Source organism: Maniola jurtina, chromosome Z, assembly GCF_905333055.1.
Source record: "Maniola jurtina chromosome Z, ilManJurt1.1, whole genome shotgun sequence".
NCBI lineage: Eukaryota > Metazoa > Arthropoda > Insecta > Lepidoptera > Nymphalidae > Maniola > Maniola jurtina.
This window is the reverse complement of record NC_060058.1, coordinates 8,076,016-8,132,992: the sequence shown is the minus strand read 5'-3', so window position 1 is coordinate 8,132,992 and position 56,977 is coordinate 8,076,016. Positions and strand designations below refer to the sequence as shown.

The 56,977-nt window shown below is 35.3% G+C and overlaps 4 protein-coding genes across 5 annotated transcripts; 2 read left to right on the top strand and 2 right to left on the bottom strand.

Moving 5' to 3' along the window:
- The first annotated feature begins 8,902 nt into the window (after positions 1-8,902).
- LOC123880296 lies at positions 8,903-16,119 on the top strand. The gene is made up of 4 exons (XM_045928337.1): positions 8,903-9,188; positions 9,262-9,320; positions 14,598-14,905; positions 15,842-16,119. The coding sequence occupies exons 1-3, from the start codon at positions 9,171-9,173 to the stop codon at positions 14,875-14,877; spliced, it is 357 nt and encodes a 118-aa protein (XP_045784293.1). The 5' UTR covers positions 8,903-9,170; the 3' UTR covers positions 14,878-14,905; positions 15,842-16,119.
- Positions 16,120-17,071: 952 nt separating this feature from the next.
- On the bottom strand, positions 17,072-22,043 carry LOC123880294 (mitochondrial thiamine pyrophosphate carrier-like). Of its 2 annotated transcripts, XM_045928333.1 has the most exons (5): positions 21,647-22,043; positions 20,560-20,651; positions 19,521-19,716; positions 18,372-18,596; positions 17,072-17,374 (listed from the first exon to the last, which is right to left on the bottom strand). In XM_045928333.1, the coding sequence occupies exons 1-5, from the start codon at positions 21,902-21,904 to the stop codon at positions 17,162-17,164; spliced, it is 984 nt and encodes a 327-aa protein (XP_045784289.1). In that variant the 5' UTR covers positions 21,905-22,043; the 3' UTR covers positions 17,072-17,161. The 2 variants fall into 2 exon arrangements, with proteins under 2 accessions (XP_045784289.1, XP_045784290.1); XM_045928334.1 differs by lacking the exon at positions 18,372-18,596.
- A 616-nt stretch (positions 22,044-22,659) lies between these two features.
- On the top strand, positions 22,660-31,168 carry LOC123880293 (probable 3',5'-cyclic phosphodiesterase pde-5). The gene is made up of 14 exons (XM_045928332.1): positions 22,660-22,787; positions 23,426-23,496; positions 25,473-25,545; positions 26,151-26,296; positions 26,713-26,781; positions 27,141-27,302; positions 27,581-27,745; positions 27,865-28,070; positions 28,209-28,490; positions 28,707-29,271; positions 29,348-29,506; positions 29,624-29,805; positions 30,235-30,427; positions 30,753-31,168. Exons 2-14 carry the CDS (start codon positions 23,428-23,430, stop codon positions 30,930-30,932), a joined length of 2,451 nt encoding a protein of 816 aa, XP_045784288.1. The 5' UTR covers positions 22,660-22,787; positions 23,426-23,427; the 3' UTR covers positions 30,933-31,168.
- Positions 31,169-32,794: 1,626 nt separating this feature from the next.
- On the bottom strand, positions 32,795-35,189 carry LOC123880295 (macrophage migration inhibitory factor-like). The gene is made up of 3 exons (XM_045928336.1): positions 35,000-35,189; positions 33,801-33,976; positions 32,795-32,909 (listed from the first exon to the last, which is right to left on the bottom strand). Exons 1-3 carry the CDS (start codon positions 35,105-35,107, stop codon positions 32,831-32,833), a joined length of 363 nt encoding a protein of 120 aa, XP_045784292.1. The 5' UTR covers positions 35,108-35,189; the 3' UTR covers positions 32,795-32,830.
- Between the last annotated feature and the right edge of the window lie 21,788 nt (positions 35,190-56,977).

Below are 56,977 nucleotides of genomic sequence, written 5' to 3'. Positions count from 1 at the left end.
TCTCCGCGTTCGTTAATTGGTGAAGTTCGTGACCCCTTTTGATTATACATGAAGTCACGTTGATGTAAATAATATAATTGTCTCTATTACCATACGATTAAGTATAGCCCGCGACAGGTTGAGATGGCAATTGGGGTATGAGGCGGGGGGGGGGGGGGGGGGGGGGCACCCTCGCACGTCACACCCGTATCAGGCTAGCGCGGGGGCTGTGCGGGTGTGCGGGACGTTCCCTCCCCGTTTGCCATTTCAACCTGTCGCGTAAGTACCTACTATACTTTACCTCCAGTGTATTGATATTCAATAAGTGTAACTACTAACTAGTGTACTGAATTATTGAATCTTTACTTATAATTTATAGTGGTGGTAATTCTCTCGGTAAGACAATGCGTTGGACTTCAGAAGATCAACGTTGTCATATACAATAGGTAGATAGATATCTATACCTATGCTGAGGGGTGGTTGCACCTAGACCGCACCAACCGCCTGGTGAAAAAATACTGATCAACAAACACAAGATACTGTGAATATTGCTGATTTCAAACCTGGGAGATTTGTGGCGTCGACTCAGCGCTACTTCGCCCGAGTGGATTTACGTTTGTAGGGTTCCCTACCAAAATGATAAAAATGGAACCCTAACAGTGCGACTTCATCTGCCTGTCCGTTCGTCTGTGATCTGTCACGTCGATTATTTCAGTAACTCTTAAAACCTTATCTCCGAAGTTCATCAATCGGAAAATTTGAAATAATTATGGTTAACTGTTGATATGTAACTGGAAAAATGAATCCAACGTTTAGCATAGTTTTTTTTATAACAATAAATCTCTACAAACAAAGTTAGTTTTGCAGATCACTAACAAAGTTAATTCTTACCGCTTTACTTCTTCTGTAGTACCTACCTACAAAACCCTCGGTGCGCGAGTGTGACGCGCACTTGGACGGTTTTAAAAAAATCCGAGATACATACAAAGTCGTAGCCCCAGATTGCAAGCTATCTCTGTGTCAAGATGGCTTGAGCAGTGAATAGGTAATAAATATACAAATAGGTCCTATAGAGACAGAGTCCCTTTTGCTCTTATAATAATATGGTACCTATGGATAAATTAATACTTATTACAGTTTCACTATAAAATATCATTGTACAGAAATGTTTCGTTACGTGGTGTGTGCGTGATTCAAAACTTTTTCAATTGCATTTTCATAAAATATCTTTATTTAATCCAATAATTAATAATAATATATTATAATTTATCAGGTAAGTAGATATATAATATTATATTCATAGCTACGATTTCACTCTTTTCTAATTTAACGTTTAAGTATGGTCAAATTGACAAATTGATAATGATCGCTAATTGTACTTGCAAAACAAAGTTACCCTCCGCGTCTCGGTATGTCTGTGCATACGTCTATAATATACTATAGCTTGTAAATATCCAAGTGCGGTGCGATGCGGTATTCATCATCAAAATAGTGTTAGCGGTAATATCTTATAATATGTTTAAGCGTCGTCGGCTTTCCAGTCGAGGAGTCTGGGGGTCAATCCCCTGCACGCACCTCTAACTTTTCAGTGTTATGTGTGTTTTGAACAATTAAATACAGCTTTAATGGTGAAGGAAAACATCGTGAAACCTGCATGCCTGAGTGTTCTCCATAATGTTTTCAAATGTGTGTGAAATCGGCCAACTGTTACCGGAAGGGTGCCAACAACGGGACCCTAAGCCTCCGCTGTGCGTGCGCTCGTCCGTCTGTCTGTCAGTTGGCTGTAACCAGTGAACCATAAAATGTAGATAAAGAGTCGATTTTTCACAGAATGTTCATTTCTATTGCCGCTGTAACAACAAATAAAAGAAATAAAAAGTATTATTTCCTCGTCCCTTTGTTATATCTTGTACGATAGTACGGAACCTTTCGTGTGCGAGTCCGACTCGCACTTGACCGATTTTTATTTAGTGTTTTCCTATTATTAGTTAGTGGAGTACCTACTACATGAAAAACTAATAGTAGGGAAACAGGTAGGGTATTAGCGGGTCTCAACGTTTATTGTGATGGTCATTTGGATATCTTTTTTTGGTCACTATAACTCAATTTTCAGGTCTAGCACAGGCAGACAGACATATTTGGCATCAGAGAGTTAGTTGCATTTTATCCTGTGACGCTTGCACCAACATAGGCTTGGTAAATTACAGTTCTCCTCCTAATCTAGCGGCGTATACACCGCCAATCGCCATATTATACATGGTCGTTGTCGATCGTCGATAAACGGGTAAAAGGAGTTCGGCAAGGTAGGTAGGTACCTACCTAAGCACAGAGTGCTTGATCTACCGAACGCCTTTACGTCGTCTGCGCGTAGGTACTTACTGTACGTTGGTGATTGTTTTTAATTACATATTATTTTGTTATGTAAGATTATCAAGTCACTGAATCCGAATAAATCAGGTTTAGGAAATGAGGTTTCTCGTCCAATCTCTTTGAATGTATATTACTTAATATATGATTAATATGGTGAATGTTATTTTAAGACGAGTAGGCCAAAGGTTAGCAGAAATCATTATTATGTTACATGTAGGTAATGTGCATCGATGTATATGGATGGGCCCAGTGACGGATTAAGACTACTTGATGCCCTAAGCAATCCATGCCTGTGGGCCCCCCTATCCGTATGTTTACTAGAATCGGTCTTTTTAAAACTTTACTGCCTAAAAACATTAGCTTTTTTGTAAAATAAGATGATGAGACGTAACGTACTTTAGAAGTGGAGTAGGTGCAAACCTACAACAATAAAAAACCGGCCAAGTGCGAGTCAGACTCGCGCACTGAGGGTTCCTTACTCGAGTATTTTTTCCAACATTTTGCACGATAAATCAAAAGCTATTATACATAAAAATCTGTTTTAGGATGTACAGGTAAAGCCCTTTCAAATGATACCCCACTCGGTATAGTTATCTTATAATATTTTGAAAAATGGAGCCCTTTTTTTTAAATGATGTAACCACAAATTCGCGGTTTTCAGATTTATACTTGTGCTATAAGACCTACCTACCTACCAAATTTCATGATTCTAGGTCAACAGGAAGTACCCTATAGGTTTCTTGACAGACAGACAGACAACAAAGTGATCCGTTCGTTAAGGGTTCCGTTTTTCCTTTTGAGGTACTGCACCCTAACAAAGCATAATTTATTTATTTATTGAAATGCGCCTTGCGGCTTTCGGTGGCATTCGAATTGTCGAATGCACAAGCGGGCAGCAAGTGGGCAAGCGGGAGTGGGGTTATGACTCTAGGTCGGACTCTATGTCAACTTAAAACGCGCGAATTTTCAAATTAATCCTAGAAACTTTTTTTGGTGACGTGAGAGTGAGACGTGATGCCCAAAGGACGGATTTTTTTGTGCTTCTTCTGGTGCCCCCTCAGACGTGATGCCCTAGGCAATTGCTTAATTTGATTAAGGGTTAATCCGTCACTGGATGGGCCCTTCGAAGATAAAAACGCGCTCAAAAAGTCAAGAGAAATTGCAAAAGTCTCTTGACTTTGTCAATGACGATGACGTAAGATTCAAGCGTATTTTTGCGGACGGAATTGTATGGGAAAGGCTAATCCATATACATCGATGGTAATGTGTGTTTACTAAATGCCAAACAAGATGAAGGTACTTGTGATTGCCTGCGACTCTTAAGGGAAGACATAGGCATCATACTCTATCATCAAGTTGTCAGATACGTCCCTATTCGGAGAGTCGAGTTTATACCGATTTTTGTGTCTATACACTTAAATCTCAATTTTTCGTTATGAATCTGCAAATTACTTACTGGTTTAATAGTAGATGATAAATTTTACCTTCCCAAACTTTGTTGTAACTTAGTTGAGTTCCGCTACGCTCAATTTTTGCATTTTATGCATACTAATGATATACTTATTTGCGGGGTTCAAAATAACGTCGTATCCTTCGAATAACGACACTGTTAAAAAGGTTTACTTTTCAAAAGGAACATTTTTGTATTTTATTTTAATACCAATGCATATGTATGCGACCTTATAGTTTACAATGTTAATAAGGGTTTTAGGGTTACTATCACGGGACCGAATCGTTTCTATCTGGCCATAAGTACGGTTATGTCCTTTTTGTTCGGGAAATGCGATCTTAAAAGTCCCAAAAGCTTTTTGAAAACAGTCACAAATACCATAGCGACTGCATTCCACGTAGTTATGTAAACCTATAAGTGCTAGATTAAATTACAACTAAATGAAATACCTAAATATTTAACTAGTTTTAAAAGTATCATATAATGCCCACGCTGATCCAACGAAAGTGACATGAGCTATGCCTGATTGGCGGGTAATATTCTGACACTGCAGCTATGCAGCTATAGTGACTGTTTTAACCCCCGACCCAAAAAGAGGGGGTTATAAGTTTGACATGTGTATCTGTGTCTGTGTGTCTGTGACATCGTAGCTCCTAAACTAAAAGCTTTTTTTGTTTGAAAGGTGGCTTGATCGAGAGTGTTCTTAGCTATAATCCAAGAAAATCGATTCAGCCGTTTGAAAGTTATTAGAAGTTTTGTGGTGGGGGTTTTTAGATTTTTCAATTGAAAATATTATGTTATCGTTTGATCTTTTCCGCAAGTACGATAATTGTGGCTTATTTTCAATCGCTAATTTCTGGGCATAATTTCAATTATTCAAACTAAATGTGTTTGAATAATGTGTAATTGATAGTCCGTCAGTTTTTTATTTTATATAATTATTGGGTACCTAGAGGTCTAGTATTAGATGATGAACCCGACATCATCCGCGTAAGTTTAGGATTTTTAAAGATCTCGTGGGTTCGCATTGATTTCCGGAAAAGTAACTTATTTTCATCTCTAGGATGTAAGCTACAAGTAACTTTGTGCCTTTCATCTAACTCGGTAAACAGATAGCCGTAAAAAAGAAACACATAGACACACTTTCGCTTTTGCAATATTAATATGGACATGGATATGGATTTATAAAAATCACGAAACGCGAGGATCTTGTATCAACCTACTCGTGTATCTTATATCTTTCAGTTAGCAAACCGCGTCCACTGACCGAGATAAACATGAGCAATATACACGTTATGAAATTCCCCTATTATTTCCACTCTTAAGTAATTATGATGCGTATAATCTCTATGATATGTTAGCGTTGCAGTTACGTGAACAAATTGGTATGCATTTCTATTTCCCACGATTATTCTTTAATGGCCAGCGCCTTTATCAGGAAACTTTACAATAATTTGCCGTTCATAGGGCTCTTTTTTATGGCGATTAAGAAAGCTCAGTCACTTGACGGGTGATGGAGAGCGGTTAAGAAGCTGAAGTGGCAATGGGCAGGAGACATACTTTGAAAAACCGTTAGACGTTGAGATCCCCAGGTGAGTCAAACAAGTCGTAGGGGGCCGCGGCATTCAGCTAGCGCAAATCCGTAGCGTGTGGAAGTCCCTACGAGAGACCTACTCGTATGTTCAGCGGTGAACGTCTACAATCGGAGAGAATCTGGTCGTTCCCTCATTACTGAGGAATGAAGATCGTTGTTCGATAGCTATTCGGTCGTTGGTTATTTTAGCGGTTGTGTAGAACTTGCATGAAATTGCTTCAGCTGATCAGACCATTGAGCGTTGAAGAGGGAGAGCCTCTTCTACAACTCACGTTCTCCCACCATATATTAGTAAGATGTACTCTGCTGTCTATGGTTTACACTTTGCCCTGAACCAATACCGATTGCGTAGGTTTTCGAGATATTATTATGATTTTTGACGTGAATTTGATCAACGTTCTTTGCGGTGTGGCAGAGACGGGCAATCCGTGAAAAAATAAATAATGTGTGACAAATTAGGTACCTACAACCATTTACCAGAAGAACCACCTGCTAGGTATGTCATAGGTATAAACTTACAGATTTTATAAAAAAACCTCCAAGTTTGTTACGAGCTCACGGGTCATATTATGTAGAGCACAAAAATTAAAGAAATAGGTACACTTCGTTACATAAAGTTTATTGAATTAATTCGGTGGTAATCAGTAAAATTAAGAGGTGATTGCTCAAGTGGCGTTTTTAGAGTGTAAACTGCTTAGTATAATTAAGTTTGGCGAGGGAGATTGTAATAATTGGTAGATGCTTTTGACGATTCGAAAGAACTTGTAAAAGTCTAATTGAATAAAAACATTTTGAATTTGAATTTGAATTTAATTATATGGATTTTAATATCTCTATTAAATTGAATTGGAAAAACACCAAAACAATAGTTCCAACGACTAGAACGTTCGTATGGATTTAGATTTTGAAAATACCATGTAAACTCTTTGATTAACGAGATAAAAAGTCGAATTGTCTGTTTCCGGTATCTCTGAATCAAACTTTAAAATCTACTTTTTATTTCGGAAAATTAAAAATTTCCCACGGGATTTTTAAAAATCTAAATCCACGCGGGCTCGCTACTAATTCTATAAAAGAACTAAATGGCATTGAACAAAATTTTCACTTACTCTTCGTAGGTGTAGGTAACAATAGTTTTCGATAACTTCATTTGCAGCTAGCTAACTTTTACCCCTCCTGACTTTAAGTTTCTCAATATGAATTTCTCCTGATCTGTCTCTCGTTTTAGTCAACCATTGAAATGGTTTTCACTATGGAAGAGGTCAGTGTAGAGTGTAGACATCATATTATTCTTGAAAACCAGTGAAACAAATAAAGCGACAAAAGTGGCTCAATAGGTAGTTAGGCACTCGCCGTTTGCGCCAACGTGAACTGGAGTCATAATAAAAAACGACATAACGTTTAACGTTACGCCTTAGACGTAAACCAGTAATTAAGTCGTTGGTAGTTAACAAATTGAGCCGACGGAGTGGAATTTTTTTCGTATAATAGATATGTAAATATGTATAAATTTCTTATGTTGTTTATTGCAAAGTTTTACGGCAATATCTCTAAAAAATTGCAAAATTAAGTTGCAATCTGCGTGTTTACACTTATATTAGCTTATAACTTGTAAACTATCCAGGTACTATCTGAGTATATTCTGATGCGCTATTCAACTAAATTTTTTTTTTATGAGGATGGTATATAATTTATGTATGTAAATAATATACTACCTACCTACTGTAAACTACTTACTTACATACATAAATTTATATTATTAAGTTTAGAGAAAAAAAACACTGGCTAGGTAAGTAGGTACGTAGTAATGTAAGCTGCACTGATGCTGCAATGGTAAATCTTGTCCATGTTAATCTTGAGGGCTAAGGATCTGTGGATAGTATTGATACTATATGGTTTGTCATCACTGAACTCGGGGTTCCAAATCTTCAAATTGGAACACACACCTGGTAATGTCCAAATAAAACATGATGACCGAGCATATATCGATTAATGTGGGCTTTTGATGCAAGGCACACTGGCAAGAAACTTCCGCAATTTCTTACGGAAGTTCTTGTAATGTGTAAACTCTCGCCGCAAGTCAATTTTTGTCATTTTGCAGGCAAGTTTTGTAACTTAAAAACTTACAGAAATTGAAATTGACACGCCTTCTGTATTAAAAAATTGTTACTGAAATCTTGATCGAAGTAATCTACCAGCTATTCGTAAGGGATCTTGCGCTCTAATAGTTGCACTATTAGAGTACTGGTACTATCCAAGAATACTGGTTGTATTAGACCAGGTGTTGTATGAAACTCTTCATTCTATTTTGGATTTCGTTCAGTTGCGTGTTTTATAGAACATCAGCATATGGGGCCAGGCTTAGACTTTAACTGCTAGCGCATGAGGTTCCTAAGCTTAGGCCGTGTGCACTTCGGCGCGGAGGCGGCTGGATTAATTTTCTTATAAAACTTCAAAGTTTAAGTGAATATGCACCAACATTGTCATAGTTTACAGTAGACAGCTATTGCTATAAGATAAGAGCTAGCCAACCTATCTGAAAAAAGGTTACCCAGCTAAAAACTCCTGGGAATTCTTTGATTTCCCGGTATAAAATGCGTCCTATGACCGTCTCCAGGGTGCATGCTATCTGTGTGATAAATAATAATAATAATAAAAACGTTTATTTGCAAAAAAGATTTACAAGTTATGCATGGACCCCTAACTCCCAAAAAAGTATAGACTGTGTTATGGGAGTTAGTACCTTCCCTGTTTGCATTTATCGTATATCGTTCAGTTTAGCGGCTGAGCCGTGAAAGGTAACAGATTGACAGACATACCTTCGCATTTATAATAGGTGTAAGTAGAGTACCTACCATAAAAGTAAAATTAAGTTTCTACAAAACAATCTTACCTACAGTAGGTACAATTAATGGAATAATACAGTATTCGTATCTACAGTAAAATTATTGAAATTTATTTTGTATTCGTACGCTCAGCAGAAAATAAATAAATTGAATAAATAATATGGCATATAACATGTAGTAGTTAAAGTCGCCAAGCACTTAATGATAGAAACCCATGACACCGTAGGCAATCATAATAAATTATAATGAAGATATTATTTCTTTAAGCCTAAAACATAAGTAACAGGTATTATCCATGATTGCATCACAGTCTTATGCACTAAAGCTCTAGAATATTCTGATGGTCCCCATTTAAACTAGATGAATACGTAATACTTTATAAAATAGCTGACTTCCTATAGCTCGCGTCCTCCTCGATATTACCTTTACGCATAGATAATTTCGTTTAATTTTATCCACAATTTTTCAATCCATATATACAAAAAATAATTACAAATAAAATCCCTTTAATTTATAAAATACAGTTACATATAGGTCACCAGGATCGATATAAAAGCATTCCGTGGAATCCTATTCACTAAGAAAAGTTTGTGCACTCAATAAACTATCACACGCATGCCGACTTGTTACACTTTAATGGTAGTAAATATACTTACGCCGAGTACTTTTAGAATTACTCTTCATTTCACCCCACCTGTGAGTGCCCCACCAAAATCAAAAGGCGCCTTTCTACTCCAAACTGTTCAATCTGTATCACCTTTCTAATATGGTCGGGTTAACCGGGCTAGTAGGGAACATGGGGGAAGGATTATGCAATTCTTGGACACACGAATGGCGTATATAAGCTTGAGGAAGGATTGAAGTAAGTAGAAAGCCAGCAAGTCTCAGCAGGCCAAGTGATACATTGAATCAGTCCAGCAAACCAAGCAAGATGTACGCCAACCTCGCTGTAAGTTTCAATGTTAATGAATGATTTGTTTTGACTTAGGCCAGCAGAAATGTAATATATATTTTTTTTTCAGCTTGTTGCCATCATGGTCGCTGCAGTTGTAGCTATACCTACTCCTGGAGGCCACGGACAGTAAGTACCTATATCACTAATTTCCGTTTTACTTATTCCCTGCACACGATTAGGTAATTCTTACGCATAGATGAAAATCTAGACACTTAACCCTAAATCTTCCATTTTGAGTCAGTTGTACTTAATAATTGTAAACAAAATGCAACGAATCAATTAATTAACCTAAGTACAAATTAATCCATTTAGTCAGCTTTGATTTAAGCCAGTTTCAATTCAAGATCAAAAGACAATAAATAAAAATAAGAAAGATTTTATAACCGCAACTCATTCATTAAAGGTTCGTTTCTTTCTTTTTACGTTTGTTTGACTGAATGAGCAAACTTTTTATTGGTTTTGTAAATCATGGTTTCTTATTGATGATTGCAAGGCGTTTATTTTTATTTGAAATGTTTAGCTAGGTTTAACTAGCTATTAAAACGTTGCTTGCTTACAAAAGATGTGAGCGTTTTATTAAATTATATTTTTTATCATCTTTTGCCCGTGACTTCGTCCGCCTGGGTTTAGGTTTTTTAAAATCAATCCTGTAATGATAATGATGTAGGATGGTTTTTTGGGATAAAAATTAGTTTAGATCACTCTTTGCCTATGCGTATGAATATAAAATTGGTTAAACTGTTTAAAAGCTAAGCTCGGCCAAATAGAGAGAAAGGCAGGAAAAAAATTAAATAATCCATTTTGGACTTTGAAATTATAAATAAATATTTTATTTAATTTGTATGTATTGATATTCGTACAATAAACCTTCCATACTTTCTATAAAAATAATATTTACCTTTTTCGGCTGCAATGCCTTGCCTAGGTGATAGCCTAGTGGTTAAGACATCGAACTTTTAATCGGAGGTCCGGGGGTCAGTTCTGGGTATGGACCTCTAATTTTTCGGAGTTCTAAGTAAAAAACACTTAGCTTTTAACGGTGAAGGAGAACATCACGAGGAAACCTGCATGCCTGAGAGTTCTCCATGATGTTTTCAAAGGTGTGTGAATTCTGCCAATCCACACTTGCCCAACGTGGTAGACTATGGCCAAATTCTTCTCATTTTGAGAGGAGACCCGTGCTCAGTAGTGAGCTGGTACACTGGTTTCAGTAGCTTTAACCCGGGCGCGAACATGCTATTTTGTGATACTTTTACAACGCAAAATAACATTTGGTATTACCTTATTTTTTGCAAAACTAATCAATTTTTTTCAACGAACTAAATATATTTGTAATAATAGGTATTTAATTAAAGTATTCCTAAACATTGTTAATTACGCAGTATTCTATTTTTTACTTACGTAATTTATTTACGCAAGAAGCTGATCTGTTTAAAATTATTAGGAATATATCGCCCCGCTACGGGATATAGTTAAATGTAAGCTTTAGTAATTTTGAAAATCTCCGTACCACAGTTCTATTTGTCTGTCGGATAATAGACAGTGGCTTCGCTATTGCAGCGTGCTTACGTGACCAGTTATCGAAAACAAAAGAAAGTATCTCAAATGTAGGGAATGTAATAGAGCATGATCCGAAATGTGTACGACTCGTAAAAGTTAACATCAGTAATCATACTAATGTTTGTAAAATCTATAGCGCGTTATGTAATTCTACAAACAACTGTTCATGCTAGGAGTATGCTCCAGATTTATACATGTATATACCTAGTATCCACCGTGTTTAGTAATTGACTAGCTGATACCCGTGACTTCGTTCGCGTGGATGTAGGTTTTTTAAAATTCCCGTGGGAACTCTTTGATTTTCCGGGATAAAAAGTAGCCTATGTGCTAATCCAGGGTATAATCTATCAGGGTATGATTTTAAATATTATTGTGGACACACAAAGGCACTACAGTTCTCGCTCATCGAACATACTTAAATAATTACAAACAAAATTAAATAATATAATACTCACGAGTGATATAATATGATTCCTTAGTCTTTATCTACCTAGTTTACAACCTTTATTTACCTAGGTATATAATGTGTGCAGTTCTGTGATATTTTTACTAATTAACAATTGTAAATAAAATACCGGACCTAACTATCAGTCAGTAGTAAGAAGGATTTATTGCGAGTTATTGCGATTTATTACGTATGATTTAGTTACATTACCCGTTTATGTAATATATCTCTTCTTCTTATACTTCTTCTCATATTATGTACCTAGGTAGGCATATAATTATTATGATAATCGTTTTATCTCTGTCAATACGACACACCTCATCCTTTAATTATTTTACTATAATAATTTTGTCTATATGGTTTACTTTAACAAAAATAAAATACTTGATCTCTGATCTACATAAGTCACACAAACAATGGGTATGGAAATATTCGAGGAAGTGTGACCGTATACTGTTATTTTATATAACTTATGGTACTTACTCGATGTAGTAATAATAATGTCAGTGGTTGCAGAAAAAGCAGTGAAATTTCCTTGAGTTTTTTTGTGCAAGAGTTCTTGGGAAATTGCGTCATTACCTTTACGGTTACTGTTACCGAAGAAGGCTTTCCATATAACATTCTAGACTTCTTTAGATAAATATATAAAGTATACAATCATGTAATATCATCTTCATTAGAATATTATCTGCCTCGAATTAAAAAAAAAAACAAATCCATAAGAAAGTATTTAGAAATTTAAAAAATCTATAAAGATAATTTCAATTTTATATAATATCCATTTTACAAAATTCTCTTGATAGAATGAAGAGTATAATAAATAATCAACAATTCTAACTAGGTATTCATTCCACAGTCTATCTACTAATAGTGTTTCTGCAGTCTATATTATGATAACTCAAAACTTTTCTATTCACTTTCATTCCTATCACGAATAGACCTCTGTTGTTTTACGGGATAAAAGCTATCCTAAATGTTATCAAAGAGATTTAGCTACGAGTATAAATATGATAAGTTGCAATCAAGCCCGTTCTTTGGTCTGTTCAGTCATTTAAGCACGATGCACACGCAGACATAGATAAACAGGAAAAATATATAAAAAAATACTGTTTTGGGATCTATATCGATTATAACGTTTACTAAAATTAAAATTTTAAAAATATAGTTGATGTACGGAAATTTTTCACTTACGGATTATACTTACGGATAATATATTATATTATATTATTATTATTATAGAATATCTTTAGGCTCTCTATCGCTTATCCAGCCAAATAGAGTTGTTAATAATTGTTATTCTAGTGAAATAATGTTATTTATACGTATTTATCTTTAATTGAAAGAGAATAGTCATAAGATTAGTACCTATATGCTTAAGTACGAGGAGGTAGGTACAGTATAAAATAACAAACGTTAAGAAGCAAACTTTGATCGGCATATTCAGGTATTCCCAGTGAAAGGCCAAACGTTAGATGCAAGTATCATAAATCTCATTAAACCCGCTGGCTCCTTCCCGCCATTATGTAATTGAAGTACCTATACCTAACGCCTATCGCAGACGTCTGATAAAGTACTTGGTCCAACTAAAGTCGACGTTCGTTCGTTTATAGACATAACTAGCTGATACCCACGACTTCGTTCGCGTGGATGTAGGTTTTTTAAAATTCCCGTGGGAACTCTTTGATTTTCCGGGATAAAAAGTAGCCTATGTGCTAATCCAGGGTATAATCTATCTCCATTCTAAATTTCAGCCAAATCCGTCCAGTAGTTTTTGCGTGAAGGAGTAACAAACATACACACACACACACACACATACAAACTTTCTCCTTTATAATATTAGTGTGATATACAAGTACATTCGAAGAAGTCTGCTCTACAAAATGACAGTAATTTTGTGTATCGTTTCTTTAGTGACCCGCCGAGTGGGTTGAGCGACCGGGAAAAGCTGTAGCGCCTTGTAGCGCATAACTGGGTAGGCTCCTGCGGTTGTGGAGTGGTGCAAGAGAGTGAGTTGACGAATCACTGAGTTCTCCCGTCACGTCATCACACCCCTCTCGCTCCTCTCCACTACCGTAGAAACCTACTCAGTTATGCGTTACGCCTGTAAAGTTGACTGTTAGTGTCAAATGGTCTTCATATTGATATTATGTTGACGGATCTCTCATCACCAACATACGAGTAAACATGGGATAACGCAATCGATTCATTGAGTCTATAAAATCGGTGGTATCCAGCTTCGTGCCGTCATCCGTTGCCCATTAAAAATAGGTCACACACAAAAGCGGTTGTCTGCGTTATTCTTAAGTTATATTGTAAGCATTTACACTTGAGCTGTAGTCTAGTGTCGAGACTTTGTCCTACTAGATTTGTTAGGACAAGCTAAGTTGAAGCTAACGAGACGACCGCGACACCTCATTTATTAAAATCAAATGAGTATTTTGCACTAAAATGGATATGTAAAGGCTCTTAAGGTCTATTGTATTTATGTGACCGATAAACATGATTTTATAACTCTCTTTCATAGTAAACAGTACATGGGCTTGAAAACCTATTCAATTTGGACATCAGTTCCTTTCGTTCCACTTTAGTTCACGCACTTACTCAAAATGTCAAGTAGGTATATCAAGTTAGCAATAAAATAATGGTATATCAACGACGGCGTACTTTCTCAGTAATGAGTGTGATCAAAGCTAATAACAACGTCAAAAGCCATACAAGAAACCAGCCAAGCGCGAGTGGGGCCTCGCTCTTTTAAGATTCTGTATTTTTTAATATATATGTAATATAAAAAATATTATTATTATTACTTTTTTTTTTTATTGAAGAATATTAGCCATGTTAATCATGACTAATATTCCCCTTTCCCCTTCAACTAAGCGCAAAGCTGTATTAGGAGTAGGTACGACAATAGTGCAACGGGTGGGGTTTGAACCGCCGACATTTGGTCACAGCTTACAAATTACTTTACGAATTGTTGTTTGCAATATTCTTTGTTTAAATACATTATAGTATTATGGAAAAATAATATTTTGCGTATTCCTAAATAGTTTAGTTTTAGGGTTCGTACCTAAAAAGGAAAAAAGGAACCCGTATAGGATCACTTAATTGTCTGTCTGTCGTGTCTGTCTAGAAATCTATAGGATAATTATTTCCTGTTCACCTAGAATCATGAAAAGCAGATATTGTGGTTACGTCTGACTAGCATTTGGCGGGGTTTTTTAGATGGACCACCGTCACAAAAATAATGCCTAGAACTGACAACTATGACAGCCTCCCCATTTCTTTATTAAATTCAATAATAATATTTATGAGAATACAAAACTAAATATGAGACAGTTACTTAGAAGATAATTAAGATAATTAGGACAGTTTAAATGAATGTTTTTTTTTCTTTCCAGCAAAAAGGTAATAATCCACGTACCGTACAAGGTTCACACCATCCACCATCACCACGTATCGAAAGTACCTTACCCGGTTCACGTGCCGGTTGTGAAAGAGGTACAGGTCATCAAAGAGGTCCCTGTAGTGAAGCATGTACCTGTACCTGTAATCCAGCACGTTCCATTCCCGGTGTACAAGAAGGAGGTGGTTGAGAAGCAAGTGTTCGTGCCCGTCCATCACGAGGAGGAACATCACCATGGATGGGAGAGCGAGGCGCTGTCGCACGGCTGGCACTGATTTTTTACATACATCATCCTAGATTAATGTAAGTATCCCTCTCTCTAGTCGTTCCTTCATTTCTGAAGATCGTGGTCCTGGTGTTCTTGCAACCTCGTGCGGATTAATTGCGTCCATCAGCTTCTATCGCTAGTTTTGCAATTGTGTGAAATTTGCACTTGGAGTCTCTCAGCTGGTCTGCCCATCTGGTTGGTGAGCGGCCTCTCGATTGCCCTGTCTGTTGCCCGTCACAATATAAGTATAATCCATACTAATCAATTAAATGGGAAATGTCTGTCTGTCTAAGTGCTAAGTTTTCACGGCCCATCTATTTAACCCATTTTGATGAAATTCGGTACAGAGATAGCATCCCAGAGACGGACATGGGCTATTTTTCATCTCGGAAAATCAGAGTTTCCAGGGGATTTAAAAAAAACTTATATCAAATTAGCAGGCATCACCTATTAATTGGTGCACTATATACTATAGAGATAGCTTTCATACTGAAAACGGAGTTTCTTTCAATTCCATTACAAGTTAACTCTTGACAGCAATCGCACCTGGTGGTAAGTGATGATGCAGACTAAGATTATAGTGGGCTAGAAGGGTATGGCAGTTCCAGGGGATTTATAAAATTCCTAAACCCACACGGACGAAATCAACCTACTGTGATCGCATAAAGATGCCGTAAGGTAAAAAGGGCTCTGGATGTCATTGGAAGGAAATGTTTGCGCCTGGACACCTTATTTTCCTACAACTTGTTAAATCCAGCAATGCATTGGTGGTTTCTCTCGTGCTGCAAATTTATTTATTATTATAATGATCGTAAATAAAAGAAACAGAATATGGCTTTGTTATGCTTACGTATGCACTTCGTTTTGTCCTAGTATTGTTATTTATTATGTCTAAGCATTCCTCTTTCAGTACAATTCAAAAATTACTTTACAGTTTTACTAATTTATTTTTTGTTTCTTATTGTTTACAGGTACATAATAAGTAGCTGATAGTTAAAATAAAATTTTGATTATAAATATTTTCAGAAATCATCCACCCGCCACATTTATTGAATTCATAGTATTTATAGCATATTTTAAAAATGCTAGACCATTCTGCATTCTGTTTGTTGAAATAATCTAAGACTAGTCATAAGAATAATGTCAACAAATTAAAGATTTATGTAACAAATATCCAAGAAGCATTTAGGTCTGGTTGATATCCAGTTTCTCACAGACTTGGACACCCACAGGATGTTTAAAATGCTTATAATGTTATATGCGCTTCAGACAGTTAGTACCAACTGACTGAAGAGCATTATCAATATCGACCGATATTGTGATCGAGCTATAGTCGATCACAAACAAGACCTACAACAGGCTTGACCTGAGTTGCAATAATTGTATTTGAAGTGAAAATTTCTAGGCGCGTTGGGCGATTTTGGGATGCGTAAAAACTTCAGGGTCGCGTCTCCGACATGCAAATGTTAATTGGAGTGCTGATAGACGTAGAAACTGATGTTAATGCCTTTAATTCACAAATTGAGAAATTTTAATTATTTCAATTAAAATTAAAAAAAAATCCACTGTTGTTTCATAGTTTTAAAATTACACTTCTGTAAGTTTTTTCAATATTGAAAATCCGAGTGACATTGCACTAAGAGCTCGTTCATACAGGCTGCGTAAGCGTAAACGTAGCGCGTAGCATTGCGTTGTAATGTATGGAACTGTATGAGACATGGCATACCGCTTGCGTGGCGTTAACATTCACGTAGACTTAATGCGTGCAGTTATGTCTATGGGTTCACGCGCGTCGCTACGCACGAGTCACGTGTACGTGCTACATACGCAATTGGTGTGAATCGGCCTTTAGTCAATACAGATGGCATAGTCAACAGCTTTTCTTCTATGCTTTCGGTGACGTCACAATGCATTTTCAGTGCTGAAAATTATGTTGCGTTAGTTTGTAATAGCTATCTTGTAGATGTTGGCTCTTGCGCATCCCTGCGGTCGTCTTGTGATGTAACATGCTTAATGTCTTCTGACTAAGTTCCTTTGTGAAGCAACTCGTGCGTCTTTAGATAGATCTTAAATTATTACTTGTATCTACCTAATAATATTGTCAAGTGGATTGTATTGTAAATATTTGATGTCAATTTTCACAAATGTTACCATTTAGTACATAAGAACCAAAGAAAGGAATAAAGAGCCGAATATTTTAAATAGTTATTTTATTTTACCCATAAACTGCACCGTAAATCTTAGAGCAAAATATCAATATAATGAACAAGATAAACTATTTATCTATTTATTTATTTCCTTAACAGAAAACATACAAATTCGTAAGTTGTGAACAAAACTACATTGGTAGCTTGAGCTTTATAAACAGTCACCAAAAGGCCTCTATATAATCCAAAGAAACCTTCGATTTTAACAGTATCTGTTAAACACTTTATAAGCTCGGTACATTTTATTAGATTTCTGGACGTGGTCGGGGCTTGAAATCGTTCTAGTGGCTTGTGGCTCTGAAAGGAAAGAATATAAAATCAATCAACTCATTGAAATATACTAAACCAGGTTCAAACCGCGAGCTTGATTCTGCGAAGTATTATGCCATCATTTAGCTCTAATGATAAGTGATTGACTGATCATTCATAAAAGGAGAATTGCTTAAAAAAATAATCATCAAATTATTATTAATAATTATTGAAAACATCATATACAATTATATTATAATATAATAAATATGCAGTACAGCTCTTACTGATGGCAACACAGTTTTTACTAAGTATCAGTAGGTATCCATAACTAAGGTACCTACTTGTTGTGATACAATTTCTATTTATGTCTGTATTTAAAATGAAATTAATATCCCCCTGGTTGTTTATTATACGTGGAATTCTAGTTAGGCTTTATTTAATAGGTAGGTAATATTAGCGAAACCATATTTTTAAACCCTTCTTTATCTAATGCAGTAGGTCCGCATAAAGAACCAACCTCTCACAGTTACGGTTTAAGAGATTTTTGTGCTGCGCAAGTAAATCCGACATGAGAACATTAATTTAAACTGGGTTAATTAAACCCACGCCCGGTTGTTCTCTTTTTGCGAAATAATAAATTATTATAATAGAAAGGAAAGTACGTTTGTTTCCGTTATTTTTCGAGCGTACTACTCTCTGCGGCGTAACTATTTAATTATTTATATTATTATGAAACATTTTTTTGATTCGTTTCATAACAATATAGTTATCGGCTGCGGAGCATAATAACTCGCATTTTATTTGATTTCATTCTATTTGGGTTATTAAAACTGATTTTGCGAGCTTTTAATTAGCTTGCCGTCTTAGTAGGTGGTCAAGTTTTACTACCATCTACCATCACTACCCATATTATAAATGCAGAAGTGTGTTTGCTTGTTGGTTTGTTTTCCAATCACGTCGAAACGGAGCAAACGTATCAACAAATTTAAATCCACGCGGATGAAGACGCGGGCATCAGCGAGTCATAAATAAAGCTACTAACTGCTATTTGCAATCGGCGTTTAGCAAGATCTAAAGGATAAGTAGTCGTTTTAGAAACAATTCCAGAAATAGATCCAGCGATGGACGAAGCCAGAACTAGATGTTCTGGCTTGTGAGCACTTGTTTTCGGATGGTCACAGTCACTGTTACATTTGTAGAGATAACTGAGTATCATTGGCTGCATCAAACTGAATACGGAAAAAGTTATTCCAACTTGGGGCCCCAACTGAAATAAGTAAATACTTAGTGAATATTTTAAGGCTAATTATGCGATTGAAGCTGTTATGCTGGCCACACTAAAAGTTCTTTTTTTCTAACGCTCATTACAGAAATAATTGAGGCACAAATATACACAAACTACTTAGAGCATGCCCGCGACTTCGTCCCGCGGGAAATTAGCTTTTAAAGATCCCTCTTATATTTTCCGGGATAAAAGTTGCCTATGTAAATTACAGGGACGCAAGCTAGCTCGGTACTTTTCATATAAATCGGTTAAGCGGATGAGTCTTTAGGATTTTCGTGGGAATTCTTTGATTTTACGGGATAAAAAGTAGCCAATGTCCGTTCCCGGGATATAAGCTAACTCTGTACCAAATTACGTCAGAATCGGTTAAACTGTTAGGCCGTGGGCAGAAAGACAGACAGACGCACTTTCGCATTCATAATATTAGTATGGATTGCTGTAAGGATCCAGGATGATACCTACGAGCTTGATATTCATTGCCAATACAATATAATATATTAGGGAATTCAACATTTTGAGCCTGAAGGATTATAACTTTATAGCCTCAATAGCTCAAAGGTTACAAGAGCGGACTGATATCTGAAAGGTCGGGCGGCGCGGCGGTTCAAACGCCATCCGTTGCACTATTGTCATATCTACTCATAGCACAAGCTTTACGCTTAGTTGGAGGGAAAAGGGGAATAATGGTCATTATTAAAATTATATTCTTTTTCGAATTAAAAAAAAAACTGTTTTTTAAAAATTCGATTAGGTACGACTTGTTCACTATTACAAATTAATAGCACTATTAGTCTATACCTGTCCGTTGAATTTAGTATAAAAATTTGCGTAGGTACAACCGAATGTAAAACAGTGGCATGCCAACGATTTAATACGAGTGTAGATACGTCCACAAAAATAGTTTACCATAAGTACACTAGCTGTCCAGCCTTCAAAAAAGGCCATCACTCCGCCAGATGCGTACACCGCCTTGGCACCATTAAGCAAACCACCATATTGTTGCTTTACCAACGCCTGTCGTACTCGGATAACTTCCAGAGGAATGGTGAGCGTGGCGCAACAAAAGCCTGCAGTTATGCCACACATAAATTCTAGAACAGATCTACAAAAAGAAAAATACGGCTGTACCTAATTGACAAACTACCCGACACAGTGACAGCGTACTCTTATTAGTGCGAGGTTCCGGATTCGATTCCCACCAGATGCAATTTGGGGATTTATAATTTCTAAATTGTCTATGGTCTGGTTTGGTGAGAAGCTTCTGCCCTACAGCCTTAGCTAGTTACCATTCTATTGGTAAAACCATGTCGCCGAGCGGTTTAATATTCCGGTACTGGTTTAATAAAACTACCATATCCCTTCCAAGTTAGCCCCTTTCTATCTTTGACTGCATCATCACTTACCACCAGGTGGGATCGCAGTCAAAAAGTCTAACTTGTTATGGACTCAAAAAAATGCTATTATTGTTTGTACTCATAGTGTTCAAAGCTCATAATATTATTCCAGCCATTTCAGTCAACTTTCACAGTAAAAACTCACAAATTGCCTAAAACTATTATAAAGCAAAAACGAGTAGCCATCCTTCTTCATTAAAAACATAAGGCGATAGTATTATTCTATTTATTTTTAAATTAATTTTAACGAATTATTATTAATATTTTCTCTGTAGAATGGGTAATGGGTATTTAGCAAAGTATAAAATACTAGCTTACTCATCCCGACTTTGCACGGACTTACCTATACCATAAATTATACAAAGCGCAATGAAACATGAAGAGCTGAACACGGTAGGTCTGAAGGAATGAAATTTTACTAGACAACTACTAAGACAGGATTTTTGAAAATGCATCCCATAATGGGAACAAAAGGTTATGCAGAATAGATATACATTTTTACTTCCTATATCTATACTTCCTTGATTTATTAGTTAATAATATAAACTCACTTGTATTTAGGATCTACAGGATAGCTAGAAATGAGTTTTGTGGTCATTTCGTATACGAAAAATTGGCTCGTCGAAGAGAGAATCGAATGTGCCTATAAAGAAATAGAAAACGAGTTATTTACACAGTCCTAGGTAGTTATCACTTTACTGTACCTATTTTACACATTTACTGTATAATCATTATCCTTGGCATTCTATATTAAATACTAGCCGATGCCCGCGACTTCGCCCGCGGTGGAGTTAGGTTTTTCGAATTCCCGTGGGAACTCTTTGATTTTCCGGGACAAAAAGCAGCCTATGTGCTAATCCAGGATAATATTATCTATATTCATTCCAAATTTCAGCCAAATCCGTCCAGTAGTTTTTGCGTGAAGAAGTAACAAACATACACACACACACATACAAACTTTCGCCTTTATAATATTATAGTGTGATCTAATGCTGCTTTTGGAAATGTATCGTTTAAAACTACGTGCCTACCTAGTTAGCTACCTAGCTACCTATAGTACGTGACAGGTTGAGATGGCAATCGGGGTATGAGGCGGGGGGACGGCTCGCACGTCACCCGCGCCTATTCGCGGGTGAGCGCGGAGGCTGTGCAGGTGTGCGGGCGTCCCCACCCCGGTTGCCATCTCTACCTAATGCCACCGTGCCACATATCATGCGTTGCAATGCGACTCACGTACCACATATTGCACGTTGATGGTTCTATGTCAGAAACCTTTATGCAAGTCCCAACAACAACAGTATAAAGTTGCAACCCTATCGGATGACGATGAGTACCTGGTACCCACAACTTTAATTTACAACCAGCATCTGTTGATGGTTCTAGTCCTCGCGGCTTATTAACATATTTGAGGATTTGGGACCCAAAGTACACAATAGTGTCATGGGTTCATTGCAACGAAAATGGTACGAAGTTTCATAAAAATCAGTTCAATAAAACGAATTAAAAATCCGCTGCAAGATTTCATACAAACATCTTACTTACGAAAGTAAAGTTCAATAAAAAACTAACTTATCCTACAAATAATGAAAGTGTCTATAATTCTAAAAAAGCAGCGATGTCTGTGCAATAAAGTCTTACCTGTCCAAGAACGTGGCCCTGCCAAAAAGCGGTTATGCCCTCTTCCGTTAAAATTTTTTTTGTCATGCTGTGTAAATTAAGTGATTTGCCTTCAGGCATTTTCTTTTGCAACTGTGTCCTTAATTTTAGCACATCTAAAGGCTGAATTACAAAGCGGGTCACCAGCCCAGAAACACTACCAGCTATCAACTTCTGGCTGTGTGACAGAGAATCTTCTTGACTATAGCCAACCATTTTTGGATGCTTACTTGAAATCATTCCTGATAAGTTTTCGCATCGATTCGGTTTACAAATTCAATCATTATTCATATTAGAGTATTACGTTGGTTAATTTATTTTTATCATGTTGTGTTATTCTCTGTCTTACTGACAGACCGATGATTGATTGGGTATTGAATGATTGATTGTGTAAATAAATATAATGCATAAAAATGACTTCTCACGCGCTATTTTAACTTTATGTGTCAAATGTCAAGTACGATTTTAGTCCTTATTTTAAAGGTGTAAGCCCGTACTTTTGACATGACACTTATTGAAAGCGTTACGCCAAACATGCGCTAAACGTTTTTAACCCCCGACCCAAAAAGAGGGGTGTTATAAGTTTGACGTGTGTATCTGTGTATATGTGTATCTGTGTATCTGTCTGTGGCATCGTAGCGCCTAAACGAATGAACCAATTTTAATTTAGTTTTTTTTGTTTGAAAGGTGGCTTGATCGAGAGTGTTCTTAGCTATCGTCCAAGAAAATCGGTTCAGCTATTTGAAAGTTTCTTTCTAGTTACTGTAACCTTCACTTGTCGGGGGTGTTATAAATTTTTAATTTACACTTGTAAAATACTTATGACGGTTTCAATTGAACGAAACGTACACGCCCTCAAGTCTTTGTACGTAATTATATAAGTACATAAGTCCAAATTTGATATGTCGCGTAAGCATCGCGTAAGCCGATATAGAGTCGTTCGTATATTAATAATTGAGGACCAATATAGAGTTGCGGACAATTCCAAAGTGCTTATTGTTTTTGAGCCTTCCTATAGAGCAAACATGTCGTCGTAGATTTCTCTAGACTTCTTGATTTATTAACTGTATCGGTGGTCAGCTACATGAAGAATTTTTTCGGACTAAATATTTGTAGTGTGCAGGTAAGTAATATCAGTTGAGATAGTGTAACAGTTGTTATTAAAGTGTAAACGTTGTTTGTGAAAGCCAAAATTCTATAATACCTATAAACTATAAGTGTAAATTGAAAATTTGTAACAACCCCGACAAGTGAATGTTACAGTAACTAGAAAAGAGCTGATAACTTTCAAACGGCTGAACCGATTTTCTTGGATTATAGCTAAGAACACTCTCGATCAAGCCACCTTTCAAACAAAAAACTAAATTAAAATCGGTTCATTGGTTTAGGAGCTACGATGCCACAGACAGATACACAGATACACACGTCAAACTTATAACACCCCTCTTTTTGGGTCGGGGGTAAAAATCACCATCGCTGGCTCTATGCACCAAGTGGCCCAGTACATATTCGTCGAGTGTATTCTCTGAACATGGGCCTACGTAGGTATTAGGTCGCCTGTGTGTACATGGCCAAGACATTTTGAACAATATAGAAACAGAGTATACACAAAATTCCGATCATGTATCACGTATCATAGTCATGCACCACATGAGATTTGGATTAGCAAAGAATATCTTTAGTTAGCTTATAAAAATAATTTATTATCGCTGAACTGTATTTATTAACTTTTGGAATAAGACTTTTCTTATTATTTTACAGAAATGATAGATCAAACTGTAGAAGATGAACGTGCTCCTGAAATTGAAGAAAAATTTGCAGATGGAAATAAGGTAAGAATAATGCAGAAAATAAATTTTTGTACATGGTTGTATTTCTTAATAGGCAAGTATACGTTTGATTCAAGTCAGGCCAATACCAATTGGCATTTTACCGATGGCGCGGGCGGCCGGAAAAAATATTATATCTCAGCATGTATCATGCGGTGGCTCTAGTAAAAGACAACAAATTGCTTTTATATAGGCTATATTTATATTTTTTATAGTATATAAATTTATAGAATGTACAGGGTATTTTTATTACATTCAGTGCCACAAAAACCGTAGTCGGATTACCGGGCACTGCGGTTACTTATAAGCCATACTAATATTATAAATGCGAAAGTGTGTCTGTCTGTCTGTCTATCTGTCTGTCTATCTGTCTGTCTGCTACCTTTTTACGGCCCAACAGTTTAACCGATTCTGACGAAAGGAATTGAGTTAGCTTATATCCCGGGGATGGACATAGGCTACTTTTTATCCCGGAAAATCAAAGAGTTCCCACGGAATTCCTAAAGACCCATCCTTTTAACCGATTTGCATGAAAGGTACCGAGGTAGCTTGCGTCCCTGTAATTAACATAGGCAACTTTTTATTCCAGAAAATCAAACAGTTCCCACGGGATCTTTAAAAACCTAAATCCACGCGGACGAAGTCGCGGGCATTCTCTATTAGTTATATATATTATTACCTATTGGTTTGATTAACTTACAGGTAGCGTATTAGAATAGAATAGATATATTTTTGAATAGTCAAACGCATCTACCACTGGTTCGAATGCGTTTCCTACCGATTCCTACTAAGTGAGATAGGTAGGTTGGTAGAGGTACCTACATGTACAGCGCAGCAAACTCTATCGAGTTCTCCATACCATATTTAAGTCACCTAAAAGTTAGGTATATTTATGGCTATACTTATTACTTATATTTATATATTTATTAACCATTGTCTTAGCCTGACGTGACTAGCTTACAAGCACTCTAACTTACATTAGGTACCTATACAAGCACCAACAGCAATGTGGCTTGGTGATTAATGATTAGGATTAATTAAATGGAAGCTTAAACTATTTAATTAATACTAATAATACCAATTAATTGAATTTATCACTTATGTCATAAACTAGGAATCTCTACTTAAGTAGGTATAATAAAATTGGAATTGGACGGTTTGTATACCAACATCACACTAATATTATAAAGGCAAAAGTTTGTATGTGTGTGTGTGGGTGTGTGTATGTTTGTTACTCCTTCACGCAAAAACTACAGGACGGATTTGGCTGAAATTTGGAATGGAGATAGATAATATCCTGGATTAGCACATAGGCTACTTTTTGTCCCGGAAAATCAAAGAGTTCCCACGGGACTTCGAAAACCTAAATCCACGCGGGCGAAGTCGCGGGCATCGGCTAGTTAAATATATTTTGAAATATTAATCGGAAGAAACATTATCGATATAAAGCCCAAAACAGTATTTTTTTAATTTGTCTTTGTCCTCACGCTGAAACGCTTTTTCTTTATAAAGTTTGTACTGTTAGTATATGTGGCTCATGATATATAGATATGTCATATAATTACTAACTTTATTATTTTTACCTATTTATTTCTTTATCTAAATACGTTTTGAGTTTGGAAAAAAATACATATGTATTATGTTCGGGTGAAAGATTGACTTTTCAAAGCACAGGGAACCGTAGTTTAGGGTTAACTTTGGGGCTGGCCACGTTGCCCTTAAAGGTGCCCACGCACTTGAACTGAACTGCAGCTGAAATGTGCGTCGCGTCAGCGCCCCGCACGATATTCTCTCCAGCCGCGCCGCGCAGCAGTGATGGAAGTTCAGCTGCAGTTCAGTTCGAATGCGTGGGCACCTTTACTCCGCTTTAAGCTGCCGCTTTATTATTTCATAAAAAACCTCATGTTTCATATATAAAACCATTGTACATAAAAGTTTTTTTAATGCATAAATAATTTAACTATTTTTATGGATTTCAGGTATCAGATTACGGTCAGCTAGGGTTGAAAAAAAAGCGAAGGAAGTTTTTTTCAAGGTTCATTCCGAGAATTGGTAGGTTGGCTCAAATATTAAACTTATCATTGGATGTAGTATAATATAATTTACGAAAATGTACTTGGATTACCAAAAATAGTAAATGATCAACAAAATAAATTATATCATTTTAATTTAAAATATTATTTGATCAATTAGTATTCATAATAATATGATAAATCAACTACTGACTCTGTCACATTATACTTAGCCAGTTATTTTTAACCCCCGACCCAAAAAGAGGGGTGTTATAAGTTTGACGTGTGTATCTGTGTGTCTGTGTATCTGTGTATCTGTCTGTGGCACCGTAGCGCCTAAACTAATGAACCGATTTTAATTTAGTTTTTTTTGTTTGAAAGGTGCCTTGATCGAGAGTGTTCTTAGCTATAATCCAAGAAAATCGGTTCAGCCGTTTGAAAGTTATCAGCTCTTTTCTAGTTACTGTAACCTTCACTTGTCGGGGGTGTTACAAATTTTTAATTTACACTTGTGTAAATTAAAAGCGGTATACAAAACAAAACTTTGTATGACAATTCGGAAATCGTCGTATAAAGTGTCTTATTATATACGTATGTAGTTTGTCTATATTTGACTATTAACGATCATATCACTTTTCCAAATAGCAAGACGTGGCGATTCCAAAAACACCGACATTAAAGTTATAAACTATCTTGACCATAACCAAGAATTGTTGAAGGACTATGTCATGAAGAGCGTGACTGCAAACCAGTTGCAAAGTTGGCTGGATCAAAAAATGTCCCTTGAACCTGTAAGTTGTGGTAGTCTTGTTTAGAATTAATCAATCCCTGGGTAGTGTCCACATTAACCATAGGAACATAGGATTTGCTTTATATTTTCATCTTTAAAATTGTATTATCACAAATGTGTTAAACATTTTTTGAAAATTAATAAAATTTTGTAATAACATATTACCTATGCATTTTCAAATATCGAGTACGTTCCGAGTATATTAAAGCTTATGTATGTAGTGACTATCTACTTACCTACGTACAATTTGGGCCGGCGACATTTTTGCTGTTGTGTCGTGCTTTTGGTTATGAACGTCTGAAAGATAAGTCTATATCTGAAAGGCAGTCTAGTCGTGTTCGTTGTCATCCCCACTATTTCGAGAAAAAACGACCAGGAACAATAAATCTTAAGTTTTCACGAAATTACCGATTTCAGGAAAAAACTGATCCTACCAATAGTCAAAGCTTAATAAGAAAGAGGGACACTCCAAAAGATTTTTTTATGGTAAGCTGGATTTTCTTTGCCGCCTATTAATTATCATTTTTGATTTCGGTAGTTACGTGTATTTTGAAGAATCACTTGCTTTAACGGTGAAGGAAAACAATGAGAGTCTCCATAATGTTCTCAAAGGTCTGCCAGGTCAGAAGTGTGTGACCAAATCTGGATACTTGGTCAGCGTGGTGGACTATGGCCCAGACTTTTCTCATGCTGAGAGGAGACCAGTGCTGAGTAGTGACCTGGCACTGGATTGATCATGATGATACTGAGGATGATGATAAAGTATGCAATTTTTTTTTGTATATATTCTTATAAAAGTTAACAAGAATTTTTTTCGATAACTAGGCCATAAGTATTCATTACAGAACTGTGAAACTAAATTAAAACAGAATTGGAATGAACTGTCCTCTATCCTGGAACTTTTGCATTATATTACATCGGCAGTGACCATAGATGCATACAGAATTTATAAAATAGATCCCAACGACTCAAATTCAATAAAATATTTGATATTGGACTCACCTAATGTAAGTAGTTTTAAAAACTAATGTTTTATGCCTTTTCTGGAGATCTGGGAATCTTGTAAAGTGCCATGTTAGGAAAAGTTTAAAGTGAAATAAAAGTTCACTCTACCACTACGTTATAGAAATAGAAATATTCTAAATTCAAACAAACTTTTATAAGTACTTTTGAATCGTCAAATACATCTGCTATCAAGTGGGGGTGGCTCTCAATGATCGAGGGTTTTATGGATATTTTACAATTTTTTATGAATGTTTTTAAACCTAATATTTCTTCATTTCAGTCCGTCACATTAGAAACTGAGTTTTCTTCAGCAGATGGTAATATAGTAAAACTTGTTTTAGAAGCGGCAAGTAAACAAAAATCTTTACGCCTTTCAAGAGAAAACTTTTCAGGATTTCCCAAAACACCCAGTACTTTACTCCATACATTTGGCTTTAAAAATGAGGTAGATTTCTTTCTATTAAGTATTTATTAAAATTTGTCTTTCGTTACTAATAATTAACTACTGTTCTTGAGCATAAAAGGATATAAAAAGAAATAAACTTGATTTTATATTTTTCATAGAAAGAAGCAAACCATTTATTTTACCAACCTATAACAACTATCGGAAAAACAATATACGTGGTTGAAATGTGGCGCATTAAAGACAAATTTGATGATAAAGACGAAGAAATATGTGCTAATATTGTAGTTGCCTTTCATTATTGTAATTTGTACATGGTTAAACAGAGAGAAAGCAACATGTCAGACATCTTACTAGATGTAGTAAAGTAAGTAAAAGATATTACTAGTGAGTTAAGCTCTGAAATTGATCGTAAATTAGCATAGTAGTAGGTATATGAAATAGTAGGAAACATTTAATGCTAAGAATATAATGTGTGATTCAAGATATTATGAAAATGTTTCAGGACTATATTTAAAGAGATGATATCGCTTGATCAACTAATAAAAAGTATATTGAAATCCGCTCAAAGACTAGTTAACGCGGATAGAGCATCTTTATTCCTTGTAGATAACGATAACTCTGAACTTGTTTCTACCGTATTTGACCTAAAACTTGACCATGAACAAGACAAAAATGGGATACAACCTGTTAGAATGTCAATCAAACAAGGGATAGCTGGATGTGTTGCGTCAAGTGGGGAAGTATTGAACATTCCGAATGCATACTCCGATGACAGATTCAACAGGTGAGAATATCATTTAGTACCTAATAATTTCCTATATTATGTTACTATAGGAAATTACTACTAATTTAATAATATTTTCCTATATTATGTATAGGAAATTAGTACTAAATTTACTATCACATATATAGTTGATAGGTTATTGCCTGGGAAGATACTATATTGATTAAACCTAGACCTAGAAAAAAATGCGAAAATCAACTAAGGATTTACTTTTAGCAAGGTGGATATGGCTACTGGATATAAGACAAAAAGTATTTTATGCATGCCAATTAAGGTTCGAGGAAAAGTTATAGGAGTGGTTGAAATGATAAATAAGATAAATAATTTAAATTTTGACCACGAAGATGAGATTGCTTTTCAAAAGTTTTCTATATTTTTCGGGCTGGCTCTTCACAACGCTAAGTTGTATGCTAAAGTTAAGAGAAACGAGGAAAGATTTCAAGTGGCTATGGAGGTGTTAAGTTATCACAATACTTGTAAGGACAATGAAGTGCAAGAAGTCCAAAATGAAAATTGGGCTTTACCAACCAATTTTAATGATTTTTATTTAGATCCCTACGAATTAGATCATTTACAGAAATGTAAAGCTGCTTTAAAAATGTTCGATATTCTATTTGATATTTCGAAATTCGATTCCACGGCTGTAACAAAATTCATATTGACGGTAAAAAAGAACTATAGAATGGTACCTTATCATAATTTTGATCATGGATGGTCAGTAGCACACACCATGTACGTAATATTGAAAAATGACTATGAACACCGGTTTGACTACAAAATGGTAAGTCAATTTATAAAACTAAATACAAAATGAAATATACTGATACATATATTAATAAATATAATGACTTTCCTAGAAATTAGCGTTATTTGTGGCGTGTCTATGTCACGATTTGGATCATCGAGGCTATAATAACGACTACCTGAAAGAAACAGAAGCACCGTTGGCAGCTATGTACTCCTCATCACCTCTAGAACATCACCACTTTAGTATTACAGTAACTATTTTGCAACAGGTAACTTTGAGCATTGGTAAAAATATTATGATTTTACTTTATATTGAAATGTATTTACACCTGTGTAAAATTAATGCCACTAAATGCTATTTTAATTACCTAACTCCATTTTATTAGGATGGACACAACATCTTCTCTCAGTTATCCCGTGAAGATTATAAAGAAGTTCTAGAACACATAAAACAGAACATATTAGCCACTGATCTTGCTGTTTTTTCTACCAATTTAGCTCAGTTCAAACATATTTTTGCCGAAAATTCAGATCAACAAACTTTCAATTGGGAAATTCTCAGGAACAGGTAAAATGCTCAACGAATATTTTTTGACCGAGCGAAGTGAAGTCTAGTGAATTTTAATTTTGTCTATACGCCTATCTGTAAGTCTGTCAGTTTTTCTGTCGGAACATTTTTCTGGAATTTCACAAATAATATTAATTAATTTAAGCCTATCAAACTAACTAACTAAGGTATTAACTTTAGCTAATTATCAAAAAAAAATTATTTTTTTTTAAAAACTTTACAATTGCTTAGTAAATGGCGATAACAGCGAATTTTAAGTTGTGGTATCATAGGGTCGCGTTTTATTGACCCTAATAAAACAGGTGTTTTGAACACAGGACGCGAGTAGTTATTTCAGAGCACTAGTTTAGATGCATAATTCTCTTCAAAAAGATACAAAATCTTTTAAATAATATGTTTTTCATAAATATGAAAATTTCAACTTTTCAGAAAGTTAGCCATGGCTCTGTCAATGACTGCGTCCGATCTTTCAGCTTCTGCTAAGCCTTGGACGATACAAATGAAAACTGTGGAAGTTATATTTGAAGAATTTTATTTACAAGGCGATAAAGAAAGGGAAGCCAATAAAACTCCAATACCTATGATGGATAGAACTAAACCAGACGATAAACCTACTAGTCAGGTGAATAAATATACCTATTAATTTTATTATACGCTATTACCCATGATCCTATATGAATCAAATTTGTTTTTTTTTTACATCTTTTTCTTTTCTTGAGTACCAAGATATTTTTAACCGATTTAAAAAAGGAGGAGGTTCTCAATTCGTCGGAATCTTTTTTTTTTGTCTCTTAAAGTCTATGGACAATTTCATCTAGAATTGGTTGAACAATTGAGCCGTGAAAAGACTAAAGACAGACATACCGACAGACAAGTAGAAAGGCGGGTGTATAATCAATTAGGGGATAAAATGTTAAGAAATTAAATCATTCATTGTTTTTCCTCAGGTCGCATTTTTAAATCACATTTGCATACCTTGCTATAGTATGCTTTATAAAATCTTTCCGCGAACGAAGCCTTTGTACGAAATGGTGTTGCAAAATCGTGATAACTGGCTATCCAGGTGTGTAAATGATGATTCAGAACACTTTGAAAAGGATAATACGTTAAGTTTGGGATCTGAATGATTCAGCAAGTCCAATGATTAAAAAATAAGTCTTATAGATACATTCTAAATGCAGAAAATAGTAATGCAATAGCAATGTTGCAAGGGAGTGTTTATATAATATAATAATAAACTGAAAGGTGAAGTTCAGGTGAATTCTATTTGAATACGGGCCATAAAAAATTTGGATAGGTAGGTACAAGTAAACTGGAAGCAATAGTTTAAGTAATAGACAGGACTTCGTCTGTGTTGGTGTTAGCTGGCGGGCGTGCTCTGCCTTTTTGCAGTGTTTTTTTTTGTTAAAACTGACTGGAAAGCGCTGTAAAGGGGTGTTGAGCGTATGTCGGCGAGTGCCGGCACAGACGGGGTCCATACTTGTATAGTTTAACTAACTTGTTACAAATAACTACAAACTTGAGATTGGCTAATCTTTGTAAAGCCAGATGAAAGAGAAAAAAAAAGTAATAGACAGCAAATCGTACTCTATATGTGTAAGGTTATTATGATATCTATCTATTGTATTAAATGCCTACTAAAATCATTAAAGATAATAAAGAATCATCTCAGAAGTTTCATTTATTGAATTATTATTGGAGGGTTTAAAAGTAAACTCTCCAATGAAATTAATAAAGGCAGGCGTTACTTTGCGAAAGTAGGTACTTGATATATAAGGAACCACAAGTTTAATTCGATTTAATCCGCCAAAACAGAAAAAAATCCGTATGCAGTGTGCGCACCACCCGCCCTACCACTACTAAAGAAGCAGAAAAAATGAGCAATACACACCACCAACACACAACACCACACAAATCTTCTAAAACACGCTCAACGTACGTTTCGATTGTTTCGAACCGACACCAGAGCGTTCTCGGGAGATCGTCGGTATCTCCTGAGGATGCTCCACAATGGACAATTTCCAAGTGCGGGTGCGGTGGTGTCGCATGCTGTATGTGGTCCATATAGAGAATCAAGCTTATGGTTCCTTGTAAATTAATTTATGAATATTGCAAATTTAATTTGTAAATTTTAATAATCATCTTTTTTAACCCCTGACCCAAAAAGAGGGGTGTTATAAGTTTGACGTGTGTATCTGTGTATCTGTCTGTGGCATCGTAGCTCCTAAACTAATGAACCGATTTTAATTTAGTTTTTTTTGAAAGGTGTTCTTAGCTATAATCCAAGAAAATCGGTTCAGCCGTTTGAAAGTTCTCAGTTTCTCTTTTCTAGTTACTGTAACCTTCACTTGTCGGGGGTGTTATAAATTTTTGATTTATACTTGTTATCTTTAGGTAATAAATTAAACAACGCATTTTTTCAACCAATTTTCAAAACGCGAAACTTGTTTTTAGATTTTACATTTTAGGCTAAAAGTCCTTAGTAAATAGATGAGCGATAACTAAGTGTATTATGTGGTAGATATCATTGACTTACGAAGCGATGCGTTGTAAAAGTAAAGCTAAAACAAACCATTGTGATATTGCTTCTTCTTTATCAGACGGCGCGAGTTGAAGTTAAAAACTAACCCTCATTCCTCTAGCTCATATTCCCTATTAATATTATAATAAAGTGTAAGGGTATATATCCGTCTGTCTGGTAGCTTTTTACGGTCCACTCCGTTTAACCGATTTCGACGTAGAAAAATAGCTTGTAACCCGGGCTAGATATAGGCTATTTCTTGTCCCAAATAATCAAAAAGTTTCTCTAGAATTTTTCAAAGACCTCTCGGAACGGACATGGGCTATTTTTTGTCTCAGAAAGTCAAAGAGTTCCCAGTGGTTTTTTAAGAAATCGAATCCACGCGAGCCAAGCCGCGGGCATCATCTACTCAAAAATGAATTACGCATACAATTACACTATAAAAAAACAACAAGTAAAACAAAAGGCCATAGGTATTTCCATGTATTTTTCGCTAATTTGATTTCAAAATTCAAGAGTTGCTATAGTGGTGCCATTTTTTGCAATGTTGTGAGGCTCGAGATCGTAGAACGTGAGAAGGAATCTGTTAACAAAAGAATAATACGGTAACTATTCATAAAATTTGTAGGACATTGCAGCCTAAATTGCAGCTATAAATAAAATAAAATATATTGAGTACACTTTGCTTAAGGGGGGTCTCTCCGTCACTTGCTTCATACAAACGTAGTTCCAATTTCATTTGAATATTAAGCAACCAAAGTCCATGAAATTTTGCTGACATACTCTAGAAACTAATATCTGTGTCTGTGGTTTTCCAGATTTCTGTTAAAATATTCGGTTTCAAAGTTACGCGGTCTTAAAAATTTACATACAAATCTTTGAGCCCCTGTAATTTTAAAACTACATATTTTTAGAAATATCTAAAACACCACAGACACAGATATTAGTTTCTAGAATATGTCTGCAAAATTTCATGGACTTTGGTTGCTTAATATTCAAATGAAATTGGAGCTACGATTGTATGAAACGAGTGACGGAGAGAGCCCTGTTAAATACCTGTGTAAATTAAGTACAAATAAATATTTATTGAATGCCTTCGCCAAAGTCCCTTAGCGTTGCAATTTTTATTGGTGTTTCCTGATTCTATTGGTGGTTTTTTAGTTTTTTAACTCAATACAATAAGGAATCACCTATGTAATATTACATCCCATCTTTATTTTAAATAAAAAACTATAAAATTACGAAATTGAATACAAAACACCAATGTAAATCTAAACTTTCATCTATTATGTTAATAAATTTAAATATTTATTATTAAGTAAGTATATTAAGGTGATAAAACGTAGGTATTTATATTTTTATACGATACCTATATGTAAATCTGGTAAACTGTTCCTAAATGGGTAAAACATAAGACTACCTAGCTAGACGAAGCCGGAGTAGGTCAACTAGTATTTCATATAATGTGTATTACCTTCCAGGTTTCACGCCGAGTTCACTTTGCATAACTGCCGACAGTAATTTAGCTATTCGTTTGTTTTCTTCCGGCCCCAAGTGGCCAATAGATTCCAGAGAAGCAGTTGCTGCAGGTAATGTTGAGTCACCGTCTATTGACAGTAGGCAGTCACCTTGAACCATGCAGGTGAATTTCTAGAAATACTAAATAATTATTTTATTTGCATAATAAAAACCAGCTTTAATTTGAGCTATGCACTTGGGAAGATACTGGGGGAGTTCCTATGGTCACCACCCGGCTCCATCATCTACTTCAGCATTGTATTTATCAGATCAAAGTAGCACGGGTACGTGTCGTCATTATATACTAATTACCAAACACCCTGTATATCTAAATAACTTGTCAATACAAATTTAACGAGCCCAAACACGGCAATGTTACCTACTTGAAGAGTTCCTACGTCCACCTACCATCATTAGACCCTAATCATCTAGGTCTACAGACAAATTCAATGAGCCAAACACGATGGAGCTATCCTGAGAAGTTGAGGAGTTCTTATGGGAACCTTCCAACTCCATTGTGAGACCTCCTCCATGGTACCATAATATAATTATTGCATCATCATTGAAATTACATAACATATTATATGTGTTCCAAACAGCTACATCGGTTCAGAAGTTTTTTCTGGAGCATTCCCAAGCAGTAGATCTATTCCATTCTAGTAGTAATAGTAAAAATGGACTATTCAAAGCACTTATTAAACTTTATTTCAATAAGGATAGATTATATTAAGTACTAATGGGAGAGCCAGTGCGTTCCAGACCTTCGTTATTTTATAAAAGCTAAAAGTTTCTCTGCGTAGGTAGGTATTGCCTCCAACACAGGGAGGAACGTTCTGCGACTATGAATTTTGGAAGATAACAGATAATAAATGTGTAAAAATCTTACTTCAAAGTATAGTCTAATTTTATGAATTTTCTTCGGAACAGTATTAAAAATCACATCATGCATTGCCAAACAAGTTTTTTCAGGCTTTATAAAATAACGAAGGACTGACACGAGTGGACTCTTAGTCCATACCTATTATTATAAGAACAAAATATCTCGCTCATAATCTTTTTGAAATAAATATTAAGTATTTATGCAAAAAATTATAGTCACACTCGCAATCTGAATTAAGTCTGTATGTAGGTAGCTTCTTTGTAATAGGTACTTACTTCAGCTTCCTTTTTGACTCCATCTACAAGAACTGGAATAACCTTAGCCATAAAATCTTTAGTAACTTGCGATTTAGGTACGTTAGTGAAAATTTTTAAAACGGGCATTTTTATACACTATATCAATTGTTTTTTCTTAATAACAGTTTCAATAAAAGAACAACTGGCATGATATGTTGTTAACTTTAAAATGTCATTCTCGTGATTGCGATAAACGTATAGAATAACTAGGTATAGGTGCTATGTAGGGTTCCGTAGTAATGCTGATAAGCTTTTTACTGTTATACAACACCAAAAATTATATTAGAAAGGGTTGTGCTTTAATTTTCTCTGACATTATAGTGTTAGTTCCAAATACACTAAATACGTCTACACATTGCTTTAATGGTCTTGGTCGACTATTCTATAACTTTATTAAATTTCAGGCTATGAGCTTTCTGAATGAAATGGCAATGCCATACCTAGCTACTGACAGATTGAGAGTTTGATAGACGGAAAACATTTAAAATGTTAAGAGGGCTCTCTCCGTCACTCGTTTCATACAATCGTAGTTCCAATTTCATTTGAATATTAAGCAACTAAAGTCCATGAAATTTTGCAGACATATTCTAGAAACTAATATCTATGTCTGTGGTTTTCCAGATTTCTGTTAAAATATTCGGTTTCAAGGTTACGCGGACTTAAAAATTTTCATACAAACCTTTGAGCCCCTGTAATTTTAAAACTACATATTTTTAGAAAAATCTAAAACACCACAGACACAGATAATATTAGTTTCTAGAATATGTCTGCAAAATTTTATGGACTTTGGTTGCTTAATATTCAAATAAAATTGGAACTACGATTGTATGAAACGAGCATAAACGAGTGACGGAGAGAGCCCTGTTAACGACTAAATTCAAAGGATTTCTTGAAAGCCGAAGGAACCCTGAAAATCCCCTTATCATTGTTTATAAATAGATAGTGAAGCGATATGCCTTGCTTACTTCAAAATAATACTGTTTGTTTACAAATAAGTGTGTAAATTATCTAAAATAATATAAAATAATATAATTTATCGATTTGCTCATTTTATCGAAGCGGCGTTACTGCAGTGTATTACTTAATTGCCAGGTATATTTTTTTTGTTCGTAGATATATTGAAATCGATTTTGTTAAAATCGGTCATACTTTTTTTCTTTGTATCAATCAGGTGTCTTGAAATTTCGACACACGAATTTTTGATTATTATAACAGGAGCTTATGGACGTCATAAAATGTTTGTGAAAATAATATTAGCTTAGACACGATTGGGCGTATTATTTGTAATTTAGGCGATTTATATTTTAATATTTTCTGAAAAAGTAAGTTTTATAGTTACTTTTTTACTCTGATTTAAATAAAATAAAATCGAAGCGACAAGCTTTTTGTCAAAGATTGTAATTGTACCTACGTATTTTTTCACCTTTTTAAATACGTTTGTACAATACGTTCACGTTGTGGCATAATATTCCATTTAAGATAGTAGGTACTTTAAGTAAATCTTGGTGTTTCTATTTCAAAATACATTTAAATGAACACATGAGTTTACAGCAAATGAATAAACTTGAGAAAGCTTATTAACCTGACTGCCCTAACTTAATATAATTATTTTCTTCTTTCGGTACAGATTAATTATTATTGTTCTATTCACGCAACATTGATATCGATTCCGGGATCTGCCTATTGTCTTAAGAACGATGAACTTCGTCTTTCGAAAGTGACACTTTGATGGAGTTCAAATAGCTTCGTGGTGCCGGGTGCAATTATTTTTACTTCCTTTTTATTTTTAGTTACTCTCATAGTCTCGTCATGTTAATGTGTCTATGTGTCACAGACATTTTATTCTAACAAATAAAGTTTTAAAGTCGTGGCTAGGTGTTAATTTCGGTGGGGTTTATCAGGGCAAAATTTTTTACCAAACTCTTTCATGAGAACAAGCTTTTTACACGTTTCCTGGTCAGCATAATTAAATGAAATTATTTTGCTTTATGTCTAGAGTTTTGCGTTTGAACTCTCTTGTCTAGTAAGAGTAGTAATGTAACTTTTTACCACTTTATTATAGGCGGATATTTTATAGGGTAGCTTCTGAACACCAAAATTGAGAATTGAAATTTTTTGCATGTATGCACAGTGCATACGCCGTGAAAACTTTTAAATTACAACAAGCTTTTTTCCGTAACTTCATTCGTGTGGATTCAGGTTATTTGAAAATCCCTTTGGAATTTCTCAAAATCCTTTATGGGGTGTATAATGTAAGAAAACCAAGCTGCAAGATTTCAAGTCTCTAGACCCGGAGAATTTTGACCTACGATGATATGTGGGTACCTAAGTTAGTTTCTCTGAAATATATAAATATGTATGTTCTATGTTTATATCTTTTGGAGAAACTGACTTAGTTATTACTCACATTAATCCTTGATGCATCAAATCAAATTATTTTTAATTTTTAGTTTGTGGTTACTAAAGTCGTTTTTTTGTTTTTTTTATATTTAAACGATATTCGTATGAAATATACATGATAGTTCATTTATACACCCCTGATGATCCGGCCCACTACTGAGCACTACTGAGAAGAGCCCTAGAGAACTTCTAGAAATACAGGTTCCTTCCGATGTTTTTCTTAACCGTTGAAGTAAGTGATAATTAACTTCTTACACAATATTATACATACATACTTGGATTTAAGGAATAGTAAAAATAAGTAAGAGGTCAAACGTGTTCAAATGCTTAGTTGCGACAAGCGTTGTCCCTGTTTTAGTGCTGACACGGATAGTGTCTGCTGTGTAAAGTAGCCTTATTAGAATAAAATTAACTTCTTTTGCAACTGACATTTTCTCAAACCTTCAAGTTCTAACACGTATAATATCGCATAATGGCCTTTCCCAAAAATGTCCTTGTAACAGACAAACAGACACGCATTTATAATTTATAATTAGCTTATGGATTATATACTTATTTCTATTGTTCATGTAGATATTATGAAAAATTATTATTATTTACCTATATTGTAATTATTATTGGACAATGAAACAAGATATATAAAGATCTCTGGAATATAGCACTACATTTTAAATATATTATGTATTCGATGAACATTTTAGTTTAAAAGCTAATAATAAGGTATAGTTTCTTGGAATTTATCGAAAACAATCTATCGTGACCCGGTTTGGAACAAAGATCCCGTAATAGCCGCCACAGCCTTATTTTTATTATAGCATTGTTATGTCATTGTGTAAGTCCGGTCTTTGTGAGGTTAGAGTTACGTGACCAGTGATCAAGAAAATAGACGCGTGGTATAAATATATCTACTGATGGACTGCTAACAGAGGACTCTCCGTCACCCGAGCCATACAAACGTAATTTTGTAAAGACGACGTATAGAAACTAATAATAATTTTATATCTGCGGTTTGCCAGTTTTCCGTAAATATCACTAGTTTTAAGGACCCTGGTTTAAAAATATGAACTTATGTAACTTTTTGAGACCTTGCAGCGTGTAGCTGGAACCCATGTGTTCCTAAAAAGTATCTGCAAAATGTCACTGATATTTATTGGGTTATTTACTATTCAAATGAGAGTTAAACTACGTTTGTTTGCAGCACACTACGAATAAACCCCTCTTAAATGTTGAACATGCATAATAGCAACCTGAGTAGGTACCATTATAACTGCTAACTTTATTTTTAATAGTTTTATTATTTTCTCTTAGTTAACCCGCACCGGCTCCGCCCGGATGGATTTACCTATCCCATGTATAAATGTGTCATATTAAAACAGGATAAAAACCTTCCTCGAGGGTATTCTGGCAAAACCAGCGAACTCTATATACTTACATAATAGGCACCTGTGTTATCCAGGATGCCTAAATGTGCAATTTCTAGCGACATAAAAAGGTAATTAAAATCAAACCAAAATTTTCATCAAAAATTTCGTGGTTTTATGTTGTATGAGCGTTCACTTGGTATTTACTCATTTATTATTTAAACAAATCTTGTGTATAAAGTCCAACCGCGTTTATGTAACTTCGGTGAGTGTAAGCCCTTTTAACGCCTAGCAAGAAAATTCGAATGTGTCGAGCACATGAGTGTGTCGAGTGTGGACGTAATATCGAGTACTCTGTAGGTATGCTCTTTATGAAGTATATCTGCGATGGGACCCAGTTAACTAAATTACATAAGATGAAGTGTTGACTGTAAAATATTGCTTCTATAGAGCAAAGGGCTCAATGAAAAGCTGAGTATATACTACGTTACATAATTTTCTCGTTATTTATAAGTTCATAGAGACATTTGTAAGTTCAATAAGATAGCCAAGCTGTTAACTTTACAGGATAGCCCACAGATAGTACACTTCTTATTTATACAAGTGTATATTAAAAATATAACTAGAAAAGAGCTGATAACTTTCAAACGGCTGAACCGATTTTCTTGGATTTAGCTAAAAACACTCTCGATCAAGCCACCTTTCAAACAAAAAAAACTCAATTAAAATCGGTTCATTAGTTTGGGAGCTACGATGCCACACACAGATACACAGATACACACGTCAAACTTATAACACCCCTCTTTTTGGGTCGGGGGTTAAAAAGCAAGACGTGCATTGCTTCTATACATAATATAAAATTTAAGTTACGGTTGCAAGACGGAGACCAATTTGAGTGATTTCTTTTTTCGATGAAAGAGAGTTTGCGACATGGTCCAAAAAATATCTGGTTCTAATCCCTCATCCTGATGCTAGGGGAGTGTAAGTATTAAACTTAATTTAAGGATTCAATAAGACGTGTTGACGGTGAATTAATATTGTTGGGCCCAAACAAGTCTTGATCATTGAACTCTAAGTCCTAACTTACCAACTGCTAAGCTGTGGGAATTCCGGAAATGTTGATAGTGAATTGATATTTTAGGCAACAAGTACTTAATAGATACAACTTCATGAAATACTAATGTGCGAGGACTGAGGAACTGGGTATTGTTAGCACCCAGGCGCTATTTGGGCATGGATCTCTATACAGGAGGTATATTTTCAATAATTTCACTTATCTCACCTAACCCTGCCTCGCTTATGGTCCTGCATTGAGGTGCTATGAATTGGTCGCATTATTCACATGACTTTGCAGCAATGTATCTAGCTTTTATCTTACTTCCTGTAACAACGACTCTGCCCTTTACGATGTGAAACCAACGGTAAGCCATAAATAAATATTTCCTAGAAGGTATCTATACTACAAACAACTTTCATTCCTTGCTGGACTCCCACTGTAAGCTAACATATAAATAAAAGGTAAGTATACAATATTATTATTGTTACCATATATTTATATATTTAATTTAATTTTGTTTTCGATCGCACATATTCCTTTAACAATGTAATTATTATTGATGTCCTTCCCCGGAAAATATCCTAAGTTGGTACCAAATTTCATCAAAATCGGTTCAGCGGTTGAGCCGTGAAAGCGTAGCAGACAGACAGACAGACAGACACACTTTCGCATTTATAATATTAGTACTCTTCTACTACTACTATATTTAGTAGGATAAGGATAGGATAAGTTCCTACCAAATTTCGATTAAGGCCAGAATAAAATGAAGTTATAGGATCAAAACACTCTCCGTAGAGTTTAAAAAAACCGGTTAGCATATTGTATAAGAGTTGTAATTTTTTAGCATAGCAATTATCAATAACAGCGTATTAATTTATTCGCTGTAGCTATTACCTATCCGGCTTTCTAAAGGAACACATTTATGTAATTGCTGACATCATATTTTCGTCGTCGGCTCAAGCATTATTCGGCATTTGACAATTGACCTGAGGCCTATAATCAAGGGAACATTCATGAGTGAAAGGTAAGGAGTATGGTGATGATAGACAGAGAGTTGCCATCCACTAGAGGCGGTGGCCGGTGACGTCCCGCAAAATTGACTGGTAAACAAGTATAATTTCAGTTTTTTGCTGGCAAACCAAAATAATTGAAATGACATACCATGCGGTCAGCAGTGTTTCCACTTTTAGGGATTTCAGCCTATTTCACGGCAAAACGACTAGGTAATATTAGATACAACTTGTCGTACAAGAAATAACACCATTTTCATATTATTTAATGTGCTACAACGTCTCGTAATATCCAAATCATTTTGTCCTCTGTATTATCGCCAAAGAAGCAACCGAGCTTTCAGTTGCCCATATGGTGGTGTAGGTAGGTAATTGTACTGTTACATATTGTAACTTTTCATGATTTGAAAACTGCTGAATTTCTTGCCAGCTCTTCTCAGTAGAATCTGCATTTTGAATCAGTGTAGAGTCACGGACGTAGCATTAAATACACTTATCTGGTGTTCTTAATGAAGTAAATAAATTTTGATTTTGAAATCATCTTCCGGTTTCCATTTTCTCTTTCGATATAAGGAATTATAAAGGCAAAGGCTTCTTTATAAGTAGGTATGTTGCACTTTAGGGTTCATGATCACTTACCACCCAGTGTGACTGCAACGAAGCGAAAGCGTATAGTGAGCGTTGATAGCTTAGTGTTTAAGATGTCGGCCTCCTATTCCGGAGGTTGGGATCCCGGGCATGCACCTTAAACTTTTGAAATTATGTACAGCAATTAAAATATCACTTGTTTTAACGGCGAGGAAACCTGCATGCCTGAGAGTTCTCCATAATATTCTTAAAGGTGTGTGAAGCATGGACTTGACTTGCTCCAGCAATGCGCGGGGCTACAATTGCTTGTATAGTATGGAATATTATTGTAAATTGAAGAATTGAAAAGAGCAACCGCGGAGTTTCTTGCTGGTTCTTCTCGGTAGGAACGGCATTTATTTCGACGATTCAGAAGCACTTGTAAAAGTCTACTTGAATAAATATTCTATTCTATTCTAAGTCTGCCAATCTGCAATTGGCCAGCGTGGACTGTGATCAAACCCTTCTACCTTTGCTCAGGAATGAGCCGGCAATGGATAGATGATGATGTAGAGTGATAAAATCTGTAGTGAATAAGCGAGTAGTAATTAGAGATGGTGTTCTCTACAATAAAAAACTGTATCTTCCGTAGTAATATGGCCGTTCGTCTGGCCCCGATAAACATTAATACCTACATACATCGTCATGTAGTCGTAAAGTTTCAAATTATGCAAAGTCCCATTAACTTCTTTTAATTGCATAACACTTGGTAATGTTAACCGATTCTTTTTATAACGCTACAAGTTAGTGGGTTGGTAGTTGGCCATATACAGATTGTTATGGAAATGAGATGGACAACCTGAATGAGAGTGTATCATTTCTCAATACACATCCACTAAAAAATAAATATGGAGGTGATTATTTTTAGAATTCAGAAGGAAAACATGAACCCTCGTAGAAGTATCACTTCGTTGTTTGTCCGTCTGCCGTGTCACCAATTCGGGGGAATCAAAACCTGAGTATTTTCCGTTGATCTTGAATCATTTATTATTTAAAAATTAAACTATACAAATCTAGCTGGCGTAGAATGGTGGCAAGAATAGTTGGTGAATTTCCGCGCTGGACAACCAGAAATGGCGATCTTTTCAGCAAAAAATGAGTCAGTCCGTTTGTCACCAGATGAAGCAATGAAAATGTCTCGCGAAAAGTTTTTAGCACTAAGACTCCATGGCCCAGAAGGTCACCACAACAAACTGAGCAAAAAGTAACTTCCAATAAGAGAGGCATATGCGCCGCTTATCGGGTGTATCGGTTATACCACGGGTCCAAAGTATCAATGCGTTGCATACCATATAAGGGCCCATTCCAGTTTCCAGGGATCCCTAGGTCTTGCCATCATCCCTACTATTTCCTGCCGTCTCAATAAGTGCAGGAGTATTTATGTTGGCGAGAGCGCTTTTGAGTGAACCATGCCGAAATAACCTAGGAGCGCTTCTTTGTCAAAACAATGCGTACATTTGCTTCATTTCTGTTCCTTTCAAAATATTGTAAGGATTTTTGCATAAGGCTTTCCACATTTTTTTTTCTTGATACCTATCGCCTTCCCATCAGCCGAAACAATGTTGAGTGACAATGGCTTATAATAAGTTCAAGTACGTGTTCGTGTTTTTCTCACGGTATTTACAGAATACATTACACATACTAGATGTGGCATAAAATATACTATAATGGCATCACCCTTCTTCTCGTCTTGATGAAATGTGTATATCAAAAACTACAATATGGGGCTATTTCAGAGCTGGATCTTAAGAGTCCGTAAACATTCCCACTCGACCATATTTTGGGCAAGTTTCAAATGTGTGCGTGTACCTACCTAGTACTACTTGGTCAAGCTAAGTTTGCACCTACCACTTGCCTTGAATTGCCACTTGAATGCCTTTCCTAATGAGAAGAACCAGCAAGAAACGGGGCGGTTGCTCTTTTCAAAGATTTGATATACAATCCGATATACAATTCCGTTAATTCCGATTTTTCGTGTCAAATTTTCTTTCGCAGTACCTATAAACTAACAAGTTCATAATACCACCAATGCTCGCTAACTTGTAAGTAGGGCAGTACACATCTACAACCTCTTCGCACTCATAAACTCTTGCGGAGATGTGGTCTCCTCGAATGAACCAATCGAGTCCAACCAACCCATGCGTCCCAACATCATCCTCACAGGAGGCGCCCTTGGAAGACTTCGTTCCCCGCTCTCTTTACTTATTTCTTCGAGATCTGGGACTTACGCTCAGACTGAGATTCGCGCTTACTTGCTGGCTCACAGTAGGCAGTGCGCAGCATATTCAATCCGAAACGAAAAAAAAACAAAGATCTATTATACTTAGTATGTAATAGGCACTATATGGTGACCCATGGTGAACCGTGCGTGCGCCTTTCTCATGCCCTTTTGCACTCTTTCAACATCGTATAGTTTATAAAAGAAACCCATAGTTAATCTTTCCTACTGAGCAGCTAATTATAATGTAACGAGAATCGAAATAACTAATTCTCGAGTGAAATACAAATGTGTAGGTAGGTAGGAGCAAGCTCATGGTTATGAGAGAACCCTGAGAATATAGGAAGCAACTGTTCCTGGTTAATAGATGACGAGACATGTATGTGGTTAAGCTTGTATGCTCCACTGTAGCGTCGCCCCTATTGGGCTGGTTTTGTTTCAGGTGTACTGTTGGCTTTGTCTTAGCGTCCCGTATGCTTTCGGCTATAATTATTATACCTAACGTCACAATAAGTCCTATAAGGGACAATCAGGCTATATTGGACAAACATATGACAAAAATAAATAAAAAATATCTAGTTTGATATTTTTTAATAAATATGTAAATTCCCAAAATATGGGTATTAGTAAAGATTACGTTTACTAATAATAATGTGTGCAAGAGGTGGTTTGCCAACTATTGCGTCGATGTCATAAGTAAGTACCGTGGCAACACAAATAAATGAATAAACAGAAAATTAATAATAAATAATAATCAAACATTCTTATCAAGGACTAATAAAATTAATATTATCGGGTTCACAAAAAAAAACCTACACAAGGTTCACAGTTAATTTTTGATAGTTTACATATTTTTAATATTGTGTAATTTATTCTTGTGATTTTCATTAGCATATAAATAGACAATTACATTGTATTTTTCTTAAAATATTTATATATTCCAAATTCAGGGGCGAATATTATATTATTGAAAGAATTATTTAAATTGGAAGTACCGTCCCGTCCAACTTTTGTCTGTAATATCAAAATAATATTGCAATTCTTGTGTTGGTCATAAAAAGTGTATTTTCCGGGGTATAATCGGCTTGAACGATTTTGAGGTTTTACGACTGAACATTAGAAAAGAAATATATGCAATGTAAAATTAATATTATATTATATAAAAATCTAAATCCACGTGGACGAAATTGTAGGCATAAAGAAGTAGGTACTACTTATAATATTATATCACCTGATGATCTTCGATCTTATAGTATACCAATAAAAAATATTACGTATTGCTACTTTAATAATAACCGAGATGTTTAAGATACAGTAGGTAACTGGTAGATATATAAAATAATTGGCTGTAGGATCCTAACAATGTGGTATTTATGTGGTCAAAAAGTGATCTCCTTTCATAACTGCTCAGTACCTAGTTACGCAAGCGACTTTCTTTGTAAATGCCACTAGTTCAGCAAATATCAACGAGCAATAAACTGTTGGAGTCGTGCTACATTTAAAAGAATTGGTATGAATAAAAACCAGACAATTGCGAGTCTTTGACGGACCCCATTTCTTTATTTTTTAAGATAATAAATAGAAAAAAATATAATTCGTACTCTAACTCTATCAGTACTAGTTAATGTTAGCCCTCACTCTAGGGGTAAAATAAAGGATTTTTTCTACTCACAAGTTCGGTTTTTCTTTGTCGCTAGAAATCTGCGTGGAAAAGTTCATTTTAGCCGCTAGCGTGGAAAAATCATTTCAAATTCGAACGTGAAGAACTATGGTTTGTGAATGGTGTAAAAAAAATAAAAACAAACTTTTTTCTGTGATTTCTAATACTATTCCGAAGAAGACATAAAAAATTAGACTTTATACCTACGTGGACGAAACATTTTATACGTCTTTGTTTCCTGTGATCTGCCAAGGCTACATTGATCCAAACTACAACACCCTCGACAAGTGAAGGTTACAGTAACTAGAAAAAACCTGATTTTCTTAGATTATAGCTAAGAAAATCAGCTCGTTTCAAGCCACCTTTCAAACAAAAAAACTAGAGTAAAATCGGTTCATTAGTTTAGGAGCTACGATGCCACAGACAGATACACACGTCAAACTTATAACACCCCTCTTTTTGGGTCGGGGGTTAAAAAGATACGAGACAAATAACTACTAGGCACAGATTTTTTTAATAACTATATAGGCTTGCGATTCACTATAATCACACCAAACAGGAGAAGATGCCTAAGCTGGAGCGCGCCTGCCCAGAAAGTGCCTATTCACTATTCTTTTGAAGGTACCAATAGCTAACGCGAAAAGCGGAAGCCGGAAAGTCATCTTATATTCTAGCAGTGGGTATTAGAAAGATTAACCATCGGGCACATTTTCTCGATAAAGCTTGAAACTACATCTACAGAATAACCAACAGATTAACGTACCGATTGTACCCTATCACTGCATTTCTAAATAAATGCTCATTACAAACACCACTCAGTCACGTCCCTCTTCTATTTAACGTACATACTGTACTACATACCTATTCTAAGTTTTTTTGCGTAACAGTCGTACGTGCGTGCACTGTATATGTACGCACACACTAAATCGCCTCTCAAGTACCATTTTAGGACTTATTTAAAAAATAACCGGCCAAGTGCAAATCGGAGTCGGACACGAAGAGTTCCGCACCATCACATAAAAAATCTCAAATCAGTAAAATAACAATACTGTACAGCACCTTTTTATGTGATTTAGTAAACCAGTTAGGTATATCGGAAACACAAATCTGTATTTTTTTGCGATGGAACCACAAATTCTCCATTTTCGGATTTTTTTCCTTTACTTGTGCTATAAGACTGCTACCTGTCGAATCTAATGGTTCTAGGTCAATGGGAACTACTCTATAGGTTTCTTGTCAGATACGACGGACAGCGAAGAGACCCTATAAGAGTTCCTTTTTAACCGACTTCCAAAAAAGGAGGAGGTTCTCAATTCGTCGCAATCTTTTTTTTTTTTTCCTTTTGAGGTACGGAACCCTAAAAACTGAATTTAATTTTTAGTTAATTCGAGTGAGAAAATAGTCGATAGCTAATTTGGTTCCTCGTCGCGGTAAGGCAAGTGCCTAAATAAGAAAATTGAATCATCCTATTTGCTTGATTTTATAATACTATATACTAGTTGATAGAAAAAATTCGTCGAATCGTTGCCCGTTGCGACGTGTTTGAAGGACAAACGAAAAAACAACAATCTTTTGCATTTGTACATGTGTCGTGAATAATCTAAGTATAAATACATTATCTCGATAAACTCGATATAACACAATACAATTGCAACACAAGGAAATTATATTATAATCGCGGAAAATCGCTTTGATGCCATTGTTGTGTTATAGCTAAATCACTCTGCATGCAATAAACGCAACAGATACCAATGAAAATACTCAACATTGTGAACTCAAGATATAAGGTTAAATCCATACTTCCAATTATACTAACGTTGAGTGTAGGAAAGTGTGTCTCGTAGCTTTTCCTATCCGTTTAACCGATTTTGACAAAATTTGGCACAAAGTATCATATATTTGACACAGAGAGACATTTTATGTTATCTGACGGTCTGTTACCTACCTACCTTTTCACAGCGCTACCCCTGAACGAGATGAACGGTATGCTTTTATTTTATCTTGGGAAAATAAAAGGTTCCTTTCGGATTTATTACAAACCTCAATCCACGCGGACAAAGTTACGGGCACATCTGATAGTGATGCTGGTATATTGGAAAAATAACAGCATGGATTTTTTTTGACTTTGGTCGGTAGTTAGTAGTTATCGTAGCGAAAAATCGTAAGTCTATGGTAGTTATTAATTCTATTGTTTTGTAACAGCACCTAAAACTCGTGATTCTATTAACTTACACAATAAAAATATGTTAAAAACCTTAACCACCATAAAAATTTCAGCTCAATTTACATATGGCGCCATATTATGCAACAGTATTGGTTTTATTGTAAAAATATGCATAACTACGCCTTAGAATATTTTAAAGAGTGCTTACACGTATCTACTGATGTGATTTCTCGTTTGAGTAATATCGCTAATCTATTCTGTCTTTGCTTGAGTTTATTAGATGATTTTATTTTTATTACTTTATTTTTAAATGCCTGAACAGATTTTCAGGTATGGAGTCTTTAAATTCTTACTTCATCCCGAATGACACTGGCTATAATTTTTTCAAAATAATCAATATGAAAATTCTTTGATCACTGAGTTAGCGAATCACTCTGCTAGCATGCACTGGTCTGTCGATATATAGAAGTTTTAATTAAATATGGAATCTAAACTATAATTTACCTAATACAATGAAATCATTCTGTAAAGTCATTTTTATAAAAAAATTATTATTATTGATGTAGTCCACTTTGATATCCTATGTTTTCTGCTTTGGAAACCTCCAAATTTGAAAACACATGATTAATACATAGCATTATGATATGCAATCAGCATATTATTATGTAAATACAACAAAATAGGCACTAAAAATAAAGCATCAAAAAATTATTGCGAGTTATTAATTGTCACAAAAATTAGTAGCGGTATTACACACTCGAATTGAAAAGTAGGTTAATTTTCGGTTCAAATGTCATGACGCAACAGTAGGTAGGTACTGTGTTAAAGGATCCTTAACAGGTACTTTCTAAACAAAACCACGACATGTTACGTCCATTGTGTAAGTGAGAAGCGTAAAGGTGTGTTCAAAATAATAACAAATGTAGCCTTATCCATACTAATATTATAAATGCGAAAGTGTGTCTGTCTGTCTGTCTGTCTATCTGTCTGTCTGTCTGTCTGTCTGTCTGTCTGTCTGTCTGTCTGTCTGTCTGTCTGTCTGTCTATCTGTCTGTCTGCTACCTTTTCAGGGCCCAACAGTTTAACCGATTTTGACGAAATTTGGTACAGAGTTAGCTTATATCCCGGGGATGGACATAGGCTACTTTTTATCCCGGAAAATCAATGAGTTCCCACGGGATTCCTAAATACCCGCTCCTAAATTCAGCTTAACCGATTTGCATGGGAACCGAGGTAGCTTGCGTCCCTGCAATTGACATAGGTAACTTTTTGTCCCAGAAAATCAAACAGTTCCCACGGGATCTTTAAAAACCGAAATCCACGCGGATGAAGTCGCGGGCAACCTCTAGTCACCTATAAATAAGTTTATAGTATGTGTTCTGACGTTACAGTTGAGAACCATGTGACCGCGACTTCGCTCGTATTTTTTAAATTCAAAATATTTTAATTTAATTAAACTTTTAAAAGTGCTTTTTAATCGTCAAAATAATCTACCAGTGGTTCGGAATGCCGTTCCTACCAGCAAGAAACTCGGCGGTTGCTCTTTTCAAGTGTTCAATTTATAATAATATGCTATACTGTTTACTATACAAGCAATTGCAGCCCCGTGTATTGCTGAAGCGAGTCAAATCCAAGCTTTTTTGTCATTTACATAATCTTCGATTGTATAATATGTTTTTTTCAGGAGCATAATTTTAATCGATTTTTTAAATTTGTGTAAAGGCAAGTCTAAAATAGACTGGAATTTTGTTGTAAAATATTACATTCATTCCCACAAATGACTTTCCCACTTTCCTGAGGCGGACCGTAGGATTTAGGAGCCTATTACGGTTTCTAGTTTGCCTGTCGTAAAAATCACCGATTTTTTTGTAAAGAAGAATGTTTTGTCGTACAAAAATTATTATATTAGTGTAAATATATTGAGAAGCTACTGTAAGAATACCTATTTCCTTAAATTTTACTCGTAGAGAATCGCGTGTTTTTAATAGATTACGCGTATTGCCCTTTTTTATAACACGAAAGTTATCATAGTATAAGTATCATAATATAGTCATATTATTCGAAGTCGAAAATCAACCCTTCAACTTTTGGTATCTGTAATATCCTAGATGAAGTTACATATATTATATGTGTCTAGCGAACGAGTAATATTTTGTTTTCTTTCAGTTTCTCCGGCTCTTTGGAAAAGTACCTACTCTGCATTTTCTAAATTTAGTTGTTCGCACATTCTAAGAAATCTCTGTTCTTGTGCATGCCCTTTCAATGTTTATGTTTTAGTCTTTTGAGTTTGAATAGATTACAAATTATCAATCGGTGAACAAAACTGAAAAAGACGTGTTTAAGGTATTGGACTGGAATCCAGGGATAAAAATCTATGGCGAATACATCTGACACTTGCGATTTGCAGACGACATAGTTATATTGGAGGAAGTTAGTCATTCCGAAATCCATCCCTGTCGAAAATGTCAGTAGTAGGTACAACTGCCTAGGACAAGTAATACAACTTGGTAGAAACAATTTCAAGAAGGAAGCTTACAGAAAATACAGCTAGGCTGGGCAGCATTTGAAAAATTACGTCGTTTTCAATTCGTCGATACCCAAAAACCTAAAGACGAAAGTCTAATAATGAGTGTGTCCTACCTGCGATTTCGTATGGCGCTGAAACGTGGACACTGACAATTGGCCTTGTCCACAAGTTCAAAGTCGCTCACTTTTTTGGATGTAACATGCGCCATATTAATAATTCTGTTCATAATTACAAAATTTAGCATAACTTACTCGGAGGGCGAATCAATTGACACCTCATTCAAGTAGTTTAGGCAAATGCATAAATACAAACATACACTGTCTATGTCTATACTTCCATACATACAGACTTAAATACATAGACTCTTAAAACCATAACCCTTCCTTTTGATTTTGGCGTGAAGAAAAAAAATTAAGTAAAAGTAAAAAAAGTGCGAGTCATACTCGCGCACCCAGGAATCCGTACTTGGGCATTTTTTTCGACATTTTGCTCGATAAATCAAAAACAGTTATGTTTAAAATAAATAAAAATCTGTTTTAGAATGTACAAGTAAAGCCCTGACAGACAGATAGACAGACAGACAGAAAGATGGACGGACGGACGGACGAACAGACAGACAGACAACAAAGAGATCCTATAAGGGTTACGTTTTCTTTTTTGAGGTACGGACCCCTAAAAAATACCGATCAAGAAAGAACGACGCCCTCAGCTTTTTCAGAATCGCTTATGCTATATTATGGCCTGAAGCCCGAACAGGATCTTGTGGGAACTCGATACTTTACTGCAAACAAACAAATGTGTATCAACGTCAGTATTATTATAATGATTTGTATAATAACATAATATTACGTGACATAATGATGGTATGATGCTACGTGATAACTGATAAGGTATACTAGGTAGGTTATTTAACTTTTTTTACCTAAGTAGGCATAAGTAAATTAAACGTGATAAATGGTTTTGAGAGAGAAACTAGTTGATCTCGCATTCTTTGCAACTACATTGGAATTAGGTGGCTACCTATGACAGAAGCCTTGAAGTAATGCTTGGGTCTATTCTACAGGATTCCTAGAACTGGTTTATTTGGATTTCTAAAAAATTCGTACACTCACTCTTCAGTATAGGAGTAAAAACTTGGGTTTACAGGGTTCTTTATAATGCTCTACTCAAATGAAAGTACCTACTCCTAGCGTTCACACAGAAGCTTGTGGTAATATTTATTGTTGACATATTACACACCGGTTATCTTATTAAATACCTGAGTCCTCATCTTGTCTAATTAAGATTTTTTTTTATTTCTGTACCCGTAAAGTACAATTTTCTACTGACAGCCTGCCTGATCAGTTAATTTACATTTACAAGTATGTATAACCTTGATCTGCTTAGGTCAATAATTTATATTATGTTATGATTGCCGAATGTTTTCTCATTTTGCGCACGTCATAGAATTTCTGAGAGCTTTACTATGACTGCGCGGATGATGTAAAATATTGGAACTGGGCTAAGTAAATAAATAAAATAAGAAACTTCAAAGGAGTATGAACCTTATAACTTAATCGTAGCTTTAAAACGTAGGGTAGCTTAAGCATAAAATTATAATACTATTATAATAATACTAAGTATGTTATAAAACGACATAGGAATTCGATTCGCTTTTCTGTTTGTATTCGATCTAACTTCTTGGATTTCACCATAATCTAGAACGAAAAAGGCATATGTTTTGTTTATTTTTACATAGGTATAATTATCAATCAAGATCAGATTGGATATGCTTCAAACCTGAAATAGTTAGCCAATCCTCCATATTCCAATATTTTCTCTCCAAAAAAATGTAATGCAAATAGTTTACCTTTATCCGTGTAGATTTGTGTGTATTATATCAAGCTTTTTGTTGATGTGTTTGCAAGAATTTTGCACCTGTACGATAATGCGAGAAAAAGTGCCATGCGAAGTGTACTCAAGACAAACAATTGACATCGTATCGAGGAATCTGTTTATTAATAGATTGTTTCCGTTAGTGCAATAATTGCCAAAGTACCGTCTAATTACCTAAGCACTTCCGGGAAAACTGTATGTAGGCTTAGGTACTACAGGGAGTTGATGGCCGAAAAATTTACTAGTGTGATAATAGTATAAGCTTTAATCTATAAGTACTAATTACTTATATAATAAAACTGTAACCTGACATTTTCTTTGAAAATATTAATTGCATTAGCAAAAATATTAATATAGAGCCCAAAATTGTATTTTTAATTTTTGTACATGCTTACGCTGAAACGGATTTAAATACAACTTGGTACAACACAATATGTCCAATACAATATGTCTGCAATATTTCATGGACTTTGGTTGCTTAATATTCAAATGAAATTGGAACTACGTTTGTATGGAGCGAGTGACGGAGAGACCCCTCTTAGTAAAAAAATAAATAAAGGACAGCTGACCTAAATCATCAGGCTTTCAGTAGGTACGTATATCAGGCGATCGGGCTGATAGTATATTAGTATATAAATAAATACTGAATTGTTGCTCTGAATTTTCACATTAGTAGGTTATCTATCATCTAATTACCTATGCCTTATTTCAAGGATTTGATGTTGGGCAAAAGGCTTCATAAATCTACACTTATGTTTCTAAAAACTCACTCAACCTAAAAGGTGTAACTTGTATAGCCACTATTAACTGTACTTACTCGTGGGTATGTATCGCCGCGAGCTACCTTACATTATATAACGATAGAAAATACCTAGTTGTATTACAAAACTTATATTTTTGATTCATTAATACCTGCAAGTCATCGCATGTAAGCTGACCGTGACACTTATTGCAGAGCCTGGTGATTTCCTTTTTTAACCGACTTCAAAAAAAGTCGGCAAAGCTTCACATTTGGATTTCTAATTTTGTTTTATTATGCTCGCTCGACTTCATACCTAGGTACATTACACGTGTAACTAAACAAAAATTATTGATTACTTTTTAGTGCTTGTGGTTTTTGAAGTCGGTTTTATTTTTCTTTTGAATTTTTTTTATATATTTGCTTTACTATTTATGATCATCATGACTTTTTCAGCCATTAGTTATCTATAAAAAGACATATCCTGACTGACTTATCTATCAATGCATAGCCATAAAAATATTATTATGTATTACTTATTAATAAGTACTTAAGGTGGATGCGAAGGGTCTGCCCACGAAATTCAAATTTAATTTGGTTTTTCGCAATTTGTAAACTAATACGACAAAGTAGGCTTATGGCATTTTAATTGCGCCAATGGCAGTATCATCCTCACAGGTTTATATAAAAATCTTTACTTGAAAGGGTCCAGTTTAAGAAATTAGCTCTAGTATCGACTATAACTCACAAATTAGTCGATACTTGAGCTAATTTCTTAGACTTCAAGTTTCAAGTAAGGATTTTTTTATAAACCTGTGAGGATGATACTGCCATTGGCGCAATTAAATGCCATAAGCCTACGTTGTCGTATTAGTTTACAAATTGCGAAAAACCAAATTAAATTTAAATTTCGCGGGCAGACCCGTCTCATGCCCGTCTCAAAAATGACGTAGCAATTCACTAAGAAAGGATTTTTGGAAATTCCAACCCCAGAGGGTTAAGTAAGTGATGAAAGTTTGTATGAAAGTCTGTCAGTTTTCAGGTTATATCTATTAATATTTTGCTTATAAGTGTTTCACGATTGCTAGAAATTCCCTCGCTGATTTTGAAAAACTCCTGTTGAGCAGAGCCGGGGTGGATCAACTAGTACCTATACCTTAATAATCACGAAGGACGTCCTCGCTGGGACAAGGTGGAAAGTAAACACTAATTTTAATCCTCCAAAGTTGGACACCCATCCAGTTATCGACTTATATCAACAATGATTGATATGCGCTGTTGTAACTAGGCCACACCACCCAGGCAGCAATAAAAGACAGGCATTTCGAAAACAGACATATTTGCAGACTACTTATCTATTACAAGCCCACAACAAAGTGTGGATACTTGGCCATTTAAATTTCATAATCTTTGTTCTCAAACGACGTCATAATTCGCAACGGCAAGTTGATGAAGCCGCACTAACTACTTTCTCTGGTCACCGGCCTTTGACCCCATGTGGAGATGATCCACCAGATCATGCAATTTCCGCGATTCGCGTTTCCTATGATAATAGACAGCTGTAACTTGCAAAAAATTAACAGCTTACTCCGTGCCTTCCTCGTCTGGAAATGAAATCTTAATTCAGTCATTTTTAGGGTTCCGTACATCAAAAGGAAAAACGGAACCCTTATAGGATCACTTTGTTGTCTGTCTGTCCGTCGTGTCTGTCAAGAAACCTATAGGGTACTTCCCGTTGACCTAGAATCATGAAATTTAGTAGGTAGGTAGGTCTTATAGCACAAGTACAGGAATAAATCTGAAAACCGTGAATTTGTGGTTACATCATTAAAAAAAAATTAAAATGTGTTTCAATTTTCAAAATAAAATAACTATACCAAGTGGGGTATCATATTGTGATGGTACGGTGTGATCGTCTATACTAGTGGTTAAGATTAGGCATTATGAAGAGATAAAATAAGAAATAAACTCAGCTGAATTATAGAAACACCTAGGTATTTAAGTCATGAGTTATTTACAAGTAATTAATTGGTACAGTACGTTGGGTGAACACGTAGACTTCTCGACCAGCTAACAGGTTTACACGGATTGAATTATAAAAAATTAATGTAAAATTTCAACTCCTCAAAATAGATATAATGAGTGGAGAGATTTGCTAATTTAGAACGTCCTGTTAGTGTGGAAAATCAGTTGATACGTGTATTTGCCTTATTTAGGCCATCGGTTTGAGACCAACCGGCATTCCTCAAGCACGGGGGAAATACCTACGCTGAAACTTCAGCCTTAATCCATGTTATGTGGGGCACAGCAATTGGACTCTCCTATTTCGCTGCGAAGCGTTTTCAATTTGCCTAGGTACGAAAACCTAGGTTCTTTTCAATGAGCTCTGGGCTCGCCCCAAAACCATGGTATTTTTGTATATATATATATATTTGTTTGATTGATTGTCAATAAATTGGCCAATTTATTAGTTCGGAGAGTCCAGCTGTATAAAGACATGACGTGTTTGCTTTGTGCCGGAATCTCGCTGCTGGTACGTCACCAATCAACCATGTACCATATAATATCAAGCAAAGGAATTACAAAGTACAGCAAAACTAGTATTTTTATCTATTCAAAAACTCGGTGATTCACAAATTCAGCTGGCGTCGGTTTTAACAGATAATGTTACCTAAAATGCTGTTTGGGAAAGATCGGTACACCATAAAAAAAAAGGTACCTACCTGCCTCGCCATCTGTCCTCCGGAGGCAGCGTGTATTCCATTGTCTCGTTCAGGGTATTTTAGTAGGTAGATGAAATTTAGCTGTTACTCGAAAGTATCCTCGACAAGGTCCCTTTAAGGTGTCTTTAGCCTGGGATTCGAACCCAGCCAACCCTATTATCTTTAGTAGTGGAGAGCATTCTTGGTATATTAGTACTAATCGTTTTGTGATAATAAAAGTATAAGGAAAAACCATCGTGAGAATTTCACATAATGGTATAAAATACCATATGATGAAGGTAAACTTGATCGAGAGTTCTCTATGAAGTCCGCGCTCAGTAGTGAGCCGGTGAAAGCTGTTCATGTTGATGAAGACGATGTTTATACCGCGGTAGCTAGTAGTTTATAGCACACCACCTTATTTTAGCTATTGAGTAATTTTTCTACCAAATCTATAATTGTAACGACAAGTGTCATTCCATCAGACTGCATTAGACTGCTAATTCAATTTTATTCCCTATTTAATGCTGAATAAGAGCTAGTATTATAAATAGGTGCACTGCTGAAAAAAAAACCTAACCTAATTTTTACTTAATAATAGGAATTGTGATTGGTAAATAGGTCATATGAGAAAATCTTAATATTGGAGCTCAAGTTAGTTCGATACATGGTTTCTTCGTATCTTTGGCTTTGTTAATATTACAATACGATAGTCTAGCCTCCAAACAAATTGAATCTCCATTATTAAATGTCTAGGAAAATGTATCTAAATATAGCAAATAAAAGATGATAGTTATACCCAAGTGCATTTATTTCTGGTAAATAATTGTTTATTTACTCATACAGTTGAGTATTTAGAAAAAAAGAAGAGAAACTGAATTTATTATTTAGACTGGGAATTAAGTAACTTTATTACATTAATTAATTCCCGGCCGAATATTTGCTTCCTAAGCCATACTAATTATTGAAAGGGAAAAGCAAATATTCAAACAAAAAAACCCTTTCGGCTTTATATAATATTATGTACACCATTTTATCTAAAATACACACATGCCCACATAATCAATAGAGATATTATCTATAATTCTTACTTCTATAATAAAGTAAATTTTAAGGACACACATTATGCGTAAATTATAATATATTCATTATTTATTCTAGATATATTTGAATCCTAGTTCCACAAAGAGAAATGTCCCATTTCTATAATTTTGGATGCGAATCTAATAGTTATACACAATATTGTAACACCTCCTAATATCCAAATAATAATATCATCTCTAATTTAGTTTGTAAAATAATTCTTTACTCAAGATTTTTGGAACTGATTTTCAAATAATCTAGTTTAAAATTAAATGTAAATTAGTACATCACCATATATCAGCTTCTGCTGGCCCGGATACACACTATTTTATTCTATTTATAATTTTTCTATTATTAACTATACAATTGCAATATATTTCTACACTTAATTAATATTCACTGTTAGGCTCTACTGCACGTTGAGCCAGACCTCAATCGAATGTTCCTCCTCGGTCCCCCAGTGTAGCCTTAAAACGTCCACACGGATATCTTTTGTTCACGCCCATGATCTGAAATGAAAAAAAACCCAGCGAA

What these genes read in the sequence shown, in the direction of transcription:
- LOC123880296 (XM_045928337.1), top strand. An exon ending in ACTCCTGGAGGCCACGGACA is followed by an intron (nt 9,321 to 14,597) that starts GTAAGTACCTAT and finishes TTTTCTTTCCAG; the next exon opens with CAAAAAGGTAATAATCCACG.
- LOC123880294 (XM_045928333.1), bottom strand. Translation starts at nt 21,904, where the DNA reads ATGATTTCAAGTAAGCATCCAAAAATGGTTGGCTATAGTCAAGAAGAT. An exon ending in CCTGTAGATCCTAAATACAA is followed by an intron (nt 19,717 to 20,559) that starts GTGAGTTTATAT and finishes TTCTTTTTGTAG; the next exon opens with ATCTGTTCTAGAATTTATGT. An exon ending in AACGCCGATTGCAAATAGCA is followed by an intron (nt 17,375 to 18,371) that starts GTTAGTAGCTTT and finishes CTTTCCTTTCAG; the next exon opens with AGCCACAAGCCACTAGAACG.
- LOC123880293 (XM_045928332.1), top strand. Translation starts at nt 23,428, where the DNA reads ATGATAGATCAAACTGTAGAAGATGAACGTGCTCCTGAAATTGAAGAA. An exon ending in CTCCAAAAGATTTTTTTATG is followed by an intron (nt 26,782 to 27,140) that starts GTAAGCTGGATT and finishes TATTCATTACAG; the next exon opens with AACTGTGAAACTAAATTAAA. An exon ending in TGGGAAATTCTCAGGAACAG is followed by an intron (nt 29,806 to 30,234) that starts GTAAAATGCTCA and finishes TCAACTTTTCAG; the next exon opens with AAAGTTAGCCATGGCTCTGT.
- LOC123880295 (XM_045928336.1), bottom strand. Translation starts at nt 35,107, where the DNA reads ATGCCCGTTTTAAAAATTTTCACTAACGTACCTAAATCGCAAGTTACT. An exon ending in GAGTCAAAAAGGAAGCTGAA is followed by an intron (nt 33,977 to 34,999) that starts GTAAGTACCTAT and finishes TAGTATTTCTAG; the next exon opens with AAATTCACCTGCATGGTTCA. An exon ending in CTCGGCGTGAAACCTGGAAG is followed by an intron (nt 32,910 to 33,800) that starts GTAATACACATT and finishes TTTTGTTAACAG; the next exon opens with ATTCCTTCTCACGTTCTACG.